The sequence below is a fragment of the Haemaphysalis longicornis genome, unplaced genomic scaffold (assembly GCF_048455015.1).
Source record: "Haemaphysalis longicornis isolate Haplotype H1 unplaced genomic scaffold, Haemaphysalis longicornis Haplotype H1 scaffold_13, whole genome shotgun sequence".
Classification (NCBI taxonomy): Eukaryota; Metazoa; Arthropoda; class Arachnida; order Ixodida; family Ixodidae; genus Haemaphysalis; species Haemaphysalis longicornis.
Genome location: NW_027526233.1, coordinates 69,659,449 through 69,731,537, shown reverse-complemented (window position 1 = coordinate 69,731,537; position 72,089 = coordinate 69,659,449). Strand labels below are relative to the sequence as shown.

General features: G+C 48.2%; 1 protein-coding gene across 2 annotated transcripts; it reads right to left on the bottom strand.

Moving 5' to 3' along the window:
• Window positions 1-21,560: 21,560 nt before the first annotated feature.
• On the bottom strand, window positions 21,561-27,290 carry LOC144164089 (kunitz-type serine protease inhibitor C6-like). Of its 2 annotated transcripts, none has more exons than XM_077694653.1 (3): window positions 27,151-27,287; window positions 25,255-25,350; window positions 21,561-21,865 (listed from the first exon to the last, which is right to left on the bottom strand). In XM_077694653.1, the coding sequence occupies exons 1-3, from the start codon at window positions 27,200-27,202 to the stop codon at window positions 21,633-21,635; spliced, it is 381 nt and encodes a 126-aa protein (XP_077550779.1). In that variant the 5' UTR covers window positions 27,203-27,287; the 3' UTR covers window positions 21,561-21,632. The 2 variants fall into 2 exon arrangements, 1 of the variants encoding a protein (XP_077550779.1); XR_013321043.1 differs by having other exon boundaries at window positions 21,822-21,865; window positions 27,142-27,290.
• Window positions 27,291-72,089: the final 44,799 nt, after the last annotated feature.

The window sequence follows — 72,089 nt, the reverse complement described above, 5'->3', positions numbered from 1 at the left end:
CTTTTTCATTATTTTTATTTATTTATTTATTTATTTATTTATTTATTCGTTCATTTAAATATTTATTTATTTATTTATTTATTTATTTATTTATTTATTGTACCCTGAGGGCATACAGCATTGTAGAGGGGATTCACACTTGCCACGCATCCAACAATTTTTTAATATATTTGTTGTCCGCATGGCAGGAACAATTCGAAATAAGAAACAACTGTATGGTCACATGGTTTTCATACACGTGTAAAGTTTGTCGCAGAAAGAAATCGAGCGATGACTATATAAGATTTAGAAAAAAGTTTCTCACTTGACGCAGCAGAAACAAAACTTTAGGAGAAAGGCAGCACAGAGAACATTAATTTACAATTTCTACATATATATACAGAACCTGGCAATCCTCAGTAAAATCACATAACTAGTGGCAACACAAACAAATCCCCGAGAGAAATCAGCTCACAAAACATCTATTTACAATCTATACAGCTGCATACATAAACTTACAAGATGATTGAAGAAGTGGAGAGCCCGTTGCAATCTTCCAGGGTGCGGGTCGCCGATGACGATGCGCACACGTACAAAAGCCGTGATTACACTAGCACAATAAACGCAACTCGCTTCTTTGGGCACCGTTTTATAGCCACGATGGCGCGGAGGAAGAAACCGTCAGCCGCCGTCTAGCGCTCAAATTCGCTCTCTCTTGGTTCTTGAATCGTTGGTCTCGGCTTGGTACTGGCAATGCTACGGAGATTTCGTACGGCCTCGTAGCTTCCCGCAGCCACCGTAGCTGCGAAACAGCGGTCGTTTAGTTCGTCATTTATTGGCCGGCAAGCCTGCTGTGCAGGCAGCAAGGCGGCCGGATACTACAACGTTCCGGACGCCTCTCAAGGGAAGTAGAAAGAAAAAAAAATCGCCCCACCTCCCCGAAGGGGATCGTGCGGAAAAGCGAATGCATTGGGTGCACCGAATTCTTCTTTGCGGTATCGTTGCCGCGAGGAATTCGACTTCAGCGACTTTCATCGCTATCAAGGCGCCAGTCGGCAAGCAGTCACGGGGAGAGGCGCGCGCTCCCTGCATTTATATGCGCAGCGAGCGTACAGGGGTACGCGGAGAGGAGAGAGAGACCCGTGCCAGCCCGCGCGCGAGCTCTCTCTCCGCCCCGAGCTCCGCGATGTGAGCGCCCTCACACGCCGAGCGCGCTCCTCCTTTCCCTTTGCCCTCCGCTACTCCGCACCTGCTCCGGTTGCTAGGCGCGCGCCACAGCTGTTGCTAGGCGCACGCCGCTCAACGACGCAAGACAACCTGCGGCTAAGAAATGCATTCGCATTTAAAACATGAATGAATGCAGGATGCTGCGACACAATGACGGCTCTATATAAGAGTTTTGAGCCGCTATTTGACAAATATTATACGCCCGCTAAGAAGCGTCCGAAGTTTTAAACAATATGTGATGGTGCACGCGGGAGTTTCGGACAGGTGTGCATGTTATGGTATTTAGCTAAAGGACTAAAGTTGTATCCAACAACATCGGGGAATGAGGAAGACACTATTTTGCCGGCGTTCCCAATTTTGAAGAGTTTTACCGGCGTTCCGAATCGCCTTTTGCTGGCACCTTGGAAAAACGACAACTTCGGAATCATTTCATCGGGGTAGTTATATTGGGCCTTCTAATAAGTTCAAATGCTATCGCCATAATGCTTTAAACACTTCATAACAGAAAGAAACAACACTGTTCTGGCAAATCGCAATGTGAAGTTTTCCCTGTATCCCGAGTCTTACTTGTCTATTTGAAGATGTCTAGCCAGAGTCAAACTGCATCAATCACCGTGTGTACACCTGTATTTTCATGTAGTGCCCGTCGATAACCTCTCACTTTCTCGCCATGCCCTCTCTCACGTAATTTCTCGGGTTCACGAGGTCTGACGGCACCGTGTCAGGGGAGCGCGGGACGTTGTTCGAGATCAGACTGTTAAAGTGATCCGATTGTAAAACGAATTGCTTGCCAATAACCAAGACCACTGCCGTTGATTTAAGAAGTTTCGATGAGAGAATGACGACTCTTTCCGCCATGCACCTTGTGCAGCGATGACTGGGCTCTGGCAATTCAGCGCCACTGCCTCTGACGCACCGCCTCTGCTGTGAGCTTGTTAAATATGGAGCAGACGTCCCGCCTACGGAAACAGCCCTTATAATCACTGGCCGAACGGGGGTGTCGCGTGTCAAAAATTGCCGTTAATTGTGACTGCAGGGTGCGACTTTTATTGCCTTGCCGAGCGGTTTTTCCGAAGAACGTGTCAAGGCAAGACGAATACAGCCTGCTGATGCAGCCCAACGCGTAGCTAAGAGGGTGATGAGGCAAGTTGACGAAACGCATGCTGGAGTGGAGTTTTGTGAAGACTAAAAGAATCAGCCGAGTGCCGCTACAAAACTAGATTGCTTTGCTTTGTGCTATTTATGGGTCTACTCGGCTCAGTGGGTGTTCGGGCGTACCTTGCTATGCCATTCCGCTCCTCTGTCTATGTTGCAGGAACACACAAAACCGGCGTCGTTTTCAGGCCCGAGCGCTGCGTATAATCAATAAATTTCCTTAGAGTGAACGATTCGACAGTGGCGGAACCCCCTGTGTTTGAAACGAACAAACGGCACAAGACGCATGTCGCTTTCTGGAACCTGAAGTTTGGTTTAAAAACAGGGGCCGCATAAAAGCGTCAGCGTAGAAAGCGTCACTCTCCGCTGGTTTTTGTGTTTGATGGTAGACTTCTGTTCGTCCTGGGACTTCAGTGTTAGGCCGAATTAGTGAAGCTAAGCGAAAGCTGATGGTTTGAACGAAGGGCCACTGTCCCTTCATGGAGGTTTTCTCACATCACGTGTGTCGCTCGAAGTTCTATTATCTATGTTTCCGTACAGTAGGCAAGATAAGTTTGCGGCTCCCTTCCCCTGCCCTAGAAGACGAGGTCCTCGACTGCAGCCTCCCAGTTCAATAGCAAAGGTAGGTCACTCTATCGCCTTTGCAACGCTTTTTTCTCCGCTTCGGGCTTGCTTCGGCGCAAGGATGCCCTCCACCATAAGGCCGTAACTATGAAAGGCTCCAGCTTGCGCTTGCTGTCAGCACGTGGAAAGCCTGCTAGTGGAAAGCCTGCAAACACGCCGGTAAATCGGCCTGGCATGCACCCCGTGCGTCACCAATTTGGGGAGTGGCATTCTGGGGAAAGAGGGGGGGGGGAGAATAGTTCCCGATGCCATGTAGCCCAAAAATATCCACTAAGCCAAAAGAAAATTTCTACGCCGTCCCCTACAGCACGTAGCCCATTTTGTAACCCTGCCCGTCAGATAACACGACAGGACATCCCAGTGTCTTGTGCGCAGGATAGGTTCTAGAAAGCCCGGCGCCTTACCGCCTAGCGGTTGCGCTCTTGGAAGACGTGGCATGTAAGTACGTAACTGCATAGTTGTGCCTTCGTGCCGCGCCAGGTATCATACTCACAAATCTTCCGCCATGTCTTTGGCGCGCAACCGTGAACCTATGCGTCGTGATAGTGCTTCAACGAGCACACCTGAGCTTGCATGGGATAACGTCTTCAAAACGTTCATTTGATTCATTTTTGCAGGGCACGTATTTCAGCAGAGCTCCATCGGCGTCAAGCAGGTAACTCTCCAGCTCACTAGCAGCACTACCAGCCACATTAGAGCCCGCGCCAGCCGAAATACCAGCACCTTCCCAGCATCCGTCATTCTCTGATGTCCCGGTTTGCTTGAGGGTCCATCTCTTCACTAAGACTCGCGATCACCTCAGAACAAAACAAGTCCTCCTGCTGAGCCTCGAGTACCTCTTCTCGACTGAACGCAACCTCGAGCAAAAGTCCCCCCTCCTTGCCCCCTACCCCCCTCCACGAGATGCACGTGCGCTGACATTCCGAAACTTGGGTTTCCCCGCGTCTTCCGCACTCTTCCCGTGCCGAGTAGGGTCGCTGACCCTCGGCGTCCTCCTGGGCCTCTCCGGTTGGTTGGGTGTCGTCCACCGACCCCCGTGACATCACGTCGGCAACCACATTCGTGGCACCTTTGCGGTAGCAAACGTTGGATTTGAAGCCTTACAACGTCAGCGCCCATCACGCGAGCCTCCCTCTGGGCTCACGGAGGCGGGAAAGTCATGTGACGGCCATGTGATCGGTGATTACGAACTTAAGCCCTACTACGCACATCTTAAACTTGCGTAGTGAGTAAATTCTGGCCAGACACCCCTTCTCGGTGAGCGAGTAGTTTCGCTCTGCCGGTGTCAGTGCACGGCTCGCAAAAGCCACGGGTCGCAGTGCTTCTCCATCCACCTGGTGGAGCACTGCCCCTATGCCGAGGTTACTCTCGTCTGTCTGGATCCCTTACGGCCTGTTCAGATCCGCTATCGCTGCACGAAAACATTTCCCAGATGGAAGCAACTGAACAGTATTGCAAGCTCCTGTGGGCAACCTCGTCGACGCACATGCGCTCACAGTTCAACGATATCATTCCTCCGCCAGCTGCTTCACCTGCCTTGGACCTTTCCTTTACAATATAGGAGCTCAACGCAGCAATTCCCGACGTCAGAAAACGCTCCTGTCCTGGTTATGAGGAAATCACCTACGACGCAATCTCTCATCCATCTCAGCACTCCCGTCTACGTCCTCTAGAATATTACAATAGAGCATGGCTACATGGCACCGTCCCCACTGGTTGCAAACAGGCGAAAATCACTGCTGTCTTAAAAACTGGAAAACCACCGACAAGCTACAACTCCTTTCGACCGATAGCCTTGCTCAGCTGTGTTGGAAAATTAATGGAAAAAATGATTTTTAAGAGGGTCACTTGGTACATTGAAACCAAATAACTTTATCCACTTCAAATGAATGGATTGCGGCAAAACAGGTCCTCAATTGACAACATCATTGCCCTTGTATCGTCTGTTGAAGAAGAACTACATTCTGGACACGTACATGTTGCAGTGTTTCTAGACGTTAAATCAGCATTCGACTCCGTTTATCACGATGCCATACTATCATCCCTTATTGCACTTGGACTAGGCGGAAGATTATACGTATGAATTTCAATTTACCTTCAAGGACGAAAACTCTTCATGTGCACGGCAGAAGGCCCAACATCATATCATGAAATAAAAAGAGGCATACCTCAAGGAGCTGTATTAAGCCCTTTACTTTTTAATCTCACGCTCATCCACCTGAAGCGTGTTCTCCCCCGTGGCGTCAAGATCAGTCTCTATGCGGACGACATCTGTATTTGGAGTGCATCAAAATCCCGGAAGGTAACGCAAAACAATTTTCAGAAGGCGCTTGCAAAGATATCTGCGTACCTCCGGCCTAAAGAACTCTATCTTTCCTTAGAAAAAAGCGTCGCTATGGCATTCACTCGCAAATGCATGGATAGATATCTCTTAATCCTGGGTGGTCGGCCTCTGCATTACAGACGGACCCAGAGATATCTTGGTATACTCCTAGACAGAAACCTCTCCTGGGCCCCTGTAGTGCAGAGGCTACGCAAGCGAATATCAATAGAATCGCAAATCATTGGGTATCTTGCTGGCAGCCACTGGGGTAGCGATTGCCGCTCCATGGTTTTGCTGTTCAAGGCGTATGTGGATGGCCTGTTGCGCTATAGCCTTCCGGTACTGCAGCAACTGACACCTACAAGCAAAACACAGCTGGAGGCGGCGAGGAATAACTGCCTGAGAAAATGCCTCGGACTTCCTAAAGGATCGTCATGTTCTGGGACAACGGCTGAAGCAGGTTGCCTCCCCTTGGACGTGCTACGGCTCCAAGAAACGCTCCGCGTTCATTTGAGGCATACTCTACACGCACGAACCCATTTCCTATCCTGTATTGCGGTTCAAAATTCGAATTCTAGCTTTGGGCAAACAATAAAAAGTATTAATGGCCCAATTCCAACTCAAGCACCACCGACCATGCCATGGAACTTCCCGCCCTGGAATCTGACGCCTCTCCGGATAAAATCATTCATACCCGGAATTGATTTAAAAAAACATATACCTCAAATTGGCCTGCTGCAGATAACGCTTGCACACATTAACAGATTTTACTCGGCAACTACTCACATTTATACCGATGGATTGGCAACATCTGAGTGCTGCTCCTCGGGAATTTCCATTCAATCAAGTGAAAAAGCATTTTCATATCGGCTTGAGCAACCGACTTCGCCTGCGTCGGCGGAGCTCTACGGGATTAAAGAAGCACTTCGATATATTCTACGCCAGCTGCCGACACGTTGGACCGTTTTCTCTGATTCGAGAGCAGCACTACAAAGCTTACAACGCGCTAGCTGTTTCAGCTTTCACGAACATGTCCAGCGCGACGTAAAGTATTTGCACCATCTGGCATACGTCGCTGGACATCGCGTTACCTTCCAATGGCTCCCAGGCCACAGCGGCATCATGGGAAATAAGAAAGCGGACGAGGCTGCCCGCAGTGGTCTACAAATGAGAAAAAGAAAGATTTTCTTCACGAAGCATGATGCCGCCACAATGACGAAGGCACTAGCTCTGTCGGAAAGGAACCGTTTATGGTCCTTGCAGCAGCATCATTACGGCTTTTTATATTCCATAGACCCGTATGTCAGAATGCGGCTGCCAGAGCGTCTACCCCGCCACTTGGAGGCGTTGCTGCATAGACTTCGTCTTAATGCAGCACTAACAAATTCCTATCTACATCGGATCGGCCAGACATCAATCCCATATTGCGACAATTGTGGTTCACTTGAAACTGTTGAACACATATTAATGGAATGCTCTGCCTATGCCGACTCAAGGTGCCGTTTGCAACACAAAATTGATTGCCTCCACCCTGGACCATTGAGATTAAGATTGGTACTTGGACCATGGCCCTCTCCCTCCGCTCAGCACAAAATCTTGTCCGCGCTATTCGAATTCCTCCAGGACATTGGTGTGTCCACGAAATTGTAGTCGTTCCTCCATCTCAAGAGCCTTTGAAGTGAATACCCTGAAGAAGGATCATATTTTTTTTCACTACTACTACTCTCCTTTTCTTCACTACACCTACTACCTTTTTCTTTCTCCTCCTTTCCCCGCAGAGTAGCATGCCGGCGAACTGATGTCGGCAAAACTCTCTGCACTTTCCTCTTTAATAAAGAGTTTCTCTCTCTCTCTCTCTCTCAGTGTCTGCGACAGGTTTCACCAGTTGGCGTAAGTGCTTTCCTGCTTCTCTCCCCACTCTCAAAGGGTGGATTTCCTTCACATTGGCAAGGGTGCATGCAGGTGCACGCCAGCCGAGATAAACTGGCGGTTATAGCCGATAAACCCTAGGAAGCTCCGAACTGCGGCAACATCCTTCGGCGTGGGAAACTCCAAGAAGCGAGAAGTTTCGTGGGATCGGGAGACACCTGTACGCGTTCGATCCGATAGCCAAGCAGGCTCACCTGAGCGGTGTGTATTTGCGCCTTGGGAGAATTGATGGTGAAGCCAGCCGCCCTGAGTTTTCCCTGGACGCCTCTCAGGTGGTGACAGGTGCTCCTCAAAGGTGCGGGACTTTGCCCCTTTGCCCCCCCCCCCCTTTGAGGTGCCACTTTGCCCCCCCCCCGAGCACCTGGTCGATAAAGCGTTGGAATGTTACGCAGGGCATGCGTAAGAACTCGTACAGCAACTGATGGCAAGTGAACGCTGTCCTGAATTCATCGCCCAGACGAATCTCGATACCCCAGACGAATCTCGGTACCTCTTGCTCGCGTCCAAAATGGAGAAGTATTTTGGGCCACCGAGATTAGCGGCGATGTCGTACAAGCTCGGTAAGGGGTACGTATCTTTTGCCGGGACCGCATTCAGACGATGATAGTCAATGCATAAACGTCGGCTACCGTCTTTCTTTCGCACTAGCATTACTGGAAACCGCCCAGGAATCATCGAGCGGCGGATAATGCCTGCTTTCAGCAATTCCTCCAGCGCCTCATCAGTTGCCTGCCTCTTGGTGGGGCTGACAAGCCGGGGATTGAATTTTGATGGTTGAGCATCGTCGGTGTCTCTGAAGGGCTGAACCAACCTGGTGCAACGTGCTTGCTCAGTGAATATCTCGCCGAAGACCTCTAACAACGACAAGACGCGTTCACGCTGCGCAGGGGTCAGCTCGGTAGCACTTGCTAGGAGCGCGCGTAATTCTTCGCCGTGATCTCGCGGGGCGGGGTGAGGGGGGTGCAGCACAGGAGAAAGTCGTGGGAGCAGCCCTAACCGAACTCGAAGGTTTCTCGCTCCGGCTAGCGGCTGCGGCTGAAGCTTCTGCTCCACTCGGCGCGGGGGACGTTTAGCTGGCGCACGCACACAGCAACCTCACTGCGGGCTGCAGCTCAGAAAACGGCTTTAGCGACGTAAACGGGCACTCCCGATAGACTCCATTGTCGATATCTACGACCAGTCCAACCTTGGACATTAGTCTCTCCTCACAATGACTGGGACAGTGACTCCGGGCAACTGGACGATTCACTGTACACGCTGACTCCAACGCACGACGAGGCGTACGTTACCGCCTGACGTAACACCACATGCAAGCTGGAGCGGCAACGTCCATGGGCGCAGCGGAACGGCTTTGCGCTCGGAATGACAAACGACCTCGTCCAAGATCAGTGAAATGTTTGCCCCTCCCCCCCGGTGTCAAACAATGCCTTAAAACTACAACCCGCTACTGCGAGGTCGAGAAAAGGCGCAAGCGCACTCGTCACCTCTGAATGCGGTGGGCGCGGTGATGTTTGCCTCTTGGACGCGTTGATCAGCCGCCGGCGCAATCGCCAGCGGCCCTCTGCGTTTCCCTGCCCTCCAGGGCAGATTCGCATCATATGACCAACTTGGCCGAACGCGAAATAGCGAACAGGACTCCCTGCTGCTTGGGCGCCGTTCGACGCTGCTCGCGCGCTCCACGGCCAGCAGCCCGCACCCGGTCCTCCGGGGGCGAGTTGTGAGCTGGTGCAGGCAACTCCGGTAGCAGCGATACCATGTAGGGAAGCGCAGCTGGGCACGCGTTCGCCGACCGATGATCCGACTGCTTTGTTGCGACCTCTGTGCGCGGGGCTACAGGAACTCCGACGTACGACCTCCGCGTAGCGCAACCCGTACGAGTAGGGGTCCAGCTCGGTCCTTGAGAGCGAGTTTTTCTCGCTGGCTGGGTGTCAACGTAGAGACGTGCTCGGCCCCTCCGCTGGCGGTAACACCGCGCCAAGCACAACTTGCTTCCAGTGTTTACACTGGCGGCGCCGCTGGCGGATACGCGCGTGCAACCGCTATTTGCTGCTTGCACACGACGAGTTCCGGGCGCCACCTCGTTGAGATCCCTGAGCGTGCAGTTCCTCACGTACAAGGCAAAGGTGGGGTGGCATTGACTGACGACCCGATCGACCCGCTCCGACCTCGGGGCATGTCAGTCAATGTACTCGTAAAGCTCCTGCATCGCATGGACATAATCGACCAGTGATTCATCCGGGGCTTGGGTGCACATTTCCAACTCCCTGCGTTTCCGCGGGAGGTAGTGAATGGGCAGGAGTTCTTCCCCGAACATGATTCGGAAGTCGTCCATCGTGCGTGCCGTATGGCCTATCATGCCGTACCACTGGGCGGCACTGTCGACTAGGGGTGCGGGAGGACCTCTGTGCAGCATCTCGCTATCGCTGATGCTGGTCGCCTGCTCGTAACGATTCAGAGACAGCAGAAAGGCGTTGGCGCTCATTTGATCGCTGTAACCGGTATACATCAGAACCACTAGCTGCCCTCTGGGAGAGGGTGAGCGCCTCGTCTTCAGCACATGCTGCATGGCGCTTGGGAGAGCGTTCGTGATGGAAGCTCCATTCACAGACATTCCTTCGCTTACGGGCGCCTGCGTGCCGACTTGCCAAGAGGCGCGCCGGCTGGGGCTTCACTGAAGCATCCGCGTAGGCCCGCCGCATGGGGGTTGTATGCGCGCTGTCATCTGACAGAGAGCGCTCACGGAATTCGAAGCTTTCCGAAATTCTCGTTGCCGCACAGCAGGCATACGCGGTAGCGTAGGAACCGCTGCAGGGCATTGCGGGACCTCCCGGGCGTGACAACAAAGGTCGGCCAACAGCATCAAATACGAATTGATAATCCCGTGCCATGTTTCGTCTCAGAGCTAGCGAACCTCGAATGCAGTTGAAGATGAACCCCACGTTGGGCGCCAAAGATGTGGGACCAGGGTATTTACAGCGACATAGCTGGCGCTCGAGGATCGGCCGCAAGGCTAGCTCCACTGAACACCAACGGACCGCCAACTGGCGTAGCTTCAGCGAAGAGCAAGAAACACACACGACACAAAAATCGCCTACACCGTCCTTTATTGCACCGCAATAGGAGCGTCGTTCGCATCACTCTACCACCGCCAAGAACACCTTGATCTGGACGGGAGAAACAGACGCGAGGGTGCACAAAAGAGGGCCAAAAGGAGCAACACGTTGATGGCTTCCGTTGATGGCGGGTATCCAAAGAGGCCTTTTCTTCGTCGTTGGCACCAGTCCAGCACACTCGGAACTCCTGACAAATCGGTGATGTGAAGGGCTCGGCTGCGCTACCACTCTCAGGGACCTCCTCTTCTAGCCTTCGGGGTGAGTCTTATTTCACACCCGATCTCTATGACACCCCCTCGCACTCCTCTCACGTGATCATAAAGGTCGTGACGTCAAGAGCGAAAGGCACGTGACAAAGATTGTTTCGTCACTTTTTTTGCTTTACCGAAAACAAATCGTGCCGTACGCGTTTTCTCTGCGTTGGTGTGCGCGTTTGTTTGACGCCCCATCTTCTTCCTCTAAACGTCAGTGCTCTCCGCGTGTTACGTTGTCAAGGCCGTTTATTTAAACCAAGTGCAGGGTCGATCTGCAAACGCTAGACTTCGCGTTGTGTGCTGTGCTGGGAGCTCAAGGGTGTAGCTGGCGTGCTGAGTCCTCATCGGCGAAACGGCGACCACGACGACACCGATCCACCTCGTGAAAAATCGACGACGAAGTTTACCACCACTATTTCTGCAGTACCTATCCTAGATGTCACGTTGCCACCAGCAATGACATGCAACAACGTGCCAAAGATCACCACACGAACAAACGCCGTGCTGTGATGTGGCGAATACAGTGAGTTTCGATTGTGTGCATCGGAACGTAGAGCTCGACGTACTTACCACATTCGGCTTTTGCGGTAACTGCGCAAATGAAATGTGGAGGAGTGGAGGGTGTGTTGTGTCGTATGTACCGATTACTTTGTGCTGTCGCTCTTCATGTTGGCGCACTCGGCGGTGAAGTGGGATGCTTGCATGGGCAGCGATTGTTGCAGGCAGCCGCTGCAAGCATAGCGCGGTTGCGCTGGTCAGTTACGATCGCTTTGGCGTTCGGTGTGCGCCCGAGGTTGCTTCGCTCAACGGAGCTGCTACCCGCATAACATGCTGCGTGTTGTGGGGACGAAAGAAAGAGTACGGAGACCATGGTGACAGCAGGACGCTTGTTTTCTTTATCTCTCGCCCATGCACTTATTCTATTCCAGCATGAAGGCTAGACTTCTGCCAATTTACTAGGACGTCGTAACTTTGCTTTAAGAACGACAAAAAGTAGATTCTATAGCTAATAACAGGTTCGAATTTCAGATTTACAAAAGCCAGCAATTATACTGGACTAAAAGGCCACTTTACAAGTACCCTTTTAGGGATGCTATACATCAGGCATGTTATCTGAACAACCTCCGCTTAAACCCTTTCGCACTTACCCCCGCCTTTCAATATACATCCTCCTGTGGGCATTGAAGTGTCCACCAAATGTGCATTCTGCTCTTTGTTCTCTTGAATTTTATTCAAAGCTACACAAAAACCGCTTTTGGCCTAAATGTCCAACGAGTTGAAAGGTCCAATTCGTCACGTGATCGGCGAGCCTGGATGTCCAACGAGACGAAAGATCCACCGAGTCTGAAGGTCTAATCGAGCCTGAATGTCCAACGAGACGAAACATCCACTGAGACGAAGGGTCCAACAATACTCAGGCCCCACTGTTTTATTCAAGACATGCATTTGTAGTGAAGATTAAGCCGATAGCAGTAGGTTCAAGCGTGTTGTGCCAAATGTTACGCTACGTTAATAAAATGAACGTTGCGACAGTTCAGGTAGTCGTGTACGGGCCTCACCTTTGCATCAATATAAAGCATTGCACATGAACGTGCTGAACCGGATGGCTTTCTTCAACCTCCTCAAAATAGTTCCACCACAAAACAAACAAGTGTGATTGTGATTATGGAAATCTATAAGAATAATCTGTTTGTTCGCGGCACAGGGTACCATCATATGATTAATGGCGCGTGAAGACTGGACCGGAAATAACAAAATTTCGCCAATTACAATTAGGCCAGAAAAACGAACTTCTGCTCATTTGACTTTTTTAGCAACGTATGGGCTATCTTCTCGATTTAGCTGGAGCACTCCTTAATGGCTGACTAGAATTAACATGCACACAAAATCATCTGACCCGCTAAGGAAATAAATATTTGCATTCGAGCGGCATCTGTTGGCGCTCTCTCTTGTTCACTCCTTTGAAGTATAGTTGTCCATGCCTGAGGAGTATGGGAACTGAACAACCGGGTGGCAAATTAACCGTTCGTCCACTCACATTTAGTACTTAAAGGGTGTAACGATTGGGGCAAAGTCAAGTAGTCTCCCAGAAGGCCAACTTTTAGTCCGTTTTGCCTAAGCATGCATGCAGTCTTTTTATGCTGACTATGCAGAAATAACGTTTTCAGAAGTTGAAATTTTGAGCGCAGTTAGCCTTTGAGCCTACCTGGACTCGCCATCCACAGGACAGAACAGGCTCCCATGCAGTACTACAACTTCAACGCACCATTACTCAGCTAACCAAGTTCATCCACCGCAGCAAGCACAAACGGGCAGGAGTGAAGGAACCAGACATCATCCGACTTAAGCTTTGCTCATAAGGCACGTTATGTACGGCACACCTTACCTGTCTCTCAAGCCAGCCGAACGGCGAACATTCTGTACTTGTGACATGACGCCATAATATCGATCACTGCAGGTGAACAGGATATGCCTTTTCCTATGCTGTGAATGATCTCGTGGCGCCTTGTCACAAGCACAGACACTTACGCACAGAATAGTAATAGAAGTAAGACTAGAACAAAGCCACAAACGTGAACAAAGAATTGTAAGCCTTATTTCGGAAAGTGAGGTAACCTAGCACAGAAGACAACAGCTTATCTGAAACCAGATGACCGATATCGACAACAATGAACCGCAGAAGTACAGTATTTTGATTTGTACTAACTGCTATGTAAATATTTGTGGCCATCCTAAGCTATCGACAAAAGAGGTTTTTTGATCCTCTGCTACCTCATTCGGCTCCTTCTCACCGTGAATCGTCATCGCTCATTTCATTTTGCATATCCTAGGTGGCACCACCTATCCAAGATCAGCTTGCTCGTCCATAATTGCTGCGATCTTGCCATAGTCAAACATCGATATTATGTATTTGCAGAATAAATAGGTATCTACTGTTGTTGTTCCCAGTGCAAAACAAAATAGACCACAAAATGCGACCTCCATGTGAAGTTTGAGCGCAAAAGGAGCAGCGATACGATCAGGACATTTTCATTTTCTGAGCGTATTTTCATTTCATACGCTCAGGAAGTGTTTCATTTATCGATGTAACACATGCCCTGGTGCTGAGTCTATGCTGCTGCGGGCATCGTCAAACTTCTAGTGTTGCGGACAGATGAGGAAAGGGGATCGATGAAAAGAATGCGGTTTTTGAAAAGTGAATACTATGATAATTTCAAGGCTTGAAGTTAGTATTTGGTCTTGCTCTTGTGACAGCGTGAAGCCCAATAACGTCGTTTTTATAAATGGGCACGAAATTTAGACAAAATATCAGAAGGGAAGATATTGAAGTAGGGTGTTTTATCTCCATAACTGATTAATATGTGAAATCCTGGATGACAAATATTACACATCAAACTGACGCCTTGATGAGACCGAACTGAGAATATACAACCCTCATCTGCATCGACCGCTTCTTACGGGCTGCGAGCAGTTGACGGACACTCATGAGCGTACACGGTGAGTGTCAGGCGCCTGTCGCAGCACCCTTCTTTTTTTGGATGGACGAACACGTGACTGTTTGCTTGTTTGCTTAGCGCTCGCGTGCCTGCCATGGCATGAAGGTCGGGAACATTATTTTTTTCACCGATACTATTGCACACCAAGAAAACCACAAGAAAAACCGTGACGGTTTTCCCGAATGATAAAACAGGTCCGAATGAAAAAACTGGAGTAATATTTCGGCACCCTCAGCAACGTACTCGCGACCAAGCTCGCTTTCGTCAATAGCGTTGCAGGCACACTCAAATTTTATGACGTAATTAAGAGGTACCAAGCGTACATTTAACTTCATATTATCGTGTAAAAGTTATCGCATGTGAAAATGCAGAAGGTCCCACAACTATATTGCGGTAGGGAGCATTCAATGTAACTTCAGAGTGCTCCAGACATTCATTTAATAGTAAGAGCCTCAATGTCCAACGAGACGAAAGATCCTCCGATACGGAAGGTCCAATCGAGCCTGAATGTACACCGAGACGGAATATCCACTATAGGACCTTTCGTCTCGTTGGACCTTTAGAGGCTGAATCCACTGAAACAAAGTTAACCTAATGGCTTGCATAGTTTCACAGTGTTAGTAAGCGTATTCCGTGTTCGCAACCAATTTTACAAATTAATTGTGAAACCGCCACACTTATACTGCACTATTTTTAGTCACAACAATTACCAAAGCCTGAAAGGAACTTTACATTTTTTTGTGTGTGTCAGCAGCAGCTGAAAATGCCTTGCTGTAAACAAACTTTGTACCAAACATTATGCTTGCATTATGGCGCATACAGTTGGGATGTTTCGTTGCCGCTACTGTACATCACAACTTTACATTAATCAGGCAGAGTTAGAATGACAGCAAGCATACCTCACATTTTTTTATTGCGATAGTATGCCCGTTTGCATAAATTCTATGTCACAGGTATGTAAAACAAAATATACAAAATATAAAATCAGCAAATATACAAAAATTCCATTAACTGCGAAAGTTAAATTAGAATTCAATAAGTACACTTGAAACACAAGAAAAAACAGAATATTTTATGCAAAAAGTGTAATAAAAGCAATATCTCGCATGTAGGTAGTTTATTGTTTATATGACTGACTTCTTGTTTGTACCTGTAATTCTGCTTTAACAGTGTGAAGCATTCATTATGTCTGTCTAAGGTGTAGCTTATAAGCCACTTAACTGCTCTCAGCAATGCTACAGATCTGTGAGACAGGATAGTTGAGCAGACACCAATTTATTTGAGAGCAAGCCTCAGGTACGCGTCGGTGTACAAACATTCAAATTCAAATAACATACTGAAACACAAACTAATACATACACAGGTAAACGATCCAATGTGGAGTAATATTATGAAAATCAAAGAACACAAGACCACTCGCACTTTGTTGTACAGATACCAGGACACTGCACCTCTGTGCAAATAAAACTCACGCGCATTGCAAAAAGCCTCGGAAAAAATTGTTACAGGCGTTAACGTTTGCGCGCCGCAATCGCAAACGGATACGCCTCGTTACACGAGAGTCAACGTGCCCGCTAACGCAATGGGCGCGCTAAAGTTGTGCTTTCCGCTGTACTAAAACTCTCTACTGTCTGTACAGTTACGACTGCCTCATCGTCGACTCATGGAACCTTTTCTCGTTGTGCGAAAGGTAGTCACGAAGAACGGCTGCGATCAGAGACGTAAGTGACCGCTTTCCACTCGCACTTTTGACATAGTGGGCCTTGAGCACTCTGTTTTGGGCTTCAAGGCCCTTATTTGTCGTTAGAACAACGTCAGATTCAAATGTGTAAAACATTACCCACACCTCCTTCACACTTAGCCACACCGCTTCAAAGTAGCTGTGAAATTTCTCGTTGTTTCAATACTCTGAGCTAGAAGCAAGAACCGGTAAGGTAAGGTTAATAACAACCACTTGTGGGCATCAGCTTCCCGGCGCCGCCGTCCACCGTCCACGTAATTGCATACGCGTCGTGGGGCAACAGACTCGTGAAGCCGTGGGCGAAAACGTGCCACAGCAACGGCGTTGCTACGACCTGCTTCCTTTCTAATGGCGTCGTCGCGTTCACCACCAGTGTTACAACCGCTGAATTCTCAGTGTTGACCGCCTTTTTGCAAAGGGTCTATTCAGAACATTGTATTGGGAACAAATGGGCGCGAGGGTTAATGGAGAATACCTCAGTAACCTCGCATTTACTGATGACGTTTCCTTGTTAAGTAACTCGGGGGACGAATTGCAAAGCATTCTCACTGCACTGGACAAACAGGGTAGAATCGTAAACCTGGAAATTAATATGAGGAAAACTGAAGTAATGATCAATAACCTCGGGACAGCACAGTGGTTTGAGACAGGTGGGGAGGCAGTGCAAGGGGTAAGCGAGTATATCTACTTAGTCCAAGTTGTGACCCCGGATCCAAAATATGAGGGCAAGAAAATTAGATGGATAAGAATGGGTGGCGTGCATTGGGTAGGCATTCTCAGATAATGAATGGCAGCCTACCATTGCCCCTGAATAATAAGATGTATTACAGCTGCATCTTACCGGTACTCGCTAACGGCGCACACACTTCGAGGCTCACTCAAAGGGTTCAAATTATATTGAGGATGATTTAGCGAGCAATATAACGGAAGATGATAGGTGTAACATTAAGGGACAAGGAGAGAGTGGAGTAGGTTAGGAAACAAACGTGTGTTAAGGACATGTTAGTAGAAATTAAGAAGAAATGGGGGTGGGCAAAGCATGTAATGCGGAAGCAAGATAAACATTGGCCATTGAAGGTAAGAGAGTGGATCTCTGGAGAAGGCTAACGTAGCAGTGGGCACGCGAACGTTAGATGTGCAGATAATTTTGAGAAGTTTGCTGCCATATATTGGCCGCATTTAGCACATGACCGGGATAATTGGAGCTCTATAGAAGGGGTGTTTGCCCTGCAGTAGGAGTGGATATGATGCTGATGATGCTGATGATGATGGGGGTGGTGTGATGATGATGATGATGGTGATGACAATTATGGTTGTTGAGGATTGGCGCCTTGCGGTTCCCAGTAAAACGGATCGAATATTATCTGCTGACTACGTGTTTTAGTGCTTTCGACTTTCACATGCCATCCAGCTATCTATCCGAATCGTTTATTTATTTATTTATTTATTCATAGAAACCTTGCAGGCCCTATTGGAGGGAATGGAGTAAGGGGGCGTGTGCAAACGTAATAACAATACAAAGCATAAATTGAAGACAGGAACATCGTAACAACAAAATGTAAATGCATTATACATATTTTGAAAGAACGAGGCGATCACTTTTTCACCGTACATGAACACTTGTGGCCTACAATTTGTGAGAAAAAAAAACACACACACACACAACATACACGAAAATCCTGGTAATGGGCGTTACACAAAAATATTTTAACAGCATTATATTGTCGGAATAGCTTTACAATCGTTGTCGGAATAGCATTCGGAAGTCGTAAATCGTTGTCGGAATAGCCTTCCAAATTTTAAATTTTAAACCTCCCCAGAAGTATGTCCTAATTGTACCGTCTGCCGAAAAGTTTACAACTGAAAGTTAGAGAATCATATTGGTTAGTTCGATTTCGAGTATAAATCTTTCATCGGCATAAATTGCAATATCCTTCGCAAGGCACTACGGCATTTGAACAGCGCGTGTCACACGAGTGCGCAGGCATTCGCAGACGTTGTTTTAAAACATTTTAGTGACTTAGTAGTTAGCACTGATTTAAAGGAACGCCTGTTACATCTCCTGCTGGCTATGCGCAGGCATCATCATTATAATCATCATGTAGATTGCCCGTGCGAGTAAATTTATCATCCCCGCTAAGGGCAGCCATGGCCCAGGTATGCCTTGCGTCGTTCTTCTGCTATATTTTTGGTGCCGTTAAACCCGGGAATACGACCGCACGCGACGAAGGAGACCACCGACGTCCGCTCCGGCTTGATGTTCGCAGAAACACGCTCTTTTGACTTTTTTACACTGCTCAGCCCCGCCCTCAGCCGGAGGTCAGCATGGCTGGCCCTGACCACCTACCGACGACCAACCGAATGCGTGGGATGGATAAGCTGCGCCAGCAGCAACGCATCCCTCGCGACGCTACTGCGCGACTTCTGAAAATAGCGACGAATCATCTAGATGCCTCCTCAGCGTTTTCGCACGATCTGCAAGAGGCCATTGATCTGCTGGGGAGCAAGTACACCGCACGTCATGAGGTAGATCACAAAATCATCGATCTTCTTGAGCCTTGACGTTCCAAGGAAGAATATGTCATCCCATAGGCCGCCTGCGCTCTGCCTTGAAGTCTTCGAAGGCTGGCAGCCTCAGACATAAGACCGACGTTACTTTCGCCCATCCAGATGGCCCCCTTCAACGCGGCTCACGCACGTCGACCTCGGCAGTTGTCTTTCCGATTCTGCGGGCTTCTACTTTTGAAGGTGGGCCGCGTGGGTCCACGTGGATTGAGGACCATGTGGAAACGACGGCAGCCGGTCACCCAAAACGCCCCGATATCGTCTTGCGGCGCACCAGACAGGTGTATTAAAGTTCACTTCCCTGACGAGGAGCCAACGAAAGAAAGACCGATGCGACTGCTTTGCGCCCATTATGACATCCGCAACCTCGACTCGGGCTAGCTGAGGCCAGAAACTCCACTCGAGTTCTGTTCTATGACGGCCGTGCAAGAACTTGTTCCGTCCAACGCTACGCGGCATGCAGATAAGGGCTACCTACCTCAAACAGAACAAGATAAGACGATAAAGAACAATTGGTCTGGTAACGTCCGCGAAATCTTTCTACACGAACAAACCGTCGTAGCAGCGCACGATTCTACTGACCACACGGCAGACGATTGGGCTGAACACATCCAGATGCGACCCAGGACCGAGGGAGCATCGAGCGTCCCAACAAAAGGCAGTTGGGAAGAACTCGAGGCTACGCCACCCACATACAAAGGCATTTTGGTTGCTTCCGTGGAAATGGAAGACAAAAATGTGAGGCAAAGTACAGGAAAGAAAAGATAGAGCCTCCTCCGTTTGTGTTTGAGTACATCTTCGTTCACGACTTCATGAAGGGCAGATCCTTACCGGGACTTCGAGTAACTCGACTATCAACAAACGTTGCAGCAGCGGGCAAGGTCTCAGCCATCCAGGAGTCTGAGCCGTTCCATCTGCCTGAAGGTCTAGAAGCGGAATCACCCTGGCTTATCACTTCGACTCCGTGTGAAGAAATTGAAAAGCCGTATTTTGCCTCGACATCAAGCACGAATATAAATTCTTCGCAATCATAACCTACCAAAAAGCGAACCCGAGCCTGGCACAGGAGCGATCTGGGGACACAGGTAGACTCCCTGCTCAGGGCTACCACAACAACGAAAATTTCATAATTTCCCGACACCAATCCCACTACACTTTCTACAGACGACCAAATGGATTTGAAACGTTTCAGCGAGCTGGGACCATAGTCTTGTTGCCATCCGCTTTGCCTTGGCGACGCCAGGCTCTGCTGAAAGTTGTACGACGGCGGATGCATTATAGGAAACACAAGAGGGGACATACCTTCATGACAGCCTTACGTGGATTGAAGTCGCAAAGCAAAATCCCTCCATTTATGATTGTGGATTTCTTGTACATCCTCGCAGAAATTGTCTCACGGCCAGCTGGAGCGATATGATTTGGCGTTTTGAGCAGATGAAGAGTTCGGCTACCTTTGTGCACCATCATGATCGTATCAGCCTGCGCACCCAAACCAAGCACGCATTCCGGGCAGGTTCGAGACACCGGGAATAGAACAGTGCCCTTTCCGTCGTTCTTCGACCGTCGCGACTTTCTTTGGAGTCTGCTGGAAGTTGAGAAGCGAAAAGAGACATATGAAAGGAGGCTCAACGAACCCTGGCAAGTCTAGATAGGTGACTCAGCGTGGAGAAGTGGGAAACTTGTCAGGAGTGGATAAACAGCTCGTGTCTCTGCAAGGAGCCCGAGGATCCACTCAAGCTTTTAAATGGACAGCGGGACTCAGTTCGCCCATCGTTCGAAACAAAAACGTCAGAAAGAACCCTGATGGAATTTGGTTGTGACACAGTAACAGCGCCACCTTGAGAAGCCAGCGACTACCCAGCAAATTCCATGTGCGGTTCAGCGTTTGTGCAGCGGCGGACACGAACGTTGCGTGCGCGGGAGGATGTTAAATCTCGCGCTGGCTATACGCACTCACCATCATTATCATAATCATGTAGATTGCCCGTGCGAGTGAAGTGGTCATCTCCGCTCTGGGCAGCTATGGCACAGGTCTGCCTTCAGTCGTTCTTCCGCTATAATTCCCACAATGAGCATTAACCCGTGTTGTGTAAAGGCCCCACATGCTTTGTTTTCTCAGCGAGGCTGTATAGGGGTGGGATGCAGCAGAATTATATAGATTGTGCGGAGAACCCATCAGAGTTCTGTGTAGATCGAGTGTTCTTTTTATATGCCCAGGGAGGATGTGTAGGCATGAAACCTTCAGCAAACACCGCAATAACGAAATGCAGTGCACCTGCAAAACCAATACCACGTTATTGAGCCTCTGAGGCAGTGCCTCAAGAATCAAGTGCGATAGGGTTCAATCTGCTCCCAATCCTTGAATCCTGTTTGATTTGGAACAGCTTGCGTACGGAAAGCAAGGCCAATAACAGCATCGGGAACGCAAGGGGCCACAGTGAGTACAGAAAATAAAAGAATGCCGGCGATGGTGCTACACAGTCCTGCACGCAAAGGTATGGCATTACAGGGTAACGCATTTCTAGCATTAGAAAACCAGCTGAAGAAAGGCATTCATTATAATGGCAAGAAGGGAACACGTGAAGGAACTGTAGATGATCAAAAATATTTTTAAATTAACGCTAAGGTGTGTGTTCAGTGGTTATTTTAACTGGCCGAGGCGATGACGCCTGCGCTGTAGGAAGTTTGAGATATATACGGTGCTTAAACAGCCGGCGGATTTAAAGTTTATGTAGAAACCAAGCACATTCTTGAAACGGCATTTTGGTATCCCTCACAATATTAGGTAGAAGAGTTATTTCCACTTAATGACTACCAATCGCATTGAAATGAAGCCCATTTAAATAAATTGTTCTTTTTTAGTCGAGTGTTTGCTTTTATGCCTTGTCAGGGTAACGTTAGATTTGGCTTTCTTTTTCGAACGTGATTCAAAGTGTAACCGCTAGCGAAAAGTATTTCCTTGAGTAGAGAGGATAGCGCAGAATCAGGCTATACAAAAACGAAAATCCCCATTGTAGTATTCCTTTTGAGAAAGGGCATGGTAGCTATCCTTCTGCAAGAATAGGTGTTGTGGCTTTAATGTTTTTGGTAATTTTTTTGGCTACACCTTCTTTACCATGCTATTGGTTGTAGATTTCGCAATGAAAAGTCGCTTCAAACGTGTTTATTTGTTTGAAATCTTAGTGGACATATGGCAACCACTTTTATTGTCATAGTAGTTCAAAATTACGCCTGTATGCGTGGCTGGCCATATGGACGAGGTCTGATTGGGAAATCGTGCTTGCCGCCGCAGGCTTGCTTGCATTGCTCGATGGTCTCAAAGGTGTTTCCGTTGCTTTGGCATCCGCCGTAGAGGAAGGGTTGGCAGACGCCTTGTGCAACATTGTAGTAAAAGCGCCGAAATGAGGCCTTGCATGGTCCGGTGTACGGAGGCTGCTGACACACCATACCACGGAACGCTGCATTAAAGATATCGTTGCAATTGTCATTTTTGCAGATTTCTGAAGTCTAATTAGGCAGCAGCCACGACGGAGTTCTCGAAATCAAATCGACGGGAAAATTTAGGGTGACCAAGTTTGGGTCAAAACAACTTTGTTTTAAGTATGAACAAAATTATTGTACTATCTAGGTACATTGATATACAAACAAAAGTGCTCGTGGGTTTTACAGCATGCTGCTCATCCTGGCGACGTGCCACGTGCGCACCATAAGAATGATTTTCTACACTTGGTGCCAAGCTTTGGCAAAAAAAGACGATCGTTCGTCCTGTGAGACTGGGCAAGCTGAATGAAAATTTTTGCAGCAGTGCCAGACATTTCAAACCATTCAGACCAAATTTTGTCGTGTGTAGCAGAATGTTTAGAATTCCCAGAGTAGAAACTTCTTTCATTGAAAACATCCAGAATAGGCTGATTAACATGAATAGCTTATAGAATGTGTAGTAGTATACCGCATTGTAGTTTCTGCAAATTACAAACAACCGCGTCAGCAGTGCAGCGTACAACGAAAATAACAGAACACATTGTGGCACGCTGTACAACTTCACGCTGGTTTAAAGCTTTTAATTAAGCCATGCCAGTTTCTTGGATAAAGAAGGCGACATGAAAGTAACCATATATACTGTGTGGGGCCAGAAAGTGTGTTCTTCATTCGTGTGGCATTATTTGCTCTGATCCCGGCAGGTTTTAACTTGTCCTTTACGTTCGCATCGACACCTTAAATGTCTTTCTCTCCCACTCTCTAAATGCACCCTTTAAATAAAATGACAACCATAAATTACATCATTCTCATCTATATTATGAATTCCCGGAAGGCCTGAGTATTAAAATAGTGTCTAACTCTCCTTTTTGAAAAACGGGTAAAATAAGTGACTTATGCAGAGTAAATTGTGAAAAGTAACGCACAGTGCACCGATATTAATTTCAGTTTTTTAATTATCCACGTAAGGCTTACACTGTGCGAAAAAGAAGCAATCATCCGTCATAAATGGTCTTATATTAATCCCAAAATAAGGTCCCAAAATATAAGCTGGGAATAGGCTCCTATTTGCATGGAATCACTATTCAATTAATCTGGCAGACCGCAATGATAATGTTTGATTTAGTTACCTAGCAACCATTCCTGAAATAGTGAACCCATTTCCCAGTTTCGAGGTGTATGGACAGCTGCCTCCCTCGCAGCGGGTTCACGGTTTAACATTTTACCTGAAAGATCTCTTATAAATAGACGAAAATGTAATATTTGTCAGTATTTTATTATAAATAGCACGAGAGGAAGCGTGGCGCTATGATGGAATGGTTTAATAATCTGCTTATGAAATCGTCAGTAAGTCCTCGTACTACTGTAGTGGAGACCCTTTCTGGTCTCCTAAAACAGTTTGTTGTTCAAAACCATCCGCGGAAAAAACGACGGTCGTCTGCTTCTGCCGTCACTCGCTTCATGCTGCCAAAGGCAACTACCCTTGCGCATCACTTCCTGGAGGGCCGCGTCGTCGGTGGCAAAACTCTCTCCGATTCTGTGCGGCGTAGATGAAGATGGGGTGACCAAGGAAGATCCGGACTCCTTAAGGAGAGGTGGGTTGCCAGGAGCACGCCACCGCGGGATGCGGGAATGGAATAGGCCAGAAGAGCAAGAAGTCGTGTAGGTGTTCAGCGTTAAGGTAGCGCTTGACGAACACTTTGGGGCGGCGGAAGATGAAGTATACGAAGACTGAAGTGGGCAGTGTACACATAAAGCACTCATGGGCTTTACATTGCGTTTCATTTGGTCTTCTCCTGGGGAGCGCCATATATATATATACGCAGGGTGAATGGTTCTCAGTGACTATATCGCGTCGTCGAGGTTACCTTGTTGAGACGAACACAGCTGTGCAGTGACATCAGTCTTGCACTGTCGTGCAAGGTGGCTTTGATTTTTATATGATCAAGGAAAGCAAAAACGCATGTACCATATATACTATAACTTATCTTGTTACATGAGTAACAATACGGCAAAGTTCCAATTGCAATTATGATCTAGATTAGGGTGCCTCAATCCCCGTCTAATTCTCCTATGCTCCGAGCCACAACTGCTCGGATTCTTTTTTTACCCCAGGACCAGACTAGTGGCGGGGTAAACAGCCCCACCCGGAACTTTTGGCGCGATTCTCAAATATTTCTCTTCCTTAGGGGGCTTATAATCTTAACCTAGCCTCGATGGTCGAAAAACCTGACTCACCAAAAACGGCCTAGATTATCAACATTTGGACGAGCTGGTACTGGTTAGGCGTCTTGAGCGGCAGCGTAGTTGGCAGCCTGTCTGTATACTACGCTGCCGTTCAAGATACGAAACGTGCCTTTATCATATGCTCAGTTCGGCACGCTTCGTGCAATGTTTACCTAAAAAAACCACGGCATGTATCTCTTTAGGTTACACCACTCTAGCTACCGGACATGCGTAGGGGTGGCCCCACAGTCAGACAGACAGCTGAAACTCAGGCACTAGCCAAATCATCATATAGGCGTCACAACGCACGGGCCGAAAACACGTCGTTATCCGCTGTGATGATTAAACACGCGCGGGTTAAAGCGCTCGCATACTCTTAAGGAGGGTGTGGTTTGCGAAGAGTGGCGCGTATACCGTGCCCGGTACTACAGCGGAGTATCGCGGCCAAAGCCGCCAGTATTGTGTGACCAGACGACGATAAGTAGTTCTCTTTTTGCGCTGCCGACGTAACCCTCTAAATACGGAGGGGTGCTTTGTGCTCGCACGGGTACGCACTACGGCGGCACAGGTACGCACTCTACACTCAAACAAGCCACCACCTAGATTCGCGAAACAAAGTGGACTCTGACAACAGTGTGGTATCAGCAGTGCTGCACATCTAGACACATCTGTTTTTTAAACTCAAGACGTGGCCCTTTGCTCACGGATTTAACCAGGGGGCCGTATACTACTGCTTTTGATATCTACGAAAAAGGCCAATTAGAAGATCAGATACTTCCAGCTAGAGGTCAAATGCAACCCAATCTAGTCCTGTAAAGACGTGATTGATAACTGATATTCATTCGGTAACTTTGTGTCAGGGTAGCAATTAAGGTATTTCGAAACCGATGTGATGCAATCCTACAGCGAAAAACAGGCTGGGCTACAACCCAGTGTTCCTTGTCTGTCGCAGGTACCCAATTCTCCAGACGCCAATAGCCTTCACTTTCAAATTAGCCGGAAGCGTTTACCTGCTTACCATTTTGTTGTCAATGAATAATGTCTACAACGAAATGCCTCCTAATAATGGTATCACTAATAGCAGGCGGAAGCAATGCTGAACAGGCTCATTATTAGTTTCCTATTTGTAGAATAGCATGCTTACGTGCGTTCCAAGGCAGCTTGCCACCTCGACGCGCAGAAACATCAGACGCTGCTGGAAGGCTGATGTAATCGGCTTCAGGAACCACCTTGTCGAAGGCTGTACAAACACAAACACGACTTAGTTAAGGATACGTTGACTTCTCAAAAATGGCGGTCGTCGTCAGGTAAATATCGAATATTTAAATCCCAAATTTCCTAATTGGTGTAGAAATTTTTTGGCCAAGACGAGCGTTTTTTGTTGAATATGAGGAGGCTTGCTGGGTAATATTGTTACGTCTCGTGCTTCTCCTATTACGGGCACCTATAACAGGGTGACGAGGAAGCGACCGCAAGGTGTCACACTTGCTATTTATGGTTATTGAATATGCGAAAGACACGTTTCTGGATATTGCTTGCCATAGAAAATCGCTTACCACAAATATTTTTCGATTCCCCTTTCAAGGTATATGTTCATCATTGTTACAAATCTTTATAGTCAACTAATGGCTTCCTGACTGATTTTTGAATCTACTTGCCAAACCACTCACAGAATTTTTATGGAGATTCTATAACATCAATTACGCCATGTAGGGCCCGCTCTTTACTGTTTTTATCGTGTTTCGGCCAGCCAATTGGTAAAATTCACATGCCATGAAATCTAGCCTCCTGTTTGTATTCGAGACCTATTAAATCTTGGTTTTAGAAGGTTTTTTTGTAAAACCAAAGGCGCTCACTAAAAATTATACGCGTGACATGCGTTTTTAAAAAAATTGATATAGAGAAACTATTACGCCTAAAAGAACGAAATACCTGACAAGTTATGAGTCTTTTCCAGGTTTCACAAGGTCTTTTTTGTCATTGTTTTAAACACAAAACCAAAAAAGCTTCTGTGACAGTACTTTCACAGCAGCTCTAATAAACAAAAGCTTAGTTTTCTTCTATTTTGTATAGAAGCCACAGAATGCCCTCAAAATAAATATTGACTACAAGTGACAATGTCCAGTATTCTCTTTTTAATAGCTTAATTTTATATCCCAACTACATAGTGCTTGTTTCGGGGAATTGAAGGGGTCAGAAAGCGCATCATGAGCACGATCCATTTCGCAGCCGTTGTCGCTATTTTCGTAACAATGAAACAATACGAATGGCACTGAATTCTTTATATAAGGGATTTTTAATGTGGAATAGGGCGGCGAACTTAACCCATTTCATTCCGGAACAGCTTACCTGGCCGCTTACAATATTTTATAATGATTGTCTCAAAGAAGTACAAATTTTAGATCGTGCTCGTCAAACACTGGATGGCAATTATGATCCGGCTATCTCTTCTGTGCAATTGTAGGCAGGGACCTACAATTACAGCCATGAATACATTAGATAAAAACGCATTAACATCGTGCAGTATTCACCTGGCATGAAATTCAGGATTTTTCTTTTCTTAAACAAGATCTTGAGATCCGAAACGCCAGAAACAAAATACCGTTGCAATATTAAGGTTTCTGCCTTTCAGAAAAATTATTGTGATGGTTTCAATGGGAGCACCGGCTGACATGGTGTAGAGATGTATTAGACGTTTATAACAATTTTCAATTGCGAAATTGTCGCTGCGAACATGGTACTATTAGTCTTGTTTCATACCAAGACGCAAACTTCCGGTGCTCCGAATACTTAGGCTATTTGAAGCATGATATAAAAAATTAGGAATACCTGCACATGAAGTGCGAAGCTGCCGACATCACTTTAGTTTAAAATTGCGGGTTGCTAGAAAACAAGTAAACATGATTCATCTTTGGGGCATCCCCTAAACCAGGCCGATTAAAACACTCATGAGGCAAACGCAGATACTTGATTCCGAAAAGTAAACCCTTGTCATTGAAAAGGTTTCTTATAAAAACGTAGAAAAACTCACCGAACTCACCGGCTACTGCTCCAAGCAGAGCCAACAAGACAAAGACCAGACAAGCCTTCATATTTTCGCGATTACTTGCCAACAAAGACACGTAAGCTCTTATTCTGCCGTAGAAAACTCTATCATATATACTCGTACCAGACAATTGAGGGAAGTGTCGAAGGTTTTCGGAATTCCCGGCTTTCAATAACAAGGAGTGTCCCATCCGGTGAGTTTACGAAACGAGGTAAATTCATGCCGCGGGCGTCCGCAGTGATAAGGATCACAAACATATAGGCGTTTAGAGAGAGAGAGAGAAAACTTTAATGAATACTGAAGAGGTTAGCCCCACAAACGGAGGGGCTTGCTACTTCAGATGGGGGTGAACTTAGCGAGGTGAAAAAAAAAAGAAGAAGAGGGGAAGAAGTGCGCACCAACAATGAAAGTGTCTGATAAAACGTATAGGATTGATTTTTGCAAGTTTCGAGAAAGGCCAAATACATTTTTATAACGCAAGGTTTGTTAAAACTTCTGTAGTTAAGTCTGTCGCTTCTTTCGTGTTAAACACTTTAATTAGAGTCGCACCCTAATTTTAGAAGCTTTCGACGGGTAATGAGACGAAGCGACAATTAAAGGGGCCCTGAAAGAGGTTTTGCCGATACATGGGATTTCATATTTTCATGTAAATCAATGCCCTAGTAATCACCTCCTTCAACATTTTTGTTACAGCGATGAGTATTAGTGGAGTTAATGCAAATAGAATCACTACATTTTCGCTCACGCCGCGCTTCTGCCTCGTTTCGTGCATTTCCTCGCACTGCGGCTGCCTCACTTCCCATGACGCCTCGCATCGCGGTGTCCACTGCAAGGACGTCCGTTCGCGGGTGACGTCAGCTCTTGCGATATTCTCCGCCGCATCATCGTTCTGGGCCGAGTCGCCTGACTTTATCTGTTCGGTTTGGGCTGTTTCTTTTTACCATTTTGGTAATGAATCCTGGACTCCACTGATGTCTGAAAAACATGATGGCAGGAATGAGGCGGTACTTTTACGCTTCCGCGCGACGCCGATATATTCCGCGAAGAAGAACGACCCTTTAAAAGCGCATTTCTGGTGACAGTATGTCTTGGTACATATGGGAGTCTAAAATATGTGAGGTAATGACTGAAGAATCGCCTCACACTTTATTAGCGTGACCACGTACATGCGTTCCGAAACGACGTAGGTTTATACATTGCTTAATTGGCCGCTCGCTCGCGCCACAGTCGCGCTTGGTAGTGTTGTGGTGATGCCATGCACGCGCGTGCACAGGCGGTTGTTATATTCCGTTGTTCCGATCGGTTCTGAACATTTATAACCGTAACAAAAGCAGCCGAAGGGTTGCAAGGTACGACACAAGGACTTTTTTTAGAGTGCGTCCGGTATTCCATTTCCTCGTTTCCCCGCATTACTTTTTGAAAAACTTCTACGCGACCCTGTGCTTATCAGCTGCTAGACAAGAACACCGTAATAGATATTACGAGCGGTCATGAAAGAGTAGTGTGAGTTTTGGGGCCGTGAGCACCTGCCTCTTTGTTCGAGTGTGCATGACTGGACAAAACAGCTATTCTAACCTTGCTTTTCCTCCTGATGGACTGCAGCCCCTTTTCTCTCTATAAAGCCTGATCGTTCACTTTTTACCTGCTCAGTGTTCCCAGTTGCGATATTTGGAGGTTTTGGTTGCCGTCCTCAAACTTATAGACGCCGGACAGGGCCCGGAGGGTGACATGAAGCCCGCAACACCCAGCCCCACCTTCGATGGATGCGCGCAACACTAGTCGGTCCCTCCAAGCCAGTACGTTCCTCGCTGTGGCGCACTCCTATTTTCGCAGCGCGGATGAAGCATATTAGTCGCCCATTTTCGGTTTGAAGCGAAGTTGAGACATATTGTACAGCCACTGTGTCGCCCTGTGCAGGTTAGGGAAGAAGAATATTTGTGTTTATCGGCTCATGCCAAGAGGCGTTTTCAGTAAGACAATATATCAGACGTTGCGCGATGTTTCCGCTTGGGGTATTTCATCCATGTGAGTGCACTTGCGACTGCGGAACTACCAACTGGAGCACACGCATATGTGTTATTCATATTTTTAATACGAACGTGATGCTCCGTACATGAAACAGCATGAAATGCACATTCGTTTGTGTATAGCGGTAGCGCTCACGTTATAAGTGGAACGTACGATCGAATAACTAGTCTCGAAAACTGCCATCGTATTCGGTTCAATGCCTATTTTGAATACACGACCTCAATTAGAACACCGGCCAAATATTACAATGGTGCATCAGGTTCGACGTGGTATCTGTCTTTGATGTATCGTCGTTGGTTTATGCACGAGCAGTTCAAGACACATAATATCCCCATTTCCATCCTCACGGACCGGGGAAATGGATAGCTTTCGGTCTGTGCTAGAACCTCCGCCAAGAAACAGTAAGGTTGTACGGGTGTAGCGAAGCAAGCTGGCTGTAAAAAACACACCCCAAAAAATAAAACTCTTCAGAAGAAGGCTATCACAAAACTTCCATTGGACGGAGAGCGTGTAGGGGAGTGATAATCTCGTCATTGTCATTATCACCTGTTCTCCTTCGAAAACTGGCCTTTGAAACTTTAGTTCACGCAATAATAGAATGTTCATCTGCAATTAGGAGCCCCCATCAGATATACTTAATTACCATTCCTGAATCCGCCCAAAGTCGTGCCGCAAGATTCCCCTCCTCAAATTACGACAAACTTGCTTGTCTTAGGCAAACAAAATCATTCCTCGGTCTCCCTGTTTCCTTAGCTCGAATACAAATGGCACGTCTCTTTTTTACAAACTGTACAACAACTCTGCTCAGCTACATGGCTGCCTTGTACTTCCGCACTTCCGAACATCTCGTCGCTTATTCAATCCCATGAGTATTCCGCGTCTCTTTGGTTCTACTAGTGCTTTTAACAGATCATTTCTGCCTACAGCCATTGAAGAGTGTAACGAGTATGTCACTGCACAAAAGCTTTTATTTAGCTTTTAAATTGGTTTTATTTGCATTTAATTTTATTTTATATCCCAAATAACGTTGCTTACAAATTTACAGCTTTATTTCTGGCCACCCTCGACTCTTAATCGCTGTTTTCGTTTCACGTTGTTTGTTAGATGTTGCATGTAGTTTGGGGGGGATTCCGTATTGACCGTCAACCATTTCGTTAGTCATGTTGGGTGTTCTTTTTGTTATTTCCTGCTACCTGTATGTCTTGGTAATTCAAAAACTAACCATGTATTGCATTTACATTGCCATTTGTATTTTATTTTCCCCCTTATGTAGTACCCCGAGAGGGGCCCTTTACAGTACATAAAGATAATGATGTTGATGATAACATCTAAAATGTATATCAGAACAAATTGCACAATGTTCATGTTCGGTGATTTTGCTGTCTTTGCCAACGGGTCCAGCATGAGACATCTGTTAGAAAGAAACAGTAGAGCTTTAATTACCATCAGCACTTTGGCACCAAAAGTCACGGGACAAAACTTTAGTTCCCTGAGAACGCCCCTCACTAGTCCAGAGGAACTGAATTCGAATGGATAAGATAGATAAAGTTTATATTCCCTCCCCCTATTACAACTTCCATTTCGCCTTGCGTAAATATATTTCCAGATTTGATCATTGCACGTGTATATGTATTTTCTACCCTCTTAAGTGGCTTAGACAACAATTTCGTAAATTCTTTTGTACGAACAGACAATGATTTTATGCTACCAAATAGGCGACGAAACAATTGCCAACATTACCGCCTTAATTGTCCACCCCATATGTGGTTATATGTATGTAATACGGCGATATAAGCACATGAAATATTAGATGAAGCAGAGTAGAAACACTGGGTGATAAATTACGCTGTTATGACTGCGTATCGGGGCCCTCGTCGTGAACAAATTTAATCCGCACTTAAGTGTGTTTACCGCCTTCTAACCAGCCTGCTAACCAGACCGCAACAAGCTGCTCGTGTATCACGACAGCATCTTATCCTCTCGGTTACTGTGAGTTTTTCAAGATGCAGTACCGACTACTTCATGTCTGAAAAAAGGGAGAAGAATTCGCGGGATAATGCAAAGCCTCGAACACAGCCTTTCCAGTTGTGACAACCTACGGCGCTGGAGCGACGCGACAGCATTCTATCAGCGCCCCGATTCATTTGGAGGTTTCCCACCTACTATAAAACATATCTGCACGACTTCGTTGCAGTATATCCCCGGTATGCTTTCAGATAACGTTATCGCATACGTTTTTGCAAAGATGTGGTCAAACGGGCTTAAGGCGGTCGGCACGGCGGCACCGACCCAGAGTTGCGCGGGTCTACGGCGGCTGCGCTGCGGCCGCCTGGCAAACTTGGCCGTCCGGATCCTATATCCCACCCTTCCCCCCTCCCCCTACGCCCAAAGCCTCCCTTGTGTCTTGTTTAAAGAGACATCGAAGTGATTTGTAAACATTGCGGGATTACTAACGCAAATTGTAGTCCGGAGTCCACAGGCCATCTTTCCACCACTCTGAGTGCGCTCAAGCAAATTTATTTAGTAGAAAAATCAATTCGAAAATGTTTTCCTCCTCTCTGCATCTTCCCCCATTTTTGTGGCGTTTTCCTGTGACGTCAGGAGGAGATTAGTTGGCTTGACTGAGCTTGTGCACGGCTCGCTGACCTTCCGACAGAGACAGTCGACCCAGCGTTTATGGTACAGCGTTTAGTCCGCCGGCCGCCGACGGGTCGCCGCAATTCGTTCCCTCAGTTGAAACGAAGCCACGACACGTTTGTCAACGGAAGAATGTGTCGTTCTTTAGTTCATTAGTTTGTACACTGTATCAAGCTCCAAGTCCAGGTCACTCCATACAAGCTCTCCACAAGCGCACATGCGACGCTTCACTGACCGGTACGCTAGTAGGAAAATCTAAGGCCACTTGAAGGCGGGAGAAGTCAGCGCAGCCAATATAGGTACTACAGAAATAAAATCAACTGAACCTTTTACCGTACAGCGTAAAACTAGGAAGCAGGAAGCACTTTTTTGCGCTGGGTGAAAAAGCACAGCGGTCCGCAGCACGACTACGCATCTACGAACGTTTTTCCGTATAAGAAATGCCATTGCTAGATGTGAGATATTGCGGAAATTTAGGGGGACGCTTACTGCACGAGCGCTATGCAAAAAATAGTCACCTAAGCTGTTTAAAACGCTAAAACTAAATAAAAGTGTAAACTGGTTACACATTATATACCTAATATTTCCGTCGCCACCAGCGCTGCGCCGTGGCCGATTGGTCTCGAGCGCCAGGAATGATATTTTGCAAGTCCTGTGGGGATCTTAATTGGGGCTACTCCCAATTACGCGAGCACGCTAGCCCGCGACCCCCTCTCCCAGAGGGGCGAAGATAGCCCTCGCGCACTCTCCCTGCAAGGGGGTACGGGCTGACCAATGCGCGCCGGTTCGTGGGCCACGTGGGGTGTGACGTAGTGGCCCAGCCGAGGGGCTCGCGGTGGCGGGCGCGCGCTTCGGTAGGACCGAGGAGAGATTGGCTGGGTGCCGACTCTGACAGGTACTTCGTGCTTGCACGCTGCTCGCTCGCTGCTCGCTCGCTTCGGCCTGAGCGACCGCCGTTTTCTCACTTCCGTGAGCTCGGCGAAGGTACCGGGAGTTGGATTTCTCAGTCAGTCTGGTGGTCGGTTCCGGTCATAGTCGGGCCAATCACCCGCGGCGCTCGGGTGGCTTACGCCACTGGACCAACAGCTGCCGATTGCCCTCCCTTGCGTGTCGGGCTCTGTAGCTTGAAGCATACGGTCGGCAGGTAACCCCCCTCCTCTCTTCCCCAGGGCTAGGAGTGTAATACCAGGGCTGGCTGCTGTACCGTGAATTACCCAGAATAAAACCACGTTCTGAGGAGCTACTTCGTCTTCACGGAGTGATTACGCACGCGTGGCGAGGGCCGCCGCCGCCGTTTACGGCTTGGCTCGCTCTAACCCATGGTGGGCACCTTGGCAGGCTGCACTGAATTGCACAGGTGAGGCCCACATTTCTGGCGCCCAACGTTCGGCAGCCTTTGTTCTTACAATCATTGCCTCCCTTTAGCGAGCTTGCAGAGCTTCGCTCATGCAATAGGCCGCTCGCGCCATGGACGCTAGCCTTGAGGAGACGCTTACGCGGGCGAACCCAGCGAACATCGCATCCTTCTGTGCTTCACCGAGCGTGGACGCCGACCAAAGCGATGTACGAGTTTCCGGAATTCCCGAGTTCGCCGTTCCTCCGTCGCCTGAGGCCACATGTGTTGGGTCGACGCCGCTCCTAGCCGGGAGAGCTCTCTGGGCCCCGGCACCTCCGGCCTCCGCCGGTATTGTAGAGCGGGGTGAGAGGCCGCACTCAGCTTATGCGGGGAGTGTGCCGAGTAGTATGCCGCGTCTGGTTCAGCCAGGACTCCGGCAAGTGTGCTCACTAGATGTTAGTCGGTACGGTTTGTGCGATAGTGATGTGTACGCATGGCCATCCGGGTGTGCTTCCGTAGCCCTGGATGGAAGCGCGCGCGCTGGCGAACGCATAGGCGTATTGAGTGCATTCGGGTGTGCTTCCATAGCCCCGGATGCTAGTGATGTTGACACATGTTCACGGCAATCCGGGTGTGCTTCAGTAGCCCTGGATGGAGGCGCGCGCGCTGGCGAACGCATAGGCGTATTTACGCAATCGTGCGTGCTTCCGTAGCCCCGCTTGCTAGTGATGTTGATATATGTGCACGGCAATCCGGGTGTGCTCCCACAGCCCAGGATGGAAACGCGCGCGCTAGCGAACGCATAGGCGTATGGAACGCATTCGGGTGTGCTTCCGTAGCCCCGCTTGCTAGTGATGTCGATATATGTGCACGGCAATCCGGGTGTGCTCCCGTAGCCCTGGATGGAAGCGCGCGCGATGGCGAGCGCATAGGCGTATTGAACGCATTCGGGTGTGCTTCCGTAGCCCCGGATGCTAGTGATTTTGATATCTATGCACGGCGACCCGGGTGTGCTCCAGTAGCCCCGGAATGTGGCGCGCGCGCTAGCGAGGCTGCGGCTGCGCGCGAGCGCTTAGGCGTATTCGGCGCCTCTCATGCCGAGCGAGCTTCATTGCAAGCCCCGGCCGGTACTTTCATCGACGGTCCGAGAGCCGCAAGTGCCATGCCGCTCCCAGTTGGTACTGGGGGCCAGCCATGTATCTAGCCACCCACAGGATTACCTGGGCTTCGGCGACCCGCCCCCGTCGCCACTCTCGGGGCGCGCGGTAGCCCCGTGCCGTTTCACACCGGCTGCGTCGCCGCTGAAAGCCTGGCTCGCACCAGAGAGGCTTTCTTTCCGCACAGGCCACCCGTTTTCACGAGCAATGCGGCTGTATACCCCGCTGTCGTAGCTTACGCGGAGGCAGCGGAGGCTCGAGAAGCGCCACTCGCCAACACCAGCGTGCTGGGCACATGAATTGTCCCTCCGGCCGCCGAGCCGCCGAACGACCCGCGACTATTTTCTCGCCCCGACGCGGACACCTCCGCCGCGCACGCAGTCGTTCACAACGGAGAAGCTTCCCCAGATGCAACCTCGTTGTTGTAGCAAGCTACTCGCTTGATCGAGTCCCTTTCAGGTGCTCTCCAGGTTTCCCTGGGGGCACCAAAGCTGTCAAGGCCGCTGGTGAGGCTGGAAGTGCCAATTTACCACGGCTACGAGGATACCATCAGCGTGACCGACTTCATTGAGTCTCTCGCCCACTACCAGACAGCCATGGGTCTCAGCGACAGCGACATGGTCGCTCGTGTCGTGCCAGTCGCGCTTACGGGGCGAGCAGCGCAGTGGTACCGGCTTGCCGGTCACCGAGCCGCCACGTTCACTGAACTGAAGGCGGCAATCTGCCGCGAATTTCTTCCAGTGGACTACCATCGGAGGATGCTCCGTGAACTGGAGCTGCGCACACAGGCTCCCGAGGAATCCCTCCTAGAGTTTGTGCGGAGTATGGAGGAGCTATATCAAATCGCCGAACCGACAGCCCCGAACGATGAACGCGTCGAGAGGGTTATCAGGCAGGCGCACCCCACTGTTGCGGTGTACCTGCGCGGCGCTCGGTTCCGCGACTTGGAGGAGCTAGCCCCTGAGGCGAAGCGGATACACTGCCACATACTCGCTTCACGAGCGTATCGCCCTCCTCCTCCGGCAAGCGAGGCTCTCGAGCCCTGCTGCGCATGGAAGGGAGCTTCCTCTTTTCCTCGCCACCCGCCGCCCCTTACGAAAATGCGATATAGGGCCATATATAAAAATTGCAATATATGGCCACGTCAGGAATTGGGCATATGTGGCCATGTATGGGTGGGCCATATAAGGCCTTATATGCCCAATTCTTGACGTCACCAAAAATGGGTGAGGCCACATGCGGATGTGTGCCATATATGGCGTTATATGCCCAATTCCTGACGTGGCCATATATGCGTGAGGCCATACATGGGTAATCCAGATCTGGCGGCCTAATATTATATATGGCTATATATGGATTGAGCTTATGACCACGTGGATGGCATTTACAATAAACTTCAGTTAACAGCAGCAATTATTGCTGCACCCCAAACGCTGACAACCACTTCATCGCTTACCTTCCACATTTTATTACAAAAACTGCTGCGCGTGCAGGCGACTGAAGGTGGTGGAAAATTGCTTTGTTGTGGTGACGGGTCAGTGGCTGCATTCTTCTTGGCCAGCTTGGCCCCCTTTGATGGAAGCACAAGTTTCTCGCTGCATTTATTTAGATTTACCTCTTGTATTTAGCTGTGGCTTTCCTAAACCCTGCAAATGAAATGAAACAAATAGAATTATCAGTAGCCAAAGTTTAGGCTCTTTTTTCATTTATCCTGAAAATAAATTCCGAAAAATTACTGTCACCACCTCAAAAAATTAGAGGGCGTGAATCAATTTCTTCACCTTGGAAATACTTTTATTATCCCTTACACTCTTCACAACAGGATACAGAGCAAAATTGTTATTGATGATGTTGAAAGGTAATTCCTTGCGATTTTTTCAGCATAGTCCATGTTAAAACCATCAGGCAACTTTTATAAAATCAATTTTCTGTGTTTAAATCAGTAACTCTAATTTCGGCTATTCAGTATGAGATTTAAACAAATGCACTCCAGCTAATCACTTCGTCAAATGTAAATGCAAATCGCAGCCCACAGAGCGTTTTTTTCTGCTTATGTAGACAAGAAGAAAAAAGGGACCCAAAATTACATCAATTCCACCATGGAAGGGTGTCTGCTGGATGGCTGGAATGTGCAAACATTTGGCTTTATACACTTTCTAGAGAATGTAACGAGGCAAAAAAGCACCTCATTATTCCACCCCACTGCAGTGCTAACACCGAAAACAACAAATAGAAATGACCGAAAATTCATCAACAAAATTTAGCAGGAGAGCATGCTCATATGGCGGTAGTGCTACTAAGATTTCATTAGCATGCATTTATATTCACAGGCTTTTCTTTAAAGTATAAGTGAAAGCCCCGTGGATATTATTTTGTTAAGATGTGTAAGCTATATTTAAATGCCCAGTGGAGTACAGATGAACGACGCTATAACGAACGCTCATATAGCGAATTATCAGCTGTAGCGAACTTGGTACGAACTTTGTTTGGTCACGCTTCAATTCAATGGCACAGTCTTTATCACATAACTGAAACATAAGGCTGTGTGCTATATCGGCTGTAATGAAGCAATATCTCGCTAGCACGGTGCTCAAAACTCGGAAGCTAGCATATAAAAGAAAAATAAATTTTTTTAGATCACACATTATTTTGAAGCAACTTGAAAAAACTCCTGACGTCCGAAACAGCCCAAGTAGAAAACGCCCTTCCGTTCATGGACACTGGGAAAAACTTCATCCTAATCAGAGCTGTGAAAAGCCACCAGATAAAGACCGCATCCTTCAAATACAAACACAAACCTGTTTGGCCAAACAAGCGATGCTGTTGTTTTTTCAGGTTGTCATGTTCCGGTCAATTACCCAGCGAATGCATTAAAACGTTTACTTTCGCTACCCGATTGAGTGATAAAGAATGCGTTATCTTCCACGACGTAACTAATGCAGCAGGCAGCCGTGCGATACAGCAGTTTAAGGGAGAGCGCCCACTAAGCGCACAGACTGCGAGGGCGCGTCAGCCTCCCTACAAAGCCCTGTGCATGCAATGAGCGGCGCGCGCTCCCGTGTTTACTGGCACAAAGCATTCGACTGTACCTTCACTGAACTAGTGGCCCACACTAAGTTTTTGAAAAATAGATGCAGGAAAAGGAGGTAAAACAGGGAAACACTGAGTGTCAGGGTGAACAGCTTTGAAGAAAACCAACTGTCACCACCCTTACAACTTTTGGAAACGCAATAGCTACAACCTCAACACGATGTATGTGCACGACAAATTACCAAGGATCCCTTACATTTGTACGATTTTCTTCAACGGATAAGTGGACGGAGAGGGTGAGCTGTCAAACAGCGCTTTTATTAAAACAAGTACGGTTGCCGCGGCAACTTTTCGAGAGAATTCGGAAGCGTAAAACATCGAGTTATAGCACGGTTCAGACGGCCACCCAGGTCTCGAACCACACGCCCGGTTCCACTGGATCTAGCGTGTTTATACTAATATCGAGGCTCGGACACAAGTTCTTTGGGTGCACTTGTACCCGCGAGAGCGAAGGCCACTGGCTTGATCTGTATGCGTGGCTCACCGGGTAATACCCGCATCCGTGAAGAGAAGTTCGCATACCTAGAAAAATAGTACGTCGAATACGCAATGCCTTCGGTGGTTGACATACAAAAGTGCGGCTTGGGAGCCAGTTACACGTGCACGTGTATCTTCTCGAAATGAGAGCGCAATTCTATACCAAAATGAGAAAAAAAAGCTTACCCTGGAATTCTCGGTGACAGTGAGGCCTTCTCGCGGCACCACGTGTATCCATGCATGCCGCAGTCTTTCTTCCCTCGGGAACTTGAACACGTGTACCTTCGTGTCCGCGGTGCAGTCGCAGTGGCATCGTCGTACACATCACTTGCACGGCATCTCAGCGTACTGCCTTTGACATTGCCAAAATTTGCAGACGCGGAGACACTCACAGAAACACGCAAAAACGAGCGACTCGACGGCGAAAAGACACGTGGAAAAATACACGCCGGGGAATGCCGAATCTGCGGGACAGTCGGGGCACCCTGCAGCCTGACGTGTGATTCCGAGAAGTCGCGAAGGCGTGATTGCCCCGCGGGGCTCGTGAGGGCGAGTCTAAAGGGTGAAGAACTGAGGATTTCTCCTTTTCCAATCGGTGTACGTACGAACCCACCGCGAGCTGCCGAAAGAGAAAAAAGAAAAACGTGCAAGGGTAGACAGCATAGCCGCTCCCCAAGCGGAAAGCTGAGGGGGGCCCCTTTGTTTATTTTGCGGGAGACGCCTTCAAAGAATTGCGGACCGGCAGCCCGCGTGTGATCCGATTGCTACTGGGGAAGAGTCCATTCTCTTTCAAGATGCTATGCGCTATAGAGCCGTTTAAATGATATGAATCACGTGCACGCATGTGCACGTGATTCCGCGACATTGGGAAGGCACAGCCGGCGGCGCCGCTTCGGCACCGTGCTCTAGCTATCGCTAACCGATCGAGTTGCGTCACTGTATAGCATCCTCGATAAACATGCACCAGAGTTGTTCACAAAACCGGCATGGTGCACAGTGCCCGCGACGGTGCGCACCGGCACGGGCCATTAATGGAGGACAAACTGCGCGGTTCTACCCAAATGCCATCTCGTTAGCTATGAAAGCAATTCATAAATGCTTTCACAATGGCAATAAAGTAGCGTAACATGACACAGCGCTACTAAAAAGAGATATTTATTGAGAGGCAATGATTTTATGTACAAAGAAAACATATCTTTCTCAAACTGGAAAAAAAATCACAATAGCAGAGACTTCTAGGCCATTGTGTGATTTGTAAACATTATCTTTGTCTTCTGAACGCAATTTGTAACGTACTCGCGAGAGCGCTCCGAATAATAAACAGGCTTCAAACTTTCAAAGGCCACCTCTACTTATTTTTATACTGAAAATATCCTTCTCTCGTAACTAATCAAGGCTGATAAAGGCGAAATGTTTTTCACAGCAAGCATAACGAGCTATTAGACGATGCTCTACATAAATGCTGTGTTGAAAAAGAAAAATTTAAAACTTTTTGATGTGCTGTTGTATGTGACAAATAAAGAACTAAGGCAGCTGCATTAAATATAATTGCAGTTTTGAAAAACGCAAGGAAAGATCTCTGTATAGTAAAAAAAACTATCAGCACCCTAACTTGGCAATTAAAGAGAAAGTTTTCTCAGGGAATTTATAATGAAAGGGAATTGATATTCCTGTGATTGTTATTAACTATAGTATTTGCATATACAGGGTGTCCCAGCTATCATGCACCAAGATTTTAAAAAACAGTAATGGCGTAACTCGCAGAAACCCTAGTGCATAATGTTTTCAGTATTGTGAAGAAGCGGGCAGCAATTTTTAGTTATTGAGATTTAACTACTTAATTGTAATAAATTATCTAACTCGAGAAGTACTGTCCTAATCACTGAAGTGTCAATGAGGCACTTGTCAATGATGCCCCACGGGGGGCATCTAAATGCGGTATTTTTAGCGACGAACTAATTGCGTGCACATTTATTCTGACTGATAAAGAAAACCGGCGAAATATGAAAAATACCACGTGACGGCGCCTCCGCTCGCATTACCGCGCATAGTAAAGCAATGCTCTGAAATAGCTAAGTTAGCCAGAAAGAAATAAACACAAGAAAGAAAGAAGAAATTGCGACCGAGTTTATACCTTATCTGCACACGCGCCCCGCGAACCTCCCTGTTTCTGCTCCTTCTATGCATGCCATTATTAAGGTGACTCGCTGTCTCTTCGGGCGGGTGACAGGCGAATAATTTGCTTTCAATCAGCTTATTTGGGGACGCTGCTTTACAATGCGCGTTTAAGGGCTGTCACAGGGTATTTTTTATATTTCGCGGGTTTTCATTATCAGTCAGAATAAATGAGTACGCGATTAGTTTGTCGCTGGAAATACCGCAGTTAGATGCCTTTCGTGGGTACCTACAATTGCCTCATTGGCACTTCAAGAATTACAACAGTAATTCTCGAGCTAGATAATTATTTACAATTCGTTAGATAAGCATCATTAACGAAAAAATACCGTCCACTTCTCCACAGTACTGCAAATTTTACGCACAAGGTTTTCTAAAAGTAACACCTTTGCTCTTTTTTTAAATCTTGGTGCATAATAGCTGGGACACCTTGTGTATTGCCTTGGGGCCGGGTGAATCGATTGTATATATCAGTAACTGGACGCATATCTGGCTGCATTTCATGTAATACAGAAATCTGATGGTGTCATATAGGTGTTGATCATACCATATTAGGAAGCATCTAGCGCCATATATGGGTTGGCCGGTCCATATACGCCTGTACTTGGCACCATATAAGGGTTGGCTGGGTCATATATGGTTGTAATTGGAGCCATATATGGGTTGGCCGCGCCAGATATGGCTCTATGTGGGGCCATATAAGGCCATATTTGAGGCAATATATGGGCTGATCACACGATATATGGCCCTATTTGCCGCCATCAATGGCTAGTGGTTTCCCTATATGAACACATATATAACTATATATGGCTACATATAATTTATATATGGGCCATATGTAGCATTTTCGTAAGGGGCCCACGCAGTCGGGGCGAAAGAAAAGGGTCTGTGGAAAATTAGCGAACGCGCTTTGGACCCATACACCTACGGACGCCGCACGGCTAATGCCAGGAAATGGCCTCCAACCAATTCTGCAGCGAACAACCGCCCGAAACAACCCCCAGGTCCGCCGGCAGGCGGAGACGCGCCAAGGGATGCTAATCGCGGGAATACCCGTTGTGGGCTGGGCTGTTTTCGTTTCAGAAAAGAGGGCCACATGATGCGCAACTGCTCCCAGCCGCCGGCGCACTTTGGAAATGCAGGGGCCAGCCGAGCGGGGAGGCCCGTTCGGCCGAATCAATTCTGGCCCCCTCCCTAGGCCGCCCGGGTTGCCCCGTTAGCGAGCCTGCGCTGTTCATCACTGTTGTCATTGCGGGAGGAGAATTCCCGGCTTTATTGGACATAGTAGCTAGCGCCTCTTCGTTCCGAGACGAAGTGTTGAACCTCTTGCAACAGCGTTCTGTTCGCCTCAGGGAGTTCCGAGCTGTGTTCAGCCTTGCCACTGGTGCAGTACGCGCCGGTAGCGCCGCAAGGTTGACAGTTCGATGGGACGGGTGGATGAGACGATGTCGTTTTGTCCACCTGCCAAGGCTGAGTGTCCCCGTGATTTTGGGCCGCGACTTTCTTCGGAAGTCCAGAATTACGATCGACATTGCGGGCGACGGTTACAGGGCCGGACTTTTGTCCCCCCTTGTTCCCTTCGCTAGCCCACCTTCGCCGGCTCTCGCTTGTGCGGGATAAGCGTCGCCGCCGTGCGGAGTGCTGCGCACCGGGGAATACCCCGGGGTGGAGCAAAGTTGTTCGACCACTTCTCGGTTGAAGAACAAGCCCGCGCGCGACGACGCGCTCCATCCCTTGATCGCCGATGTGGCTGGTCGGAATAGGAAGGAGAAGGCCCGCATCTTGGACATTTTATTCCAGTTTGCGGAGCTTTTCATGGATCTCCCGGGTCGCACTGATCTCGTGCTACACAGGATCGAGACAGGAGATGCGCTTCCTTTGAAGTGCTACCCCAGGCCGACGAGCGTCGCCAAGCGGCGGGCTACTGACGGCGCACCGGACGAGTTACTCATCGAGAAATGTGGTGAGGCGCTCCGACAGCCCGTGGGCGTCTCCTGTAGTCCCGGTAGAAAAGAAAGACGGCAGTTTCCGCTTGTGCGTTGACTGCCGTAGGCTGAATGCCCTCGCACGGAAATATGCCTACCCGCTGCCTATGATAGAGTCGATAGTGGGGAACCTGGGGTCAGCTAGGCATTTAACCATTCTGGATGCCTCAAAGGGTTACTTGCAGGTGGAGATGAATTTGGAGGATCAGGCAAAGACTGCGTTCACCTGCCACCGAGGTTTGAGTTTACGCGTATGCCATTTGGGCTGTGTAACGCCCATGCAACATTTCAGAGGCTGATGGGCACTACCTTTGTTACTTGCATGAAGATTGTTCTTTTTGTTAGTAGTAGTCGGCCTGCTTCCAGATCAGCGAGGGCATTTAAGGAGGGGGGGATGTGAGGATCCTAATTGGGGCTACCCCCACTTACGCGAGCACGATAGCCCACAATCCGCTCTCCCAGAGGGACGAGGATAGCCCTCGCGCCCTCTCCCTGCAAGGGGGTACGGGCTGACCAATGCGCGCCGGTCCGTGGGACACGTGGGGTGTAACGTAGTGGCCCCGCCTAGGGGCTCGCGCCGGCGGGCGCGCGCTTCGGTCGGACCGAGGCAAGATTGGCTGGGTGCCGACTCCGACAGGTACTTCGTGCTGGCACGCTGCTCACTCGCTTCTGTCTGAGCGACCGCCGTTTTCTCACTTCCGTGAGGTCGGCGAACGTACCGGGAGTTGGATTTCTCAGTCAGTCTGGCGGTCGGTTCCGGTCATAGCCGGGCCCATCACCCGCAGCGATCGGATGGCTTACGCAACTGGACCAACAGCTGTCGATTACCCTTCCTGCGCGTCGGGCTCTGTGGGTTGAACGTACGGTCGGAGGGTACACCCCCCCTCTCTGCCCCAGGGCTAGGAGTGTAATACCAGGGCTGGTTGCTGTACCATGGATTACCCAGAATAAAACCACGTTCTGAGGAGCTACATCGTCTTCACGGAGTGATTGCGCACGCGTGGCCAGGGCCGCCGCGGCCGTTTACGGCTTGGCTCGCTCGAACCCATGGTGGGCACAATGGCAGACTGCACTGAATTGCACAGGTGAGGGCCACATTTCTCGCGCCCAACGTTGGGCAGCCTTTGTTCTTACAATCATTGCCTCCCTTTAGCGAGCTTGCAGAGCTTCGCTCATGCATTAGGCCGCTCGCGCCATGGACGCTAGCTTTGAGGAGACGCTTACGCGGGCATCGCCAGCAAACATTGCATCCTTCCACGCTTCACCGAGCGTGGATGCCGACCAAAGCGATGTACGAGTTTCCGGAATTCCCGAGTTCGCCGTTCCTCCGTCGCCTGAGGCCACATGTGTTGGGTCGACGCCGCTGCTAGCCGGCAGAGCTCTCTGGGCCCCGGCCCCTCCGGCCTCCGCCGGTATTGTATAGCGAGGTGAGAGGCCGCACTCAGCTTATGCGGGGAGTGTGCCGAGTAGTACGCCACATCTGGTTCAGCCAGGACTCCGGCAAGTGTGCTCACTAGATGATAGTCGGTACGGTTTGTGCGATAGTGATGTGTACGCATGGCCATCCGGGTGTGCTTCCGTAGCCCTGGATGGAAGCGCGCGCGCTGGCGAACGCATAGGCGTAATGAGTGCATTCGGGTGTGCTTCCGTAGCCCCGGATGCTAGTGATGTTGATATATGTGCCCGGCAATCTGGGTGTGCTCCCGTAGCCCTGGATGCAGGCGTGCGCGCTGGCGAACGCATAGGTGTATTGAACGCATTCAGGTGTGCTTTCGTAGCCCCGCTTGCTAGTGATGTTGATCTATGTGCACGGCAATCCGAGTGTGCTCCCGTAGTCCTTGATTGAAACGCGCGCGCTGGCGAACGCATAGGCGTATTGAACGCATTCGGGTGTGCTCCGTAGCCCCGCTTGCTAGTGATGTCCATATAAGTGCACGGCAATCCGGGTGTGCTTCCGTAGCCCTGGATGAAGGCGCGCGCGCTGGCGAACGCATAGGCGTATTGAACGCATTCGGGTGTGCTTCCGTAGCCCCACTTGCTAGTGACGTTGATATATGTGCACGGCAATCCGGGTATGCTCCCGTAGCCCTGGATGGATGCGCGCGCAATGGCGAGCGCATAGGCGTATTGAACGCATTCGGGTGTGCTTCCGTAGCCCCGGATGCTAGTGATTTTGATATGTATGCACAGCGACCCGGGTGTGCTCCAGTAGCCCTGGAATGTGGAGCGCGCTAGCGAGGCTGCGGCTGCGCGCGAGCGCTTAGGCGTATTCGGCGCCTCTCATGCCGGGCGAGCTTCATTGCAAGCCCCGGCCAGTACTTTCATCGACGGTCCGAGAGCCGCAAGTGCCATGCCGCTCCCAGTTGGTACCGGGGGCCAGCCATGTATCCAGCCACCCACAGGATTACCTGGGCTTCGGCGAACCGCGCCCGTCGCCACTCTCGGGGCACGCGGTAGCCCCGTGCCGTTTCACACCGTCTGCGTCACCACTGAAAGCCTGGCTCGCACCAGAGAGGCTTTCTTGCCGCACAGGCCACCCGTTTTGACGAGCAATGAGGCTGTATACCCCGCTGTCGTCGCTTACGGGGAGGCAGCGGAGGCTCCGGAAGCGGCTCTCGCTAACACCAGCGGGCTGGGCACATGAATTGTCCCTCCGGCCGCCGAGCCGCCGAACGACCCGAGACTATTTTCTCGCCCCGACGCGGACCCCTCCGTCGCGCACGCAGTCGTTCACAACGGAGAAGCTTCCCCAGATGCAACCTCGTTGTTGCAGCAAGCTACTCGCTTGATCGAGTCCCTTTCAGGTGCTCTCCAGGTTTCCCTGGGGGCACCAAAGCTGTCAAGGCTGTTGGTGAGGCTGCAAGTGCCAATTTACCGTGGCTACGAGGATACCATCACCGTGACCGACTTCATTGAGTCTCTCGCGCACTACCAGACAGCCGTGGGTCTCAGCGACAGCGATATGTTCGCTCGTGTCGTGCCAGTCGCACTTACGGGGCGAGCAGCGCAGTGGTACCGGCTTGCCGGTCACCGAGCCATCACGTTCACTGAACTGAAGGCGGCAATCTGCCGCGAATTTCTTCCGGTGGACTACCATCGGAGGATGCGGCGTGAACTGGAGCTGCGCACACAGGCTCCCGAGGAATCTCTCCTAGAGTTTGTGCGGTTTATGGAGGAGCTATATCAAATCGCCGAACCGACAGCCCCGAACGATGAACGTGTCGAGAGGGTTATCAGGCAGGCGCACCCCACTGTTGCGATGTACCTGTGCGGCGCTCGGTTCAGCGACCTGGAGGAGCTAGCCCCTGAAGCGAAGCCGATACAGGGCGACATACTCGCTTCACGAGCGTATCGCCCTCCTCCTCCGGCAAGCGAGGCTCTCGAGCCCTGCTGCGCATGGAAGGGAGCTTCCTCTTTTCCTTGCCACCCGCCGCATGCCCCACGCAGTCGGGGCAGAAGAAAAGGGTCTGTGGGAAACTAGCGAACGCGCTTTGGACCCATACACCTAGGGACGCCGCACGGCTAATGCCGGGAAATGGTCTCCAACCAATTCTGCAGCGAACAACAGCCCGAAACAACCCCCAGGTCCGCCGGCCGGCGGAGACGCGCCAAGGGATGCCAATCGCGGGAATACCCGTTGTGGGCTGGGCTGTTATCGTTTCAGAAAAGAGGGCCACATGATGCGCAACTGCTCCCAGCCGCCAGCGCAGTTCGGAAACGCAGGGGCCGGCCGAGCGGGGAGGCCCGTTCGGCCGAATCAATTGTGGCCTCCTCCCTAGGCCGCCGGGGTTGCCCCGTTGGCGAGCCTGCGCCGTTCATCACTGTTGTAATTGCGGGACGAGAATTCCCGGCTTTATTGGACACGGTAGCTAGCGCCTCTTTGTTCCGAGACGAAGTGTTGAACCTCTTGCAACAGCGTTCTGTTCGCCTCAGGGAGTTCGGAGCTGGGTTCAGCCTTGCCAGTGGTGCAGTGCGCGCCGGTGACGCCGCAAGGTTGACAGTTCGAAGGGACGGGCGGATGCGACGATGTCGTTTTATCCACCTGCCAAGGCTGAGTGTACCCGTGATTTTGGGCCGCGACTTTCTTCGGAAATCCAGAATTACGATCGACATTGCGGGCGGCGGTTACAGGGCCGGACTTTTGCCCCCCTTGTTCCCTTCGCTAGCCCGCCTTCGCCGGCTCTCGCTTGTGCGGGATAAGCGTCGCCGCCGTGCGGAGTGCTGCGCACCGGGGAATACCCGGGGTGGAGCAAAGTTGTTCGACCGCTTCTCGGTTGAAGAACAAGCCCGCGCGTGACGATGCGCTCCAGCCCTTGATCGCCGATGTGGCTGGTTGGGATCGGAAGGAGAAGGCCCGCATCTCGGACATTTTATTTCAGTTTGCGGAGCTTTTCATGGATCTCCCGGGTCGCACTGATCTAGTGCGACACAGGATGGAGACAGGAGATGCGCTTCCCCAGGCCGACGAGCCTCGCCAAGCGGCGGGCTATTGACGGCGCGCCGGACGAGTTACTCGCGAGAAAAGTGGTGAGGCCCTCCGACAGCCTTGGGCGTCTCCTGTAGTCCCGGTAGAAAAGAAAGACGGCAGTTTCCGCTTGTGCGTTGACTGCCGTAGGCTGAATGCCCTCGCACGGAAATATGCCTACCCGCTGCCTATGATAGAGCCGATAGTGGGGAACCTGGGGTCAGCTAGGTATTTAACCATTCTGGATGCCTCAAAGGGTTACTTGCAGGTGGAGATGAATTTGGAGGATCAGGCAAAGACTGCGTTCACCTGCCACCGAGGTTTGAGTTTACGCGTATGCCATTTGGGCTGTGTAACGCCCATGCAACATTTCAGAGGCTGATGGGCACTACCTTTGTTACTTGCATGAAGATTGTTCTTTTTGTTAGTAGTAGTCGGTCTGCTTCCAGATCAGCGAGGGCATTTAAGGAGGGGGGGATGTGAGGATCCTAATTGGGGCTACCCCCACTTACGCGAGCACGATAGCCCACAATCCCCTCTCCCAGAGGGACGAGGATAGCCCTCGCGCCCTCTCCCTGCAAGGGGGTACGGGCTGACCAATGCGCGCCGGTCCGTGGGACACGTGGGGTGTAACGTAGTGGCCCCGCCTAGGGGCTCGCGGCGGCGGGCGTGTGCTTCGGTAGGACCGAGGAGAGATTGGCTGGGTGCCGACTCCGACAGGTACTTCGTGCTTGCACGCTGCTCACTCGCTTCGGCCTGAGCGACCGCCGTTTTCTCACTTCCTTGAGGTCGGCGAACGTACCGGGAGTTGGATTTCTCAGTCCGTCTGGTGGTCGGTTCCGGTCATAGCCGGGCCCATCACCCGCAGCGATCGGATGGCTTACGCAACTGGACCAACAGCTGTCGATTACCCTTCCTGCGCGTCGGGCTCTGTGGGTTGAACGTACGGTCGGCGGGTACACCCCCCCTCTCTGCCCCAGGGCTAGGAGTGTAATACCAGGGCTGGTTGCTGTACCATGGATTACCCGGAATAAAACCACGTTCTGAGGAGCTACGTCGTCTTCACGGAGTGACTGCGCACGCGTGGCGAGGGCCGCCGCGGCCGTTTATGGCTTGGCTCGCTCGAACCCATGGTGGGCACCTTGGCAGGCTGCACTGCATTGCACAGGTGAGACCCAACGTCCCAAGTTCAAATCTGCGATTTTTTTTGTAAGCTGATATTTTCCGTTTTCGGCCGATGTTTTAAAAATTGAGTTCACCGTTTTTGGGCCGCAACGTTCACTGCTCCACGAACGAGTTTGCAGAACGCGCGCAGATTGACACTGACTCGCTGACACTGGCGTGCTGTTGCCATATGCACCGACGGCTTGCTGGCAGTGGGTACAGGACAGAAACAGCAGACCCTTGGCCTGGTGCGAACACGCTTTTTACAATGCAGGCATAAGTGAGACAAGCTCCAAATATATGGGAAAAGCGCATAGCATTTTAGCGTCTGCGGTGACGCTGAGTGTGTTCATCTACTGCGTAGGCCTCGGCTAGTGTTTGCTGCGATTCCAAGCCGGCCTTGGAGGCATATCTTAGGGATTTTACAGCCGACAACATTGCAGAAGCGCGGTATGAAGATTACTGCGATATCGCGAATTCCCATCAGAGAACGTCGGATGTCAAACATGTTGTTTTAGAGAACCGAAACCTAGACTTGTTTGCATGCTAATCGTGGGCATCGTCCAACCAAGCTGCATCTCTTCCCGTCGTCATAGCGTTCAGTTGGTGTGGCCGCCACAGACCTCGCATGGTAGTTTTTCTTCTTTAGAGCTTTATAAAATACTTACCGGCTTTTCAACCGGATAAATGATGAAAAGTGTGTTAATTTGAACCAGTCTACACAGTGCAAGTAAAAACGGGACCTTGACTAATTAATTTCAGTGTCCCTTAAGTGGCTTCGAGGAAACCATGTTTAGTCGATATAAACACACAACAATTCTGGAAAATACACACATCAGTATTTCGTCAATTACCTTTTTATGTATACAAAGCACGAGTTTAAAACTGAACCGTGGCCATGACAAAGTATGCATTCAGGTTTGATATGATACTTCCACCGTTCAACCAAAACGTTTGTTTGGGATTCACGAACACAATTCGCGAATTACGCCGCTTAAAATGCAGGAAAAAAACGCTCCGCGGATAAATGCACAACTTTGATTTGGCGGGCGCGAGGCTTCAGATAACTGAGCCACGAAAAGCTGCACATTGTGATATTCTGTGTATTACATTGTGTCCCACCCTTTGCGTCACATAAGTGGTTTTTACCTCATGTGTAGGATTCGTGACTGCATAACTGAACATTTCTCGCGTAACAGTTGCGCAGTATGGTAGCATACGGCACCACCATCAGCTGATCTCCAGCAAAAGCACTGTTTAGGCTGCGACTGCCGTTTCGCCCTGCAGGAATACTGTACGCCGTGCTTTCGATTTACATTTTACACTTTAGTAGCTATCGATTCTTTATCACCCAACAAAGCTTGCTTAACTGCCCTTCTGATCCTAATTTCACGTATATTTTCTGCAAGCGTTGGTGGTCCCACAAGAATGTGCCGTTTCCAACCCAGGAAAACGAATTGGCGCCAAAGTGAGCGGCCGAAGCATCGTAACCGGCAATACGGATCGGATTAGCGCTAGTGTTTTGCTGTATCTGCTTCGTGGACTTTACTTTATTGATTACACTCTAGGAACTAACAGAAAGGAGCCGCATTCATTACGGCGCGAGCGTTGCTGGGGCGCCGTTTTCGTATTTAAATTGATTACAAATGACCATTCGACCGATCGCTATTGTCCACGTTTTCGGTTACCGAGCAAGAAACTTAATAAGCGTAGCGTCCTGGGCACATTGGTACTCCATAACAAAATAAAATATTTGCGCTAAAAAGGAGACACGGACGAAGTGCGCCATGTGTAACTGTCCTCACTTTAGCGCAATTATTCTATTTAGACTCAGTCACACGACGTGGACTCTTGATTGGCCGACGTATTCGTGTTAATCATGCGGCCGGAAGCGCTAATTAAGCAACGACGCCGTCGCACCCCTACGACGCTGTTTCTGTACGCCGAAAGTGACAGACAAATTCGTCCATTTGCAAGATTTCTGCTTTGTGACGCGCCTGGGAGAATCAATGGCGTACTTGCGGGAAGATTGCGCAGCCCAAAAGCACGAGGAAACGGCTGGTAACAAACATTGTAAAGCAAGTGTCAGCTTTTCGCTGCACGTAAATATGTTGTACTTCCCCCAGTAACGTTGGACACCCAACCTGAGGAGTGCGTTAGTTCAGTGGGATCAAAAGGCCTTTCAGTACCTATTTAAGCGATCTTAATAAAGTACCAACGCCCGTTTGGTTCAGTCAAACATATTGACCCTGTTTGTAGCAACTTTTTTGGCAGTTATTACCAGACGCCTCAAATATGGCACCATTGTCTTTGTAGGAACCACCCAAAGTACACTGGTGGAAACTATTCGTTATAATGCGCTCCGTTATAACTATATACGGATCCCGATAGTTATAAAACTGCCTAAATTGTAATACGTAAATTCCGTGATACGGAAATAAAGATCCGTAAATTCCGTGAAACATATATCAATTTTTGTCACACACATCAAGTTGGGGACTAACATGGTCCTGTTCAGCTGGCGTAAAAAACATGCTTCATACAGATGAATGCTTAGAGCCGCACCTTTGCAGGCTCTCAAATGACCCATCCTGCCGATGGCATGGTGTTTTTTTGTTACGTTCTTGCATGCATGCTCATTAGCTTAGTTCTCTAAAGCTTTTTCACGCCCCGGTGTTGACAACGTTTTATTTCAACATGAATACTATACCAAATAATATAACATGAATAATATTTATCTATAAACACACTACTTTTTCTTTTTTACCCGCCGCGGTGGCTCAATGGCTAAGGCGTTGCGCTTCTGAGCACGAGTTCGCGGGTTCGATTCCCGGCTGCGGCGGCTACTTTTCTGATGGAGGCGAAAAGCAAAAACGTCTGTGTGTACGAGATTTCGGCGCACGTTAAAGATCCCCAGGTGGTCAAAATTAATCCGGAGCCCTCCACTACGGCGCGCCTCATCGCCTGCGTTGCGTCGGCGCGTTAAACCCTACAATCAATCAAATCAACTACTTACTTTTTTCAATAATGGCTATGACACTCAGCCTTTTAACCAATGAACAGCAGACAGCAATGGTTCGTTGGAAGTTGGTCGCATAGAAATTATGAAACGAACCATTCGGAGGTTCGTTTTAAACAAAGCCTTTCCACCTCTACCAGCCAACTGTTCTTTCTCGGCGTGCGGTACGATAAACTCCCAACGGGCCGGGCACCGGCGACGGGGTAGGGCGTGGAGGGGAGGTTGCAGATGGTTCACTCACGGGGCACACTGTAGATGGAGCGGGGAATTTACCCAGCGTTCCTCGCGAGGAGCTGCTTGCTCGGCGGTGGCGCGTCGGCGGTACGGCTTTGTCGTCTGCTGTAGCGACGGTTGTGTTGGGCCTGTTTTGGCGCAGCTTCACGTCCGTTGCGCGCTCCCTTCGCACGGCTTGATTAACTTGTTCGACAGCACCTCCTGGGTAACCTGGACCTGACGGGATTAAGGGGTCGTACGTTAAAGTTACGGTAAGCATTGGTTTGCATGGCCGGAAAAGCAAATGTAGAGGCCACATACTGACATCTGGCCGCTAGAGCAACGCTACCTTTTGCGCACTGCTTGCCACGAATGGGGCTCCGTTCTCCAAATTGGTGAAGACCAATTCGGTTGTGTTTTAAGAGGTATTACAAAAGGCGAAAGCAAGAACTGGTTCCTATAAATAGCGATTATAAAAGTTCCCTCAGCTTTCTCGCAATTTTCAAATCTACTAAACTAACTTGTTTTATTCGGCATAAATGGGAATCACTAAGCTCACATGCGGAATTGTTTCGGTGTCTGCGCTTCCGTCGCGCGGTGGTGTAGACCCGAATTTGCACATCAGGATGGCTAGGTTCCGCTGTCTCACCCTTCGAAAAACACTCCTCTCCGTTTTTTTGCTGCCGACACACAGCCAGTCTACAGCGGTGGCGTCCGCCGCTCTAGCCTGACCGTGGCCGACGCTTCTCCGCTCGGGACGCCGCCCCCGCTAATTCAAGGTAACGGCTGCCGGAATCTCTGCGTTCACTTTTTGTAGAGCCATGTGTGGGAATTGAATTGACATCGCATGGGCGATTCTTGTGGATGTCATTTAAAGCTTTGCTTTCCAATCACCTTCACAGAGTGGATTGGAGCTAATTTTTTAATGTAAAACACACGATTTATTTACTTCTGAAGATACACTACCCTTTTTTCTTCTTCCTTCTTTACTATCCTGGAAACATTTACGCATGTAATTTCGACACACAAAAATTATTCATGGGATTACGTTTACATCGTGATTAGTGAAAGAGATATTCGAAACTTTGTTTCGTAATTAATAGATGCATTGTCCTTTCCAACGTTCAGTCCTGTCGTGTTCTGATGGTAGCGGTGTCCACGAACATCCGCATACAGAGGTTTCAAAGGAAGCAAGCATAGATGGTCTAACCTAAAAACGTGGCACATACCAGCATTTAATCCATATAAAAATATTTTTTTTTCTTTTTAATCAGTATTTGCAAGAATCTTTTTAATTTTAAACCTGAAAGCACCCAAACCAATGGTAGAGTGAAAATATGATCGAAAAATAGTGATTAGTTAATGAACAGTTATAGAGCCTTGTCCGAAAACCCCCGGAGCATAGAACAGGTTGAAAAATTTTGTAGGTCTTCGATTGTGCGAACGTTATTCCGAGTCTACAAAGATCCTGAATGGTTCCTACGTGAACAGTCCCTCAAAATAAAAAATTAAACCGGTTACTTTTTGGCATTATTTTACAAAAATGCTACTTCATCCAATCTCTCAACCCCAAAACTACGTCGTAGCGGAGTCGGTCGAAATTGTTGTCTCTACCTGGAGAGCGAGTTGTTTCTGGAATATTTTCTTTCCGCAATCTACATACAGCTAAGTTGTTTCAATTCCACTTATTTTCACGTCTGTTCCAACCAGGTCGAAAAATACGAGAAAAACAAATTTCTCTAGTTTTGTAGCATTTTCGCTTGTCGTACTGTCGTCCTCTCGTATTCTTGTCGTGTCGTGATTCTAAAGTTCTGTCGTGTGTAGTATTCGTGTCCTGATTTTGATGTTCCGTCTTGCGGAATTCCTGTATGGTCGTGATCATGATGTTCCATAAGTAGCTGCACATGGTTTGAATGTTATTGCCCATTGTGAAGAGTAGCGTAGATGGCAGTTCTGTTATGACTACAGGAGTGTTTGTCGTTGAGAACATTAAATCTGTCGCTACGACAGAGATGTGTGTCGTAAACAACAGATGGCTTTGTCATAACAACAGGACTTCTGTTGTCACAACAAAGTTGCTTGTCGTACGACAGGAATTCTTGTTAGGCTTTCGCGGTATTCTTGTGGTAATTTCAGACTGGGAACCTGGTATATCGAGGCCTTGTCTGCTCAACCTGACATGGGGTAGTCATTCTGCGCATAGAATTTGGCTTCTTCACCACCGGCAAATGCTACTTAGCCTAACCGTTTTGTTCACCTCCAGAAAGCGTTCACATCTATTGCAAACTACCACGTTATTTTTTACGGAAGAAAGCCGAATGTAGCATCGTTGTGGGTACAGCACTAAAGACACAACAATGGGTATTAATATTAAATAAGTTCTGAATTTTACCTAATGGTGGGTCGCTTGGCAGGGGCTGCACAGCACCTATGTCAGACCGCTGTTGTGGACGACTAGAGAGCTCAGAAAAGCAGATTTCGCACACGCTTCTGGACTGCAAGGAAATAAGACATTATGGCCCGCGATTCTTGAAAACTTTTACTATTGAATTTCTATAGAAAACATTGACCGTTTCATCCACACCCTTACCCAAGAATAAGACATTCATGATTATTGCGACTCATAATTTTTGTTGTGTAGCGCGTAAGGAAACTATTTATAAAGAACGCATCACTCAAGTAATCAATGGGTACATGGAGCAGAGATAATTCCTTCCAGATGCCACACCGTCGTCTAAGAAAAACATAAAGTGTATAAGGCACGTCTTTGAGTTCGCATAAATATTCGAACACAACTTCGTAAGTGCATAAACTCTCATCAAACGTGACACTGAAGCCATTAATCGCCTCATCGGCAAAGCTATAAAGAAAGCTCTTAATCTTCCTATGTCCACCGCGACAACTAAACTGCTCCAATTAGGAATTCACAACTCGGTCACGGAACTCATCGAAGGGCATCTTTCCAGTCAACGTCTCCGCCTAACTCAAACACCAAAATGACTGGCACTTTTACGGACCTCAAAATGTCACCTCCTCAGACCACGGACAGAAAACCTCTTCCCCTAATTGGCGTAAATTCATTCGTGTCCTTCCTCCCTGTTCCCAAAACTATGCATCCCACTGTGCACTCCGGTCGTCGACACGCCCGTAGACAAGCTCAAGAACAAACCTACGGAAACAATCCTAATGTTTTGTACACGCATGCCAGCCCTTACTCAAATTCGTCCCATCACTTAGCCATAGCAACCACTAAAGACAAGATCATCACCTGCGGCTCAATCAAGACCACATTTATCTGGGCCGAGGAAGAATTTGCTGTGGCCCTCGCCATCACTCAAACACCCGCAACGATTCTATATACGGACTGTCAAGCCGCCTGTCGCAGCTTTTTATCAGGTTACGTGGCCTCAACTACGTGGCACCTCCTGGCTCAACAAGGCCCCAACAAGAAGATCAACATGGTGTGTACCCCGGGACACTCCTCACTGACGGGCATGTGAAATGTATATCTCGCCTGTAATATTGACCCTATAAAGAAAGCTATTCATTAGAAGTGGGTGAACAGTCATTATAGCTTCACGCGGTATGCTAGGCATGAAAGAACTGATGCGGCTTTCAAGGCTTTTTTCTCAAGTGCTTCCCATGCCACCACCACCTTCACAATATTGCGGGTCCAGTCTCAGGCTTCTCTGTGGGAACACCAGTTACGCGTAGTTCAACCACTCATCAGCGGTGTTTGCGCATGCGGAGTTGCGCATTACCTCCCCGCTTAAGCTCGACACGCAACTAGACAGAAAGTAAAGAGCTATAATTTAAAATAAAAGCCCAACCCGTACTACATACGTAGCACGGGTGACGAAACAAGACAGGCAGACACAAAATCCGAATGCGTAGGACCGCCACATCTCAAATTCTGGAGAATCCTCTTAAACTATTTTCGTAGTTTCCGCAAGGCCACGCCGCGAAACCGGTGAAACGGGTTCTTTAAGAACCACCCTATTATTCCTCTCCAGAGCAAAGAAAGTCGTGTAGTGTCACCCCGCTAACCAACTGTGCTAGATTTCAGTATAACGTATTTACGCCCATCACTTGTTCTAAACATGCACATACATAATCCTTCCGTCACTTTACTTCCTTTAATATTATGCTTACCAAACTACGGCGACAAGGATCATGTAAATGTGGTTTTGAATGGTGTGGGGATAATGGGGCTAATAATAGGACTCACGCACTTGCTCGCTGACTTGCGAAATGTGGCTGTTTCGTTATTGTGATGTGTTTTATTATACACTAAATGAACGGTCGCGTGTAATGAGCTCTCTACATCTGCGCGAAACCATTTCCGCTTAAGTACGTGTCTTGAAGAAAATGTTTCTGGAGGCAGTCTGTATTCTGGGTACTCTTGACATGAATCGCTTTATCTTATTGTACAAGGTTTTTGACCGTAACGTGGGGCACTGATTACGTAATAATGTAGTAAGAAAGAAAATTTACAGATGGACTCTATTTCCTAGACTCTATCCACTCTAGTTCCGGCTCACACACTCTCTCAATCATGCATTAGCCCTGGTGTGTGACCAAGATCAATTTTTTTCCAACCGCTGACGCATTTTATAGGTGTAGAGGTTAGAGCATTTATTTCCCTTTTAGGGAATTTTTCAATTTCACAACACTTCTCTACTGCCAATGTATCACTGTAGGCGGGTATCGCTAACGCATAACTCGCGCGCATGATTTCTGCAGCTGAGATGCCGAGTTTTCGAAGCATACGTTGCACTAATGAGCAGAAAACTTCTTACTTTTGTGTGGTTAGGATGAATTCCTTTGTAATTAGGGAAAATTTGCTTTCTGCACAGATATAGATCCCGCTACATATGCAGTTCATGGCACTGAAAATATCACACCCCACAATGCCACGTCAAGTGCAGGCAATTTTTCATCGGAGATGAAATCCTTGATGGGGCAAGATATAATGATTAGGGAGTGCGCTAAAATGTTATTCATTAAATCCCCGCTTTATTCCTATTCACAGAAAGAATATGCCGAGAAAAGCCGGAATGCACATCCAGGCATAGCAGGGTATCAGGCCTCTTAAAATAAAAGTACAACGCTGAACCTCCTACCGCAGCTGATAACGTCGTCGAATGGCAGGCAGGAAACACGTGGAGGACATGACCGCTCAAGCAGATATGCTGTGTTCTACTTCCATCACGTAGCGTCTAGAGCGTTATCGCAATCGCGGGGTTTTCGCCTTGGGTGTGTCTTCACGTGAGAGCATTCGCCACTGGCTGTGATAATATGAGGAACAAAAAGCAGTAACAAATGATGCCTTTGCACGTCTATAATCATCCCACGACCTCTCGGAAATCAAGGTCGTCAGAGTTGAATCAGGCATTTGTTTTCATGTCTCGCTTTGGTATTCTACATGTACCCATTAACAGTAATAAAATGATTTCTGAAAATGAGGGGCTAATAGGTTACTATGTTCGTATTCATAATTGCAGTTTCATGGCGCATTTTGCATCATAATTGCATAATTTGCATAATTGCACCAGCGGAAATATTGGGGAACGATGAACTTGCAATAACTGATTATGCCACGTTTCACTAATCGGAGCTGATCAAGAGCGTTGAAGTTAATAGAGGGATGCGAGGTGTGCGCTTTGCTCCTCTTTATGCTGCTCGCAGGTATAAAAATAGTTGTTCACGCTTGCTTCAACAATGCAGCATTTTCTGAAATAACGTACTAGAGCTGAGAAAAATGGCGGCTTTCGAGATCTATAAAAGGAAACAACACAAAAAGGTAACATTGGTCATAAAACATGAACCCACAGGCTTATATAGGTGTGTTTAAACAGAAATTAATATGAGTCGCAGAGGTTCTATTAGGCAAGTTGTTTTACTTGTGAATAGGGTTTTGTTCGGGCCAGTGGAAAACCTTTGGACGGTAGTATCAGTGTGATGCATTTTTTGGAAATAAATATTGAAAATTCATAAATGTTTTCAGAAAGAAGTTTAGCCTCCAAGTGGGACGTATTTTGTTCAAACATTTCAATTCTGCAATGCAGATATTATTCTAACTTTCGTGAGAAGCAGGCTGCCCACTATTGTAATGACCGCAATTTATGTGACTGATCCTTCATTTCCGCCAGCTGAATTATGAAGTTGGGTTTCTTTGAATATCTCAGTTTTTCAACCACATAAAAACCTACAGTAATGACTTATTATTGATATGCTTATGTCATAAATATGAATAGTTAATGTTCTTAGTCCGGTTACTCAAAAGATTGATTTGATTGTAGGGTTTAACGCGCAGACGCAGCGCAGGCAATAAGGCGCGCTGTAGTGGAGAGCACACGCTGTAGTGGAGAGCCCAATCACACGCTGCACACCACCGTGAGTGCTCTCCAGAAGTTCTTCGAGAGCGGCCTTATCACAATCGCGAGCCAGACACCTATGCACCACTGCAACGGCCGGAAGTCAAAAATAACGGCGAGAAGAGCGCAGTGTGGTACCCGTACAACAAGTTTCCACTTTTTTTAAACTATGACGTCACATCCGGCAAAAAAAGGTGGCTTTTTATTTTTTGATGACCAGTTGGCGCTTGCGCAGTAAGGCTCGTTCACCATTCCTGAACGTCAGGTAAGAACTTGCAGTGACGATGCGATGACGATTGGATGTCTTGCGAGTAACGATTGTGCGAATCAGTCAGTGATCCAATATTATTTTCTAAACATTTAAACTTGATTAAATTTGATTTTTACGAGGTTGAAATTTACGAGTAAATTTGTGTTAACATATGCTCCTATTGGGCCGCGGTAAGGCGAGGGCGACACTCGCAAAAATTGCTGACTGCATCGGTTGCGCAGCTGGTTGTGGTGCGGACGTTCAATGGGCATGTGTAGCGAAAATAAGAAATTCATTAAACACTGAAAGCGTGCATAATAACCGAACATAATAGACAGGACGACCTTGCAATAGACATTTGCATTTTCTAGAACATGCAGTGAGCACCTTGCTTACACATTGGTTGACTTCCATGGCCAAACGAAATGGTGCTTTTTGCTTAAGCTATAACGTATACTTCACATGAAGTAACCTAGAATCCTATCCTCATACACTGCAGGGTTTCGTTACGTTCCAATGTCCATGCAATTCATCCAGTACCAGTACCCCACTGTCGCTCGACTGAGTGCTGGGGTGTGCCACATTTTATCAGAAATTGTGGTGTGTACCTCACTATATCAAACTTTTCCTGGATCCACAGTACAAACGCCAGGAGTTCCTCCACCACAATTTCATCTGGCTAGTCTCACCTTCGGGTAGTGTTGTAGTGGCCAAAGCCAATATGCATTGAATAGGAAGCTATACACAAGTTTATGCATCTTGTTTATGCCACTAGTGCTTATGCACACAACATATGCGGGCACACATACATGCATGCACCAGCATATATGCTTACGGAATGCAATGCATGCTGGTTGAGAGACATTTACCTAATCTGAATCGATGTGATAGCGCTCGAACAGTCACTAAGCACTGCTTAGGGCATGTGTAGCATGCCAAGCACTGCTTAGTGATTGTTACTTATCTTGTTTTGTGCAACTAGTTGAGCCATTATTGTGTGTTCAACACTGCATAATGGCAGTGTTTACTCTGCAAAGTTCTAAAAGCTTGATAATGAGCACTAATATCAACTGAATTACATGGCCTGTCTCCCTGAAACTATTGGAAGGTGATAAAGGTGATACGCTGGCCTACAACCAGACGATAAGACCATGTAAGCCAAATCCTGACTATATATACCTTAGCTTCCTCCTCCTACTGCCGTCCACTGTGCAGTTACTGCACTCTGCATTGGTTCTTGCAGCAACTGCTGTGCCTGGCATACGCGAGGCCCCTGGGCATTGCCTAGAAAAGCTCGTTTGCTCACTTAACATTCTTTCGCTCTGTGAACTTTTGTTATGCCCTGGATGCGGTCTCACAGGAGGGAAAATGTTTGGACGTGTTGGTTCATACTCTCACGAGAAACATAGCTCAGTAAAAACAGAATAATTTGAGGACGGGACAAGCGCGTGGTTTCAACAAATGCTTTATTCCAGGGCCAGCACATATAAAGACATTTGGCTGGTAAGAAGAGAAAAGAAAAAAAAAACAAAAAAAACAAAACATGAGACGAAACCCGCCACATGCCACCTACACCAAAAATCAAGCTCTGGCTTTGATAAAGCCACAGACAGTCTACGAACACACTGATCACCAAAACATGCTATCTCACTTGCTCCCACAAGTTTCTCGTCAGCCCAGAGCAGTGATAATGCAAAACAATTGTCTGGTCATACATGGGATAACAAAGGTTTTCCGATACACACATTTTACAATGGGCAGCCAGGTGGCCGTTAGTGGGATCAATGTCTTGTTCACAGCCCCGAACAGGCTTTTGGGCTTGTGCAAGTTAACCTGCCTAACGCGTGTGCAGAAACCGGTCTGCCATTAGATGGTACGCTGTGGGCATCGTGCTGTCTACAAACTTTCACTCTCATGTGGCAGGTTCTATACAGGCCAAACAGGCAGATCTTTGAATGTCCGTTTAAGAGTACAAGAATAAAATAAGCAGAGTTGCCACTGACGGCCAGCGGTCTGCCCATTGTAAAAAGTGAGTATCGGGATACCTGTGTTATCCCCTGCACGACGAGATGATTGCTTTGCATTACCACCAGTCTGGACTAATGAAAGAACTTGTGGAAGCAGCTGAGACAGCATGTTCCAGTGATCAATGTGTCAGTAAACCACCTATGGCTTTACCAAAACTAGAGATTTATTTCTTGGCGTAGGTGGCGCGTGGTGGTGTTTCTCTCATATTTCGTTGTTCGTTATGATGTTTTCCTTTCTTTCTCTCCTATTATGAGCCAGATGCTTTTATAAGCGCAGGTCCTGCAATACAGCATTTGTCGAAAGTTAGCTCTTGACCCGGCCTCATCTTGTCCTTTGTTTCTACTGCACTGTGTTTTCTATGCGGTCTAACATTGTTGCACTCTTTTTTCTGTTTTGCACGTCACTTTTTTGTTCCATGCCCATTTACTCCACTGTTTGACAAAATAACAGATGCGGTTCGATAAGGTAGGGCACCTACCAAGCTTGGTCTGAAATTTATCCGTAATACTTGCATCACTACACACCGTCAAAGCCGCCACTGATTCGGGCAGGAGCCGCACCCCGTAAGGAGAGGGTGGGAACAATGGGCGGGATCACGACTGTGCTTACAGGAAGATGTGGACCTTACTAATGTAATAAAGTCATGAAGTAGTGCAGCTTCTTATGTGCGACAGTTACGAACAAGAAGAATGCCACTGTTTCTGTTCCTTATCATCATTCCTTCCCTCGGTCTTGCCATCCTTGTCATGCTGGCCATGCCATCCAGCAAGATGAAGAGAACACACCTCCCTTTCAAAGGGGCAAGGTTATGTCACCCACGCCTCATTGACATGAAGCCTCCATTAGGAGTGCATGTGTGTTTTCTTATGCATACGTGAAATCGCAGTGTGCCCTTCAATCCTTTAAAAGGAGAAATTGATTTTTCCCCTGCAATCCCTTGTCTAACTCTCACTGCACTTTTTCTGCCAGCAGGGAGCCACAAGCCAGGTAGCAACAAACTTGGTGCAGATTGGTACCACTGGTGTTGTGTCCCTGGAGCCCAAGAACTTCTGTTCATGGTCAGTGGGTTAGAGTGTCTCATCTGTTTGAGCAGTGGACTAGAGCCATAGCACTTGCGGAGCAACAAGAAGAAAGCGATTGTTGTGGAGCAATTCATCGGCATTTTGTTGGTCATGCCCTGCCAAATTGCACAAAGAAAAGTTTTACAAAGAGTTACTGACACTGCTAAACTTTTTCTTTGTGTTTACATATGACAGTACTTAGTGGTGCCTTGCATCATTCAGCACTGAATTTTATCATTTTTAGCTCTGAAAGAATGTCTAGGTGTGTTTAAGGAATTTTAGGTTTACATTGCTGTCAGCACATATATTTAAGGTAGGTTGCTTTCTTTGCCGTACAGCAGTTAAAATGTGTAGAATAATGCACGGAAGCCATATTTGAGCTGTAATGCATACCGTAGTTGCAGACTATCGGCTAATTAAACCAACTGGTGCATTAATGTTGTCTAAGACTTTGCGCACGAAGGCAATTTTGTTTGCCATCATAAAAAAACGGCTGTTCTAAAATGCACACCTCGTGCAACTGTTTTAATGACAGTGGCGGAGTGAGGAATGAGTTAAAAAATCGAGAGGGGGTTTATGAAAAACAGTTTTCTCCGACCGACTTTATATACAGTAACCTGCCCATGCTCGCCGATACCAAATGTTTTTTCTCCTTGTTTGGCCTTTTTTAGTTATTTCCTATTCCAGTGCACCCGCTTGTGCTGCTTGTGATCCCCATTGAAGCATTGCGAGCTATTTGTCCAGCCTGTTGTCAATGGTATTTCGCCTGCTCCTTAGTTTTTTGCACTTATTATAGGCTCATTGACACTGCGCCAAGTACACCTGTGGGCTCGACAGTGTGCTTCAGTGAATCGCTTTTTAAATGCGAAAATATAACTTACTATGTTGCGAAACGCCTGCAGCTGGTTGGTGTACACGGAATGAACATTCGGATATTGTCGGCAAAAAGCGTCCACAACAGCTGCCAATTTCTAATGCATTCCTAATATTCCACGTCACAGAATGGTGCACACATCCATGGCATTCCATGCATGTTTGTTCCATGGCGTGGACCAGAAAGAAATAAACAAGAAGCACTTGGTGTGCACTGTTGCTTATACTGCTGCAGAAAAAATGAAACAGGAAGAAACATTTGGCGCTTGGTCAAATACGATTTCCTTGCAACACTTCCGTAAGACGTGCAACACAAAAATAAATGTGCATGCAAATAAATTGCTTCCGCAGTCTTTGTTTTCCCTCTGCTACAGTCGAAGCAATGCCGCAGCAGCATGGATAGTGATTCTGTAATGCGTGGCTGCACCGAGTGCACCGTCGGGATTGTACGCTATAGGCGGCATTGGCGGAACGCTCGACAACAAACCGAGCCATAAAACACACTGTCTCGCTCTCATCCTGTAAGAATATGATGAGATCCTGTTCAATTTTCTTGCGTTGCACTTTCAGTCAACCCGATGGTTTACTGTTGCATAGAGCTGAGCAAGGCCAGCAGCGGCATGGCAAAATAATTTTCTTTTTGTTTGGTTGTTATCGCTTGGGTATACGGACGTGGCTCAAAAAGATATCACGAGGATATCAATGTGCTCAGTTCTCATTGCCGGCCCCGACCAGGGCCAACTGTCATGTACCCAACTTTGCCATTTTTAGGGCTGGCAAGCCACCTCGAGGAAGGTGCTACCCACGAGTAGGCACAGTTTATGTGAAAGAGCCGCAGCCCCTGAAGAAGTTTGCATCAACTAGTGCTCCTGCAGCTGGAAAATTGTTATGCTCCCATGCAAGAATGATGGCATTTCCCTGCTTTAAATGAACAATTTTGAAATGCTTTGCACAAACTCAAGCGTTTCTTATCAAATTTCGCATGTGCGCAAATGACCGTGACGCTAAAAGAAAGTTTCTTCATGTAGAGCCAAGGTCGGTAAAGGTTATGAATCTTTGAATGAATGGGAATGGTCAAAAATTAATTATGGTAGTCGAGCCAGAAAGTATGGAACCAGTGTGGTTTAGTTGAATACGTTGATTTTTCCATAGGTGAGATTGAGGTCTGGACGAGCCATTGTATTCTACGTTCTGACCGGTGATATACATACTAACTGGAACGGTCGGTTGTTATTGGTACAGCCATTGCATTTCGTGCAAACAGTCACTCTGTGAGCAAAGTGAAGCTGGTGAGCATGGAGATTATTTAGCACCACCTGATGGAGTGCGCCGTCCCTACCCAGCAATTTTCAGCGCGCTGGCCCTCATTGTCGCCGGCTGCCACGGGAAGGTCGCTATCTATGAAGCCAGTGGTGGTTTTAGCCGCAGCGCAGTAAAAAAACAGCGCAGAAGGAAAAATCCTTTCAGTCATCCTCTTCACCTGACCATACACAAAATCCCCATGGATTATATGTGTATTGTTGTTGAAGTGCAGTTGCAGCATGCCAGAATATAATTTTGAATAGGTGCGTGTTTACCTCTCATAGACATTGCTATTCTTTCTGGTGCCTATATTTTTTTTTGTACACCTCATTGTAACCACACAAATGGCGTGTGCAGTGCATTTGAGTAAATAAAATTTAGTTACAAGTGCGATTCCTTTTCTTGTGTTGCACCTTGTCAATATAGTTTGTATGTACTTGTCCAAGTGTCAGTCCTACGAGTAACCATCACCGCCAGGTCCTGCCTAACAGATTAAGATAAAAATATGGCAGCAAAGCAAGACAACAAACCTAGTTTATTTTTCACTGAGTGCATACGGAATATTTTCACTGAAGAACTGTCTGTGGGTCTGTGTACACTAGCCTGCAGGAAAGGCTTCCATGGCAGTATTACAAATTGAAAGAGCTCCCATTCGTAACATGACAGGGACAACAACTCGACCGAAATGTTTACAGAGGGGGCACAACTTTGCACTGCCACGAGAGCGTTGCCTACCTGTCTGCTATTTTTGTGTGAAAAGGCAATATCTGGTGTACACCATGGTTTGCTTACTGTTGAAAACAATACCCCAAATTCTGAAAGGCTGCGAATAAATAACACTGGCCTGTCAAAGCAGCACTACATTTTTGAGTCTTAGTAATATAAAATATGCACGTAAAGGTCCTATATTGGCCTATGTAACTGAGAGACCCCAACAGCTGAAACACATACCCTTTTTGTGTGGGGGGGAGGGATGGAGAGGCTTTGTTCAACTTGTGTGCCAAAGCTGCACATGCACCTTGAAGCACACCATTTTGGTGGCTATCGATCAATTTTAACCTTTTTGGGGCCCTTGAAATGTGCGGCAAAATCTCTACACACAGGTTTTATTTTTCGCCTCTACCAGAAAAATGGCTGCCATGGCTGGGATTGAACCCACATCTTCGATCATGGCAGTGAAACAACCTAGCCGCTTGGTCGTTACAGTGGGTGGTACATAATGGTTTTAATTTAAACTGGATCTATTTCTTGTTAGCAGAAACGTTACTTAAAACCGAACAAAAACTGCTTTTGGTAATTTTTGCTTGCATCAATAATCCGCTAAGGTGCCCTACAGAACGCAAAGCTCCTTAAGTTGTATCAAGCTATAAAACACACGGCAGATCCTGAAGACATTTTTCAGAAGACCGCAAAATAGAGACCCACGATGAGGGCAAATGTGTTATCCAAACATATATAGACCGAGCTTTCAAAATGTAAGTGGTGAGAAAATGCGATACCCTAGAACACAATATAGCCTAGAAACTTCAAACAGCGCCTCTAAAGTGACTGACCTAGCGTAAATTATGCTGTGTTTTTCCTATTTTGATTATGCCTCAGGCAGGGCCACATTTAGTCAGCAAATCCAGCTTGCAAATGTGACGTCAGGCGGAGTATCACAGGTGCCACTCATGCATACCTCAGTTAATGCTATTTTGCTACTATAGAGAGCAAATGTCAGATTTATGCTGTACGCTTCTTCTATCCGAAATGCAGTGTTACTGTTCTAGGCATTCAAAATTTACGAACAGAGCTATAAAAGTTTGCTCTGCCGTACAATATGCAATCCTTCAAGCTTCACCACAACGAACGCCTGTTTGGGTTGGATTTTCTGCACGACAATTAAGCCTTACAAGAAAGCCTAATGAAAGCAACGCCTTGAGCAAATCCAGAGTGGTAACTCTGGTGTACATTAACTCAAGTGGAATGTTACCTGTGCAAAGTTAATATGCCGGAAAGAACTATCTGGCCAATGGAATGGCATGAACGAAAAATTGAGTTATTACTTGTCGGCTATGCCTCGGTAGCATACTGGTCCTAGTAGGCATGCATAGCAAGGGCCCTATTTCAATGACTTGAGGGGCTGCAGCCCGTGAAATATACTTCTATTCACAGCACGTTGAAGAAACCAAATGTCTTCAAGAAAATGTGTGCAAACTTTTTTCACTCCTCTACTGTCTCTTATTGACCTTTTTGTGTACCATTTTTTAATCAGTAAATACACTCTACATGTCAGGTTGTGATTAACCAATTTATCTTTTCTCTCTTTTTGAGCTCTGCTTTCGAAGCTGTAAACATGCTAAAGCAATGATATTCAGTCGAACATATTTTGTTCCATCTGCAGTCACTTTTTTTATTTGTGTGTGGTTTGTGGTACAAAATTTGATATTTGTACACCCCTGCAAAAAGGTGTTCAGGAGTAGTAAATCTAATTCCTCTAGAGGAAGTGGAAGTTTTTTTTTTCATCAGTCTGAAGCAGCGCACACAGCATGCTTTTTCAGTAAACTGTATACCCTCTTTTATAAAAAAAGAAAGAATTTGACAGTCATTTGACTTCAGTGTGTGAGTTGACTTCAGTGTGTGAGTAGTAGCGCTTGTGCGGAGGAAGCACAGTTTCATTATCGTTCTGTTTTTTTTTTGTTCAGACTGACGAGTGTGACACTGAGCATTGATATCAGTTTAAATACTTTGCTTGTCCACCCGGGAGAATATTTAGTCTGCAGAGACAATGTACTGCACGAATACGAGGCAATAAATCTGCAAAGGCCGGAACCCGGATATATATATATATATATATATTGTAAGAAAACTAAGCCTAAGCTCCCCGCTTCTCACAGTCGGCGGCTGTCCTCTTTGCTGTCTTAGTAAATTGACCAGTGGCTGTGCTCAGCTCTCTTTTCCCAAACCTTCACGCCTCTACTCCGGTTAAGACGAACTCCATGAATAGGATGAACAACACTTTTGCTTGCTTGTAACATCAACAACGCAAAAACCTCAGCTTAAAACAAACTTCTGGTAATACATATTCTTACGGTTTCCTCGGGTTTGTGTTAATGAGAGTCTATGGTATAAATGCTCTACCTTGCTCTCGTTACTGTCGTTCTCTGTGTATCCTGTGCAGCTACAGCCCTTACTAAGTGGGCCCAGATGGAACCCACTTGTCTTTAGCGTGTGTGAATTTGGTATTTTTTTATGGGGGGGTTCGGCTTTTGAGGCCCCAGACACGAGCATGAATATCTCCTGGTCAGCCTCTCTAGTTCGTGTGAACTAAAGATACCCAGCCCTTGCCTATCCTCGAACGGGCATGGGCCATTCTTCAGCACACTTGCACACAGTTTGTTATAAGAAGCATGCTAAGCCCCTTGTTAAGTGTGTGATGAGCCACCCTTGACGCAAAGTACATCAGCCAAATGAGCTGATGACTTAGGGACCATTTGAAAACGCGCACTTTCAGTAGAAAATTACCCAGGCTGTTTCATTGCAAAGGTACCCAAATTGATAAACAAAAATAGCGGAAGGAAGCTGGGGTGTAATGGCACATTAAGTTTGTATCAAATGAAGGAGAACAATATGTCTGAGTGAGACCCCTCTTTATCAACCTACTCCAAGGACTGTGCCTTCTTAGATTCAAAAGTTTAACGGCGCGAAAGACAAATACAAGAAAGGACACAGAGGAGCGCAGACGATACTGCGCTCGTCTGTGTCCTTTCTTGTATTTATCTTTCGCGCAGTTAAACTTTTGAATATGAACCCCTTCCAACTCGCCCAGCTGTCTCTCATTCTAATGCCTTCTTAGATAAGTTCTTTTTGTGTGTGCTCTGGCCGAATGCTTGTGGCCTTTTGTTATTGCTTCTCTCATACATGATGGACATACCCTAAATAAATCAGTTGCAAGTAGCATCCTTCCTGTTAGTTCAACCCTGGGTGGTTTGGTATAAAATAGCACGTCATCCTAATGCCAAATACAAGAATAAAACAGCGCGGCACTTTTCTACTGTGTATGTGGCAACCACCTTGAATGCAGTCTTTCTACGTACCTTGCTGAAATTAATAAGCGATGCCGGCATCATAGTGGGTAGCACAAGCCACATGCAGTAACTAGAATTCTACAGTTAAAATGCATTGTCCGTTTCTTTGTTGACCGTCCGCACTAACTTAATATTACATGCTTTTTATATTCTTCTAAATGGAACACAAATGCTGACACACGTCAAGTTATGCAAGGACTAAAGATCCCACAGGCTACAATACACTACAAATTCAAACAGACTTGACAAGCTAGAGTACACTACAAACATACTGAAGCGGAGCTTGCAGGCTGTAGTAGAATGTTAGACCGTGTTGAAACACACTAGGTTATTCATAGAAGTCATGAGTAATTATTCATAATTGCTAGGTATATGCCATCATAACTACGAGATAAAAGTGACGGCCGTAAGCACGCCGGCCAATCCACGAAGAAGCACAGGCACCAATGTCGGAAGCTTGCAGGGAGCGTAAAGCTCGCCTTACACTCTCAGATTCCTTTGCACAAACGGACGGTGGTGCTGCACCAAATGCACCCCGGTGAGCCAACTTCACACAAGGATCGCACGGAGAACACTCAGCAGCAGTTTGAGGGAAGAACCCGCTAGATGGGCACATTTCCGGCGCTGCAGAGTGGAGCTCGGCTTCTGATGCGCGATACCCGGTTCTAGGTTCTGCAGTGTTGGGCAGCATCACAGCAGACCGCAGTGACTAAATCCCGCCCACAACACGGATGTTGTTCTGGGCGCGTTGCAAGTGTTGCCAGCATAGCCATGAGGGGCAGCGTCCAGCTTCGGTCGCGGTCGCAACAAATCAGTGTTGCCACCACACATTTCTCGAGTATGCTGGCAACAACGTCTGGTCGGCGGGCGGGTTTTAGTTGCTCCGTCTCCCCAGTGTACACGCTGCGCCGCAAGTTCGGCTTTCTTTCAGCGCCGCTACAGGGTTCAGGCGCCCAGAAGCTGAGCCACATGGCGCGGAAACCAGTACGCGAGGTGGAAATAGGCCAGTGGTGCTCGGCCATGCTTGCGAAGTCCACCCTGGAGCTGTATCGCTCCTACAAGTCCACCCCAGCAGCGGAAACACTGGGAGTGCGCTACTCTTCGAAGCCCGCGTAGGAGCATTCCGCACCCTCCTCTACCGACACCAGACCTTCGCCGGCGGTGCCACCCTCTCCCGTGCATAGAGTTCTCCCGCAGAGAAGGAAGGCCGCTAGGGGGCCGCAGGATGTAGACGCATCTCACGTCGGCTCTCGTTCTTGTGCTACCGTTTCTGCTGCTGAACATCGCACCAAACATCAAGGTTGGACCTATGAGGAACGCCAAGTCTCGGCAACTCCAGGAACACCTTCATCTTGAATATTGGAGCCCGTAGCGGCCAGCTACGACCCCTCAAAGTTGCGACCACGCCGCCGGTCAGGCTAGGCCTAACAGGCCTAGTGACGCTGCCTCGCCGGCCGACGCAACTGCTGCACGCGACCACGCCAGCTGCGGTGCGCCGCCGCTGCCGCGTAATTGCCAATAATGGAAGCATTCGTTGAAGGCGAAGAAATGGACCCGGCGGAGTTCCAGAAGCCCGGATGGGCTGGCACCGGCAACAAGCCCTTCAAGCTGCGAGGCAGACCCCTGCGTAGACCACCGCTACTCCTGGGACCAGGGGCACAACGCAACGCGGACATCGGCGTCCCGTGAAGCGACAGCCACCTGTATCCCCACTACCGGAGCCCGACATCGAAATCGTCCTTCGCCCCCGCGGTGGACTTGCCCTTGCGGCGATCGCCCAAGCCACTATAGCGGACGCTGTTCAAGCTCAGGCTGGACTAGTCGCGAATCGAGAGGACCAGATCCGCGTGCAACACGTCTCCTATTACATCCTTGTCAGTACCCCACTGGAAGACCGCGCCACAAGGTACGCCAGCATCACCTATCTCACGCTGCGCGGGCAGCAGTACGAGATAGCCGCGCATGTCTATGCGCCGGCGAATACCGTAGCGGGAGTGATCTTCAATATTCCCGAAGATGACACTCCGGAGCAGATAAGAGACAGTATTTGCAACTACAACCCGGACATGAGAATTTTATGCGTCAAACGGCTCAATTCGTCAAACATGGCTCAAATCTTATTTGAGAGAACGAAAGTTCTCTTCTGGATAAGGTACCGAGCCACCACTTATTGCTGGAAACCTTTCCGGAGGAAGACCGAGGCATGCGCGGCATGCTGGCAACAGGGCCACCGCCAAGACGTCTGCTCGAATGCCCAAGCCCCCGCGCGTTGCTCTCGATGCGGCACAATGAACGCTGCCGAGAATCACAACTGCTCCCCCAGATGCATCGTTTACGAAGGCCCGCATCTCACGGGCTCGGCGGACTGCCCCAGACGTTATCAGCCCTGCCGTCAGCACCCGACCTACGCACAGGTTGTGTCTGCCGAAAAACCAACTAAGGACTCCTTCCTTGCTCAGCGTAACGAACCTTCTCTGTCTTCAAAGGGACCTCGCCCCCTGCCCGCCGCCCAGCTCGCGATGCAGGCACTGGGATGAAGACTACCACGAAGACACCCCTACAGCCCCGCCGGGATGGCGAGCACCGGCAGAAGGACGTGCGGGGACATCGGGTGAGCTGCCCGAGCGCTCCTACCAGTAGCTCGTTGCACCCTTCCCCTCCCCCTTCGCTTTCCCCTGACATTCCTAAAGAACTAAATGTTATCCGGGCCAAAATCACCCTTCTCCTCCAGGAAAATGCTACCCTTCGGCACGAAAATCCATCCCTCAAACAGCACATCATCCACCGAAAAGAAGAAGATCAGTCTCCCCTAACGCTCCTCCGCCAAAGCGAAAGGTGCTGTCGTCCGACCCCCCAATCTCCATCCGAGCCCTCTGACCGAGATGAACAGATGCAGCGGCAGATAAGATCCATTGCAAGCTCATGCAAGCTAGCGCTATTGGAGCAGAAAGCCGAGTACTCCAGCCTACATCAGGCTGTTCTAGCCAACTAATCTATTTTCCAGGCCAATCTTGAAGACCTAAGAGCGTAAATGCAATCTTGGGTTGACCAAATAGGTGCCCGTATAAATGCTCCCACCGCATCCTCAGCAGCCACTGATCCCCTATATAATCCCGTCTATGGCCAGCACTAAAGAAACTTTAAGAATCTGGCAGTGGAATTGCATAGGGCTACAGCAAGAAAAGGCACAACCTGCAAATGCTCATCGCCTGCATGGAAACCCCCCTTCAGTCATAGCCGTACAGGAAGCAGGAGCTACAACTAAGCTCCAGGGTTCGAGGGCTTTTCAATGTCCCGCTAATCCTCACACAGCGATTCTTGTCCAAAGAAACATCCCGTGCGAACGATCTCAATTTGATAGCATTGATATACCGCATGATTTATTGTCCTCTAGTCTGTGCAACGTAATGCCTCCAGGCTATACATTCTCAATGTATATAGCAGTGCCAAAGCCATTGGGCATAACTTTAACAGGCTCTTTTCCCTCGATAAACAGTCGGCTCAACATCATGCTATTTTCATAGTGGGCGACTTCAATGCGCCTCACACTGCATGAAGTTACCCGAGGTGCACCATTAAGGGTCGTCTTCTGTGGGAATGAATTCAGGCACTTCGACTCACTGTCCAGTCAGACCCATCAATACCGACTAGAATTGGTAACAGCGTTCAAAAAGACTCCACACCGGACCTCAACCTTACCCATACTATACATAACGTCCGCCGGAGCTCTACTGACTCATCATTGGGTAGTGGTCACTTCATTATTCAAACATACATCCCCCTCGCCCATTCCATCAAACCGTGACCCAGACATACCCACATAACAAATTGGGATGATTTCCGTCACGCCCATGCTAACTACTCCCAACCAGAAATTCAGACCGACACTTTCCAGGACTGGGTCGGCCAGATAGTTACCGATGCCCACCTCAATAACCACCAATTAGACCCTGAAATCGCGTCGGACATAGTGGACTCCCGGCTACTTCACCTGTGGGAGGCCTTCAAGGGCATGCAGCGCCGATGGCGAAAAAACAAACATAATCGTCAGCTCCGCCGGAAAATGGCAGAATTGAGCCTATGAATTCAATGCTATGCTGCTCATTTGGCACAGGATCAGTGGGGTCAACTGTGTGACCAGATGAAAAGCCACTTGAGCATAAAACGCACGTGGTCTATTCTTAAACACCTTTTAGACCCTGAAAGATCAAAGACCTCCCAAATTAATAGGCTCACTGCTATTGCTCATAATTTCCCGGGCACGAACCAACAACTCATTGACGCGGCCAAGTCTTTGTACATACCCAAGGGGAAGAAACTGGATATACCTCTATACCAAGGAACGGCCAACGCTGCACTTGACGCTGATATCATGGAGGCGGAAGTAAGAGCTGCTCTATTCCACATCCGCCCAGGGTCAGCCCCGGGACCAGACGGAATTACTAACAAAATGTTACGTAACTCGGACGGTCCTTCAATCTCGACTCTCACCAAGTTTTTAATCATTTTTGGACATAACGTACCCTACCCCAGTCATGGAAGCACGCAAAAATCTCTCTCATCCCCAAACCAGGACCACCTCTCAGCATGAATCACCTCAGGCCGATATCACTTACGTCGTGCATGGGTAAAGTTCTTGAGCACATAATCCATGCACGGCTAACGAAACAGCTCACCTCCATCTATGCCTTCCCTCATTCAATGATTGGTTTTCGCTCTGGATTATAAGCTCAGGATATTCACCTTCAATTATTTCACGAAGTCACCACTCCAGCATCTAAAGTGGACACGGCTGCCATCCTTGCATTGGACCTCACGAAGGCCTTTGACCGGGTTTCCCATGCGGCTATCTTTCAGGGACTAACTGCTGTATCCCCGGGAGAACGCACCTACAACTATGTGCGAAGCTTCCTAACGTCATGAACATCGGTTATTCAGTTTGGAAACATCATTTCGGACCCCATCAATATTCCCTCTATTGGCACACCTCAGGGCGCCGTTTTCTCCCCTCTACTCTTTATTCTTGCAATTCTCAATATCCTCGAGTGACTTGAGAAAATTCCTCGCCGTAAATTCAGCCTTTACGCGGACGAAATCACTCTCTAGATGTCTGGAGGCAGCGATGCACAGATAGAGGAAACTTTACAAACTGGAGCGCAAATTGTCAGAGAGGAAGCGCGCGCAGCCGGACTTGAGTGCTCCCCTACTAAATATGAACTCCTTCTTTTA

Bases quoted from the DNA above. Each gene is read 5' to 3' on its own strand.
- LOC144164089 (XM_077694653.1), bottom strand. From the start codon at position 27,202: ATGAAGGCTTGTCTGGTCTTTGTCTTGTTGGCTCTGCTTGGAGCAGTA. The intron at 25,351-27,150 runs GTGAGTTCGGTG...GTGTTTGTACAG, and splicing joins TCTGCTTGGAGCAGTAGCCG to CCTTCGACAAGGTGGTTCCT. The intron at 21,866-25,254 runs GTAAGCATGCTA...TCTTTAATGCAG, and splicing joins CAAGCTGCCTTGGAACGCAC to CGTTCCGTGGTATGGTGTGT.